At 41.3% G+C, this 64482-nt stretch overlaps 4 protein-coding genes across 4 annotated transcripts; 1 reads left to right on the top strand and 3 right to left on the bottom strand.

Moving 5' to 3' along the window:
* Positions 1–23559: 23559 nt before the first annotated feature.
* On the bottom strand, positions 23560–28368 carry pdrg1 (p53 and DNA-damage regulated 1). The gene is made up of 5 exons (XM_041034147.1): positions 28251–28368; positions 26825–26900; positions 26505–26579; positions 25581–25661; positions 23560–24469 (listed from the first exon to the last, which is right to left on the bottom strand). Exons 1-5 carry the CDS (start codon positions 28332–28334, stop codon positions 24387–24389), a joined length of 399 nt encoding a protein of 132 aa, XP_040890081.1. The 5' UTR covers positions 28335–28368; the 3' UTR covers positions 23560–24386.
* Positions 28369–29581: 1213 nt separating this feature from the next.
* fam217bb (family with sequence similarity 217 member Bb) lies at positions 29582–32134 on the bottom strand. Its single transcript, XM_041034730.1, has 4 exons — positions 32019–32134; positions 31607–31697; positions 31292–31359; positions 29582–31217 (listed from the first exon to the last, which is right to left on the bottom strand). Exons 1-4 carry the CDS (start codon positions 32132–32134, stop codon positions 29855–29857), a joined length of 1638 nt encoding a protein of 545 aa, XP_040890664.1. The 3' UTR covers positions 29582–29854.
* Positions 32135–36004: 3870 nt separating this feature from the next.
* On the bottom strand, positions 36005–63228 carry aldh1l1 (aldehyde dehydrogenase 1 family, member L1). The gene is made up of 23 exons (XM_041033886.1): positions 63092–63228; positions 61671–61809; positions 59828–60062; positions 59580–59745; positions 55866–55967; positions 55450–55539; positions 53781–53918; positions 45402–45527; positions 45212–45303; positions 44810–44957; positions 44575–44694; positions 43990–44117; positions 42167–42317; positions 41946–42016; positions 41362–41467; positions 41164–41251; positions 40969–41062; positions 40777–40876; positions 40247–40345; positions 38006–38171; positions 37774–37879; positions 37408–37607; positions 36005–36435 (listed from the first exon to the last, which is right to left on the bottom strand). Exons 2-23 carry the CDS (start codon positions 61795–61797, stop codon positions 36380–36382), a joined length of 2709 nt encoding a protein of 902 aa, XP_040889820.1. The 5' UTR covers positions 61798–61809; positions 63092–63228; the 3' UTR covers positions 36005–36379.
* On the top strand, positions 46151–52803 carry LOC121179200 (zinc finger and BTB domain-containing protein 49-like). The gene is made up of 2 exons (XM_041033887.1): positions 46151–46368; positions 51461–52803. Exons 1-2 carry the CDS (start codon positions 46170–46172, stop codon positions 52246–52248), a joined length of 987 nt encoding a protein of 328 aa, XP_040889821.1. The 5' UTR covers positions 46151–46169; the 3' UTR covers positions 52249–52803.
* Positions 63229–64482: the final 1254 nt, after the last annotated feature.

Here is a 64482-nt window from a genome sequence, read left to right as displayed (position 1 = left end):
CACAGGACATGTGTCACGGCCGAACAAGGACAGAACCCAAAAGCACAACTCCAATACGTAAAATCAAAAAAAGAAGTATTTTTGAACAAAGTAGCAAATGATAATCGCCCTATCGGGGAAAAAAACGCTAGGAAACAAAATGTCAAAAGGAACAAAAAATCACTCTCTCGAGGAAACACAAAATCACTCTAGTGAGGAGAACACAAAATCACTCTAGTGAGGAGAACACAAAATCACTCTAGTGAGGAGAACACAAAATCACTCTAATGAGGAGAACACAAAATCACTCTAATGAGGAGAACACAAAATCACTCTTACGAGGAAAACACAAAATCACTCTTACGAGGAAAACACAAAATCACTCTTACGAGGAAAACACAAAATCACTCTTGCGAGGAAAACACAAAATCTCTCTTACGAGGAAAACAAACTGAAACAAAAGGCAAGGCAACAAGGCAAACTTAGCGAGATCAAAGTACAAAAGAACAACACAAAACCTGATATGAGAATAGACGATAAAGAGACGCTGGTTCACTTGAAAAGGACAAGACGAACTGGCACGGAACAAGTGGAGACACAGACTATATATACACAACAGGTAAGGGGAAACAGGTGGAAACAATTAGGGCGGGGAAGACAATCACAACGGCGGGAAACCAGACAAAGGCAGGAAGTAAAATGAGACGAGACACACAAGGGCAATAATTTCAAAATAAAACAGGAAACCACAAGACAACATAGACACGAGACTAAACATAAGTCATATTTTACGGACCATGACAACATGTCAAGGGTCATCCTGTTTGATTATTGGTCAGTTTAATGTCCAAATAATTTCATGCCTGTAGCACGACTTAGTGCAGGTCCTATCATAATGACATGAGGACTAATCCACAGCTGACACCAGTTTTATGATTACAAAGACCTGCCAAATAAGAACTAGAAAAAAAACCCACTACATGCAGTATTTAGGGGTCTTCTTTTTCAAAGCAGACCTTTGACTTCTCTGCTCTCGCCACTGGTAACAGATTTTATCTTCATCTAGGACATGTTGTTTGGCCTGAAGGGTCTGACAGACACTTAGACTTTTTTTTAGGGATATCTTGTTGGTCTTTTGAGCAAATCCGTGCATGCTTGCTTGTCAAAACCATGTATACAGGTCACACACAGGTTTTGAAATTGCAGTGCTCCCTAGGCCCACAGTGTTACGCTAGATAAATTAGAAAAATAGCTATACAAAAACACATTGACATAACACTGTCAGACAGAGAAAGAGGTTCATGTTTTCTAGCTGATCTATTGGTTCCACTACTGATCTGTTCTCCCACTTATAACCCTTGTGAAAAAAGTTAAATTATTACCTGTCAAAAACAAACATTTTGGTTGAACATGCCTGGTAGTGCTGGGCGGTATGAGCAAAATTCTATATCACGGCATTTTTCAAAATTACATCGGTTTCACGGTATTGGACGCCGTGAATCCGTCTCTCTCAACTGTGCTGATAGGAACCATGTCTTTAGCTATATGAATTGTTATGAGTTGGTTATCTCCATCCACCGCTTGCTTTTTCTCTCTTACAGCATACCTTTAGCAAACGCTTCAACAAGTGACATCTGGAAGGTCTTCATCAGAGCAGAGAGAAATTCAAAAGATTAAAATGTACATATATGGGTTATAGAACAGGTATTCACAGTCTCAAACATAGAGCCAAAAGAAAAACTGCTGCTCACAGATGACATTTGGCAGACTGGGAGGGCCCCTCCTGCTGGAACAATATTCTGATATCAATACCTGTTCAAAACCTAAATCTAAACTTCAGGGAAAATGTGTGAGGTAAAACGTATACAGTCAGGATCATCTGTGGCCTTTATGGAGCCAACAAATACAAACGGACTTTTCAGCGATGACATTCAACACAACCCAGGACTGTGTATCAGAAAAAAAAAAAAAAACTTATCACAGGAAATTTGTATGTGAAACATGTGTGTGTTGATCCACATAACACATAGTGTAACTGTACCACATGGTGCTCTCTGTGTGACAAAGCTGACGCAGTTGGTTGAGACGAGTCATCCCTTTGCTGTACCCTACCCTACCCTCATGTTGCTTTAATTTCCTGTGTATGAAGCATTACGTTAACTATTGTATTTACTATCAGGTGTTGTTTTTCTTAGCTTAGCAGACATGGTGCCAATCAAACCTCATGCTTTGTGACCCTTTTTAACTGTTAGATATGTGTGTGACTTTTTTTCAAAATGTGGATTATCAGTTAAGACCAGTGAGAAGCTGCAGCAGAAAGCAGAAAATTTGTCAAAACTGAAGTTTTTGTTGAAACTGTGCAACAGCTGAAACAACATTTGAATATGGTTTGGGTCTAAAATGTGAGTATATCCTTAAAAATATGGACACTCATCAAACATACATATGGAAAAGATGGTCTGTAGTAAATTTATGTTATTTCACATGCAGCCGCACCACTCTACCGTCAGCAGTGACTGTCGCAATTATATACATTTCATTCCATATGGACACAGAAGTTAACTTTTCATGTTGGTTGAAATTTAATAGTCGTTATCTTACTAAGCCAACTGCAGCTGGGACAAAGAAGAGCCGGTGTTTGTATTTTACACTTCTCAGTAACTGCAGTTACATAATACACAATACCTCTCCTCAACCATCCATCAGTCTCACATGCCATACTGGTTACATTCATCTGCAAAACAAATCTGAATGAACTGTCATGTAACAGGCAGCCAGATGTCTGGTATGACGTGTATGGTGCTATTACACACGTTTTCAGTTTTCAGCGTTTTAAAGCTAATGAGCTTCTTCTTGCTGTGCTCTTCAACCACTGAGTATCTGTGGTGGAGCAGATGTACAGTTCAGATCAGTTCCTTTGTGGGAACTGCTACTGTGTCTTCATGCACCACCTCTGTCTGAGCAGAGAAAAAAACTGTTTTCTGTAGCACACATGCAACATGTTAGTGTAGGGTGCTTGTCGAAAAAGCAGTTTTTATGAATCCACATGGCAACTTGAGAAACATCACAGCTGGGATTTTCTTATTTTACGTCATTCTCTCGTAATTTTCACATTAGCGCAAATCCCATTTCCTTTCTAACATTCTGAGGGATCCCTTTTATAAGGCACTATGGAACAGTCTGAAATTAGTTTTAACCATCTTACTGATTCAGAAATAAGGATGGCTTAAGGAGGATGACTCAAACTGTTGTTTACACTGCATACTGATGCTTTAAGGAAGCAAAGTTTCACTTTCAATCCCTGGGGATCTAATTTGTCCTCACTGACCTGAACCTTATACTGACATAAGAGATGCTTGTTTGAGAAATTCCCAGAAGAGAGCAGAGGAGCATGTATATGTGCCTGGGTGTGGGCGTGTGTGCACTGAAGTGATGATGAAAACAGAGACAAGAAAAAGCTCTCCTTCCACAAATACAATGTGTATTTTTCCTGTGCTGCCTGGCTGATTGTGGCTTTGGGTTTAACAGTGTTAAAAATATGATGTTTATTTTGTGGGAGTCTGACCACATTGTTATGAGATCAAGTGTCCAGAGCAGATTCATCCAAGTAACACCACAACTGTGCGTGATAAAATCTCTCCACGACTTTTCTACTGCAGATGTCGTCAAGCCGACTCCTTTAAAAGTCGCAGGGTTGTGACCTTTTGCCCTGGGGCAGGAAGTGTATTTAATGCTGCCCTACTCCCCTCGGGCAGGTTGCACCAGCTGGACGTCGACCAGTTGTGACAATAGACTGGCCCTACCACAGTCTAGATGTAGTGTTACGTCATGAGACTAGATCTTGCTCCTGGCCAAAAGTAGGTGTAAAGTGAAAAGCCTTGACTAGTTTCCAGGGTGAGAATAAGAACATTGAAACAGTGGTATATCTAATATACAGGCTACAGGATCAGGGGCCTTTCAGGTGTGAAAGAGTAATGACAGACTGCACCAGTCCTCTGGATCTATATGGAGACAGAGAACCGATTGAGAGATTTTGTTTCAGCAGAGAGTTGTCCCCAGCACTGCATGTGCTAATTTCTCTAATTTTCTCGATTGCGATTTTGTTCCAGTCGATTTTTTTTTATAGAAGCAGATGATGATTCCTTTTTAGGCAAACTGTATGCATGGTGAAGAGGAACTGCATACAGAGAGCTACTGCATACAGTAACTTTTTTTTTTTTTTTTTTTTTTTTTTTAGATTTCACTGTTTGCACAGTGAAATCAGGATGGAGCCAGAGACGGCATGTACCGGTGGAGGATTTGGGACCAGTGGAGGCAGAGGTGGAACAAATCAGAGAGCAAGCTCTGCAGAACAATTCCTGGCACAGTGTTTTCATAATGTTTTATCCTCATTTTGACATCTAAGGAGTTGGATGTTTTGAGAACATCACATCTGATGTTTTTTGTTCAGACTGAAATGAGAATTTCAAACAGTTAATAAATTAAGATCAAGCATAACACTTGAAGATAACACTTTGTTGATCCTACAGCTGGGAAATTTACTTGTTAGGCAGCTCACAAGAAAAACAGGAAAAAAGAAGTGTGCATGCAAAAAAAGAAAAAAGAAAAACAAGAAGTGTGTAAAAAATAGCTGAAGGAGCTGCTCAGCACCTCCACAGTCTGGTGCAGGGGGTGAGAGGTGTTGTCCATAATGGATGCCAGCTTGGCTAACATCCTCGTCTCACCCACCTCCTCCTCAGTGTCCAGAGGGCAGCCTAAGACAGAGCTGGCCCTCCTGACCAGCTTCTTCAGTCTCTTCCTGTCTTGGTCCGTGCTGCCCGCTCCCCAGCAGACCACGGCATAATGGACAGCGGAGGCTACCACAGAGTCATAGAATGTCTTTAGAAGAGGCCTGGACACTCCAAAGGACCTCAGTCTCCTCAGAAGTTGGAGGTGACTTTGGCCCTTCTTGAACAGGGGCATCAGTGTTGTGTGTCCAGTCCAGTTTATTGTTGAGGTAAACACCCAGGTACTTCAAGCTGTCCACCACCTTAATGTCCGCACCCTGGATGTTCACCGGTGTGTGGGGTAGTGTTCTTTGATCACCATCTCCTTCGTCTTACTGCACAGGTGGTTGCGCTGACACCAGTCAACAAATGATGACCGACCTGTATTCCAGCTCATTCCCCTCAGACACACAACCAACAATGGCTGAGTCATCGGAGGACTTCTGGAGATGACAGCTGCTGGTGTTGTAAGTGAAGTCTGACATGTAGAGGGTGAAGAGGAATGGTGAGCGCATTGTTCCCTGAGGGGCCCCAGTGCTGCAAGCTACTACCTCAGACACACAGTTATGCAGCCTCACGTACTGCGGCCTGTTAGTGAGGTAGTCAATGGTCCATGTGGCCAGATGTTCATCCACTCCTGTCCCCTCCAGCTTCCCTCGCAGCAGCACCGGCTGGATGGTGTTGAAAGCACTGGAGAAATCAAAAAAAGTGACCCTCACGGCGGTCTCAAGGTCAGTCAGAGGTGGGGGGGCTTGTGGCGGAGGGGGGCGGTAGGGAGTGAAGTGAAGACGGGGGGGGGGTAGAGGGGGGTGAAGGTGGTGAAAGTGGTCGGGGGAGGATGAATGTGTGAAGAGGGGGGAGGAAGGGTGACAGAGGGAGTGGGGTTGGAGTCAAATTATTTAGTGATGTTTAAAAAAAACAAACATATATTGGTAGATGGGATTATTTGTTCACAGACACACTCATTCTTGATCGTGTAGTTGACCTTTCGCTCTGATGGTTGAATTTTGTCCACGCTGGGCGTAGCTGTGCCTAGTCATAACTTTGGAGTGCTTAGTGGATAGACAAAGCTGAGCCCTGCGTAGGACTGACACCCAACTTGCTAATCAGCACAACAAGTCCAGAAAAGTTGAACCTGCCCAAACGAAATCCATCTTAACGCTTGTCACTCATGTTAATGAGCTGTCTGACATGAAACTGCATCTAGCCTCAGGTAAGTAGCATCTGCTGACTCTTTGTTGTCTCCGCCAACTCCTGAGGGAAGATTTGACTTCTTAGTTGCTAAATGCTCCACCATGTTCACCAGCTAGTCTGTAACTGTGCCTGTCAGCTGTTTGCTGCTGAGCAGGTTGTGTACAGTGGGTTTTTAGAGCTTTTCCTCTGAAAATAGCTGCCTGTCGAAGCCAAGAACAAAGCGACATGAGTGATGAGAGTCAACCAAGTACTGCTACAACACAAAGTAATCAAGTTGACGATGACACTATGGGAAACACTGAGCCAAAGATCATCTTTTTCATTGGATGTCGGGGTTGGGTGTGGTGGCATAAGCTCACAGTAAAAGATGTTTAGCAGTGGTGATAACCACACACCAACACACTGTGCATAACATATTTATTTACATTTGTCAAGAGGAATTCACAGCAATTGTTTTACACTCCATGAAGTGAACACACACTTTCCTTTGTAAAAAAAAAAAACAAAAAACAAAAAACTGGACCCACAGGAATTTTATGACCCTGACTATGGATTCACTCGTCAAGAAAGGTGAAGAATCCTGGTAGCCCTGCCCCCATGTTTGAGCATGAACAAATAATGAAAATGTCCTTTTTCTTTTACGTCTTTTTTAGTACTGACAGTCTCCCAAATCTGCAGTCAGAAAAGGTGACAGTAATTTATTGATTTATTGTGAATGGTGTGGTGGATCACTGTCATTACGTCATTATCACCCCCTGAGCAGAATATCAGCCCCCAAGGGATAGCTAAACTTTTGTGGTCGTGGCTCCATGGTAAAGATGAAGAGTTTGTCTTAAAGAGCAAAGAGAGTTGAGGAAAAGGTCCTTTGCCAATCTCTGGGGTGGTAATAAATCTTCGCACTGTTATTTCAAAACATGCACGCATCAGTCATTTGGTACATTATAGTTGATGAACACATTAGTCAAAAAACCAGCAGCCTTTGCTTTGAATAGGTGGGCAGTTGGACTTCAACACTGTCTTATAATCACATTTGATGTGTACAAACACTGAGGTGAAGACGACATGTTTAGGACAGAAATAACGTCTTAGTTCCCTCCACGCAGCTTCACTGGTTTGTCATGTGATGAGGTTAGTCAGTGGCAGCATCAGTCAACTTCAACAACAAACGGTTCAATTTGCACAGACATTAAAAGGTGTCTTTGAAGTATATAGACCCATTCACCATCCTGTTCTCTGTGCCCTTCTGTTCCACCTTGGTATATCCGTATCAAACTATGGTATGACCTGTTCCTCTTTTCCCTCCTGGTTTATATAATCCTCTCACATCAGGCCAACATCTGCTTATGTGCCTATATGCACTCCAACATGCTTTTCTTGCTTCAATCATTCCTCCAGTTCATACTGCCCATTAAGAGGTTCCTTCATAATGTACTTACAAGCACTGCAAGCTGCCAGATCAATATTTTTATATTAATAATGGACCTAATGACCTAACTGTAACGTGATAGGGGTGACCTATAGAGATGAACCCACAGAGGATCATCACTGAACAGAACAGATTATAAACTCATTACTATTTAAGGTTCATTCTCACTGTTCTCCAGCAGCACAGCAGCAAACTGTAGACAGTTCAGAGGCAAACACAGAGGAGCCTTTTGCAGCACATATTTTTCTCAGTACTTGGTCGAGACCAAACCAGAGCTAAAAGGAGATGCATGCTGGACTCACATTCATCAGCTGAACAGAAATACAACTCTAAATGAAAGCTAATGTTGCTCTGTATCTGCTCAATGTACACATTTCTAATTGTATATGACCATGTTTGACAAACCAGCTTTGTAAGGTGATAAATATGTCAGTGTTGCACAGCCCTCAGGTGGCGACAGCTCACTTTTCAGTGCTACGTAAACAAGACGCACTCATAAAAGCCACTTTCAATCCAACTAAAACACAAACTGACATTATTTCCAGAAACCAGGTTACTATGGTGCAAGTGAACGCATTGTCCCATTCTCCTAGTATGCTGGATGGTTGAGAGGTCAACTCAGTTGAACTTCTGGAGCAGAGGGTCTACTACAGTCCCAGGTTCTCGGACAGAGCACAGAGAGTTCTAAGGTTACCCTAAGCTTTTAGCCACAGGCTTGATTGTTTTGAGGTGATAATTTGCTGGAAAGTTGGAGTTTATTTCCTCAGTTATTTGACATGGGTGTCAGCAAATTTCATTTAGTCTGTCTCCTTTGAAACTAAGGAAATCACTACTGGATCCATAAACTCTGAGCAACAACCAAAAAAAAAAAAACTTAATCACTTTGCCTTTAGGAAAAATAACCAGCCACACTCTCCAAACCAGCATGCTCCTGAGGGAGCGAATACGATGCAAGGAAGGTGAATTCAACAGGGCTCATGCTGTTCTGTGTATTTCTACCCAATTTGTTCAGGTTATTATCTGGTTGTTTTAATTTCATTTTTCAGAGCAAACTCGAACAGAGGAGGTCAGTGTCAGTAAAGTGTCTGTGTTATGTTAATATCACTGTTTTACAGATACTGATGGTTAGATTTCATGACTCTTTGCTTGTTTTACACTTTCACAGATTCACCATGCAATTCTCATTCTGCCAGGAGATACACAACCAATTTATTATTCATTCCATTCGTGGAATCAGCATTTCTGCGTTGAGTTAAAGTGGCACATATTACCGCAGCTGGCGTGAGCTGAAGCAATTTATAATACCAGAAAGATTGAAACCAACGTCTATGGCACATTCTTCCTTTGTTTTAATTTTAATTTTTTGCTTCAAACCCTGCACAATTGTTCAGCAGCCTGTGAGGTGAGGACCTCCAAGGAGACTGTGGCTCCCTTCACTCTGCACACAGCTTTCCAATTAAGTTTGACTTGGAAATCCGACCCAGCTGTAGTTTTTATATACAAGCCTCAGACTGGTGGAGAGGCGCAAACACTGGCGACATGAGAGAGGAAGTCAGACTCAGGGTTAGAAACTTGACGCAAGAAACTGTCGTTTGGCTTCATTAGGACTCTCTTAAAGAATGCCTGTCTTTACAATTGTTTAACTCTAAGAAGACATAGTCCATCCACCATCATTTAACACCAATCATCTCAACATTGAAACTGAATTGAAGGGCAAGGTAGGGTAAGTTACCTTCAGGTACCTTGGTCAGCAACAATACTCAATACTCTGGCATTCAAACCATGATTGGTATTAAGGCCCAAAGTGAACCAAGAAAATATTTCCCACATCATCACACTACCACCACCACCAGCCTGGACTGTTAACACAAGGCATGTCAGATTTCTGACATGGTCTCTGCTGTTGTAGTCCATCCACCTCACGCTTTTCTACTCGGCACAGTTGTACAGAGTGGTTATCTGAGTCAGGCCCAACCAGTCTGTCCATTCTCCTCTGACCTCTCTCATCAACAAGCTGTCTCCGTCCTCAGAGCTGCTGCTTCACTGGGTGTTTTTTGTTTTTATTCTGAGTAAAAACTCTAGAGATCGCAGGAGATCAGCAGTTTCAGAAACACTCATTCCAGCCCATCTGACACCAACAATCATGTCACAGTCAAAGTCACTGAGATCACAATTTTTCCTCATTCTGATGTTTGATGTGAACATTAATGAAGCTCCTGACCTGTATCTGAATGAGTTTATGGATTACACTGCTGCCTCATGATTGGCTGACTGGATAATTGCATGAATAAGCTGATGTGCAGGTGTTCCTATTTGAATGACTGGGGAGTGTATATCATATTCTCTGACACTTTAAATTCTTGAGCACAATTTCTCTTTAAAGCGCTCACTTTGGCAGAAAATTGTATTGCTGGCTTCTTTCACAGTTGCATTAAACATTTCTACAGGCAATTCCTATTATTCCTTCACATTTGTTTAGTTTTCTTCTTTGCTAAAAGTCATTTTCTTTACTAATCCGTGTAACACATTCTTCTGTTATGTTCTTACTCCACTTACTTCACTTTTGTATACAATGCTCAGTGGGATCTCAGATATAATTCTATAAGTCCATTAATCTATAGTCTCCTGTGACCTGTTGTGTTTGAGTAATGAAAAGATGTGAACCAGACACAATCACATGATGATTGTTTTTAAAGTTATGTTTGAAGTTTGACGAGTACATTGAGACCAGACCAGACTACTGTGAATCAAATATTTTGACAAATGATGTATGTGTTTTCAGAGCTGTAGATGTAATTGTATTTATTTTTCTTTACATTTGTGCCGTGCAGAGAGTTTTTACCACAAGGGAGGGTGAGCAACAGGTCAGCACACAAGTCAACGCAAAGTGTGCATGTGAAAAGTGCATTTATCCTGACACTGCGGTGCTTAATGTATGTAATGCTAAATGTTATCTCAAGATACTAGGGAAAACGTCATAACATATATCCCATATACTACTGAAACTAAGCACCTTCCCCATCGGTGTGGCAAAGGAATGCTTAAGAAGGTACATAAAGAATAAATAGGAGTGTGAGAAAAATACAAAATATAGATATTTGAATTTTTGAGTTGAATAAATAATAATAATAATAATAAATAATGCATCTATTGCTCTAATTGTAAATGTTTGAATGTAAATGTTTAAGCTTAAATGAACATCCTGCCCCATTATCAGCTACATTAACAGGTCACAGATGTAGGCAGGAACGTGAGCACGCAAAAATGAACTGTGCAATCTTACCATGAATTCCTGATCTCATGGGAAACCTGTGAAGGTCAGAAAGGACTGGTGTGATGTGGATCTCTGGAAACCCGTTAACAGGCTGGTTAGATGTTTCGCCTGCTGAACCCAGAACAAAGGATGTCGCATTAGTTGAGTCTGGAATAGATAAGAGCATGGATGAGTTTAGATAGTGTAGATCTGAAAATGAAGGGGACAACTGGATCTAGGTTAAATGTCTAAGGTGGACAAAGCAAGACTGTACCGCTTTATTCACCTGAGCATCAAAAGCTGTTCAAAACTTGTAGGAACTGTTTAACATTTCAAGGAAAAAAAAAACGTGGACTGCTCAGCCCTCCCACAAAGCTCCCATGAAGACTTAAAATGACAAGACTCAGACTGAATCCAATTAAGTACTGTTGTTGAGTCTGTTTAAAAGATGAATTGTAAGATGGTCAGAGTGAGATCTTTGAGTAGCAGACAGACAATCTGTGCTCCTGTGAGAACTGGTGGAATGTTACTTCCATCAGTCCTCGAAGGATGGCTGACCTTGTAACAATTCCCCTTCCCAGATTTTCCAGGCCTCCATGGTGTCACTTGGCAGTAGTGGGTCATCCTATCCCACCCAAGGGTGTCTGAATGGTTCACTGATCTGAACCCAAGGGGAAATTCTTGAAGTCCTTTCAAATTTAATGTTGCTTATCACTTATCACTGGGGTCATTACTCACCCACTGTCTCAATTCAAAGTCACCTTCTTTGAACAGCTCCTTTAGAAGGACAAACTGTTGTGTAGATTTGCTCCTTGTTGGGCGTGGTCAAAGATTCAGTGGTCAAACCATAGGACCCATACAATGGAGCTGTCCTTTGGCAACAGCCTTATCTGATGGAACATGTCTTTCACAGCACTGCTAATGGCAGTAGTATGCTCCCTAAAGTGCAGAAGCACACCAGTCACCACTGCTCCAAGGGAGGGTCCAGGAAGCACAAATACATTCAAGGTTTGACCTTTCTGGGAGAGGGAGCAATGTCATACATCTCTATCCTTGTCATTCTGAGTTACCATGTGGTGAGGTGGATATACTCTGTCATGTATTAGGCATGTCATATATGCAGGCCTGAGAGAATGTTCACCTTAAACTCCAACAAGGCGCACACATTGTTCCTCCGATACAGATACAGGGGCAGACATGATGTTCTTCTCACTCAAGGAATCAGGCTATGTCTGCTTGTTTAGACTTTATGACTATCAGCTCGAGGGGGGGGTGGGGCTCCTGTGTGTATAAAGAAGGCACAGAGACTTCTCTCCTTTTGAGTATTACAAAGAAAACTTTTTGACCCACGGTTGATGTATGCTCCTTCTTGCAAGAATAAAACACTGCAGACTTTGATCGTCTCCGGGTCTTTAATTTAAATTTAATTTAATTTAATTTTAATTACTTTATTGATCCCTCCTGGGGAAATTACTGTCTGCATTTTAGCCACAGTAAGTGAACGAAACACACACACAAGCATGCACGTGCACTAGAGACGCTGGGGAAGGGGGCTGCCTAAAAAGGTGCCCTGGGAGCTGGGGTGCCTTGCTCAGGGGCACCACAGCCATGGTCGAATAGGCAGGGGAGGCACGTCTCCTTCACCACCACCTTATCTGTTTTTTTGTGCTTGGTCGAGGGATTGAACCCACAACCCTCCAAAGCTGCACTCTTAACTTGCTACGCCATGGCACTCTGGCCACGTGTACCCTTAATGTTTGTGCACCTATGAGGTCAGTATTCAATTCAATTTTCAATTCAATTCAATTCAATTCAATTCAATTTTATTTATATAGCGCCTTCCACAATCAAAATTGTCTCAAAGCGCTTTACAGAGACCCAGAGCCTGACCCCAGAGCAAGCACTTAAGGCGACAGTGGCAAGGAAAACTCCCTTTTAACAGGAAGAAACCTTGAGCAGAACCTGGCTCAGATGGGGGACCCTCCTGCCGATGGCCGGGCTGGGTGAAAGGAGGAAAAGGAGGAAGATAGGACAGCTAGGAATGGAGGAGAGGGGGAGAAAGACATGCAGCATAATACAGACAATGTGGGTCAGTATTTACATTACAGTTAGTGAACAGTTATTGGATAATGTGTGCTCAGCAGATTAGAATTATGAAACAGAGCACGGAGGCAAAAAGCTGTCATGACTGGTAATTATTTACATTACAGTTTGCAAAGAATATTAATCAAATATTTATCTGTAGCAGAACGGAACATTAAACATGTTAGAAATAGATCATTGTAAACAATAAACAGCAGCAGGTGGGTGGAGCCAGGACCATAGGACAAGCAGCTCCGGAGCCAGAGGTACCTGCAGAAAGGTACAGAGAAAGAGAGACCAGAGAGAAACAAGCACAGGACTACGGGACAGAGAGGACACAGAGTTAATGACATGTAATAAAGGCTAATAAATTTGAGAGTGGGTCTGAGGAGAGAAAGAGAAAGAAGAAGAAGTGCGCAGTAAATCATGGGATGTCCCCCAGCAGCCTAGGCCTATAGCAGCATAACTAGGGGATGATTCAGTTGCCTGAGCCAGCCCTACTAAGGGCTATATCCTTAACTGTAACAGTGTCTATAGAGATAATTGTGACTAACTATAAGTTTAATAAATAACTAGGACTGTAACTACAACTAATTATAAGCTTTATCAAACAAGAAGGTTTTAAGCTTCGTTTTAAAATTAGAGAGGGTGTCTGCTTCCCGAACCCAAACTGGCAGTTGGTTCCATAGGAGAGGGGCCTGATAGCTAAAGGCTCGGCCTCCCATTCTACTTTTAGAGATTTTGGGAACCATAAGCAAACCTGCATTCTGGGAACGAAGCAATCTGTTAGGATTATATGGTACTATCAGCTCTTTGAGATATGAAGGAGCCTGGCCATTGAGGGCCTTATATGTAAGGAGAAGGATTTTAAAATCAATTCTGGATTTTACAGGAAGCCAATGAAGAGAAGTTAGTACAGGAGTAATGTGATCTCTCTTGCTAATTGCTACCCTCCTGATCCTTTCTCGGTCTCATGATCTTCATCTGCTGGCTCCGGTTGACTGGTGAGACAATTTGCTGAGGTTCCTTGTAGCACACTTAAGTCTGGGCGGATTGTTCTCGTTGTCATCTTCTAGAATAGAATAGAATAGAATAGAATAGAATAGAATGCTTTTATTGTCACTATACGTTTTTACATGTACAATGAGATGAAAAGTATCTCCTTCTCCAGTGCAAACATGTATGTAGAACATATACAACATAGAATGGAATAAAATAGAATAGAATAGATTAGAATAAGTATAGTGCAAAGATAATATAGAAAATATTAAAAATATTAAAAATATCAAAGGGGAGGGGTAAGGTGCACAGTTCTGAGGCACTGTGTATATGTGCAAGAAGAATAAATAGGATTTAATATTCAGTTTGATATGTAGTGTGGGCTATTGCACATTATACAGATATAGCACAGTGTTATCAGTGTACATTAAACATTATTCTCTGGCTGACCCAACAACCTCAGTTTCTTGGCAGCTTCAGGGTGAAGAATGGTTCTCCCCTAACTGTGAGCTAAGGTAGCACAGGCTTCTAGTGCATATTCTCCACTTCATGGACTGTACTTTTATGGATGGACTCCATTGCTCTGACCCTTTTTAGCTTGCTGGACTCCATTGTCCTTCCACAATGTTGGGTAGGGTTAGGGTGTCATTTTGGCTGTACCCTCACTACCCCAAATGAGATTGCAGTCACTATGGGACACCAGTAAGACTGAACATGGACCTGAATTTAACTCACAGAAATAATACAAAAAAAAAAAAAAGCAAATCAGCTTCACTGAAGAATAAATATGCAAACTGCTGTTATTACCATAAAAAGATGTCAAGCAGTGAATGAAGCAGACAAACACAAACCACTAAACCAAATTAATACTGTTAGTAAACCAAATGAAGATACTTCATAATGTAGCCACAAGTCTGCATCGCTCATACACATACTGTCAATTAGCATCAATCTGTATATGTATATAAAATGTAATAAAATCCTTAAATAAAACTTTAAAAGCAAAGTTTACTATTAATATAATTCTGATTTGAACTGAATAACAAGATATTTTTCATGTTAGAATAATTTTCTTAACCTTATACTATATATACCAAATCTGTTTTCAGAAGAAATTTGACTTGTTACATTAAACAAGAAAATGTAATAAGAATGGTATGTTGGTATCCACTGGACACTTATTTTATGAATACAATACAATAAGCCTTTTATTCCTAAATCAGGAATGTGTCAGACAAACAGTTACAAAAGGCAGACTGCCCACACACATTTATTTATGTAGCAGGGAACATTTCCATACGAACATCTCAGGGAGGAGCTGTATCAGGACAACCATTCAAAATGTTGTTTTCACAAGTGGAAAGTGATATCAGATGTCATGCCTTGTTTACCATGTCTAATGATGAAGGCCAGAGGTGAGTGGCACAGCCAGGGCTGGCTTCTCTTTCTGACCTGACTGGAAGCTGAGGGAGCAGCTCTCTCAGCGAAAAACATTTTCCACCTAAAATACAGGCGAGCAGGCCAAGAAGAGACAGTTATAGTCTGAAGTAAAAAAGAAATATGCATTTATTCTGGAGGAATTCTGGAGTCATTTGTCACTGTGTGCAGACACTATCAATCTACAGTTAATTAGTTTTATTTCTCTGGCATTTTGACAGTTTAAACAATATGAATGTGTTGCCATCTTACCTTGTCTTGATGTTGTAGGTGGTCTATTTCATCACACCATCCCCTGGAACACCTACATGGTGAAAGACAGTTGCTTGTCTAATGTAAGGCTTTTAAATCCAGTTTGTTAATACAGAGAAAATCTAACTTTGATGTGAGCATGAACTAAACCACTGCAGCTGGACCTGGATTTGACAGCTTTATGGAGATTTTGGAAGTATTTGGCCAGGGCTGATTTTCAGGTTGCTTTGTATAACATGCCTTTGGGGGAAGGTAAAACCAGACACATATCATAACTTACCACACAGGACGTAATATCTGATTTTCTTTAAGTGCCTTGATTTTTTTTTCTATGTTATTTAAATATTGGATACCCTAAATTTAAAGACGAAACACTAGAGGACATTTTAAATCACAGTGCAAGTTAATCTGAGTAAATGTTGGTACTTTGACAGCCCTTTATTTCATTTTAAAAGTTTTAAAGGTATTAAAATTTAAAGTTAAAAATAAAATGTCCCACTAACTAAACCCTAGTGGTTTCTACTGTGGCTGTGCAGATATACTATACTATACTAAAAGTATGTGGATACCCTAATTACACACATACAGTATGTGACTGTTGAACATTCCAAAACTATGTGCATCAAAGATTACTCTAGTAACACTGTCAGGTTCATGATGGATGTAAGAGAGATAAGAGTACACCCTTCTTGACTGATGACCCCCCCTGACCTGGCGTTGAAGAGTTTCGGGTCAATAGGTCGGCTATGGTATGCGAGAAAACTACTGGCTATCTCACCTTGGGTGAGATAGCTTATTGACAACAGTGTTTGTTGTTTCAGGCACATCACACCTCCGCCAGGTCCTGCTTGTCTGCAACATCCTCCTAGACCACGCCTCAAATCCCTATAAAACAGAGAGTTAAAAAGAGAAGACAAAAAAAAACATGTTTGGTAACAAGATGGAACACCTACTGATCATTCCAGTACTCGGTGACTGCTCGTAGTTGTCCGATTTTCACTAAAAGCCATCTTCGAGTAGTTTGAAGAGTCAGGTTGAGCAGATGGTACAAGCGAGATTTTACAGCCTCGATGAATGTTGATGTGACCCAGTCGTCGATTTCATCCCCTTCTCCACTTACTGCATTTTCTGATAAAGGAGGTGATGAGGGAGACTGGGAGGCAGGGATTGGGGGAGTCCTCGGCATCCTCCGTGTCTGAGGCACTGGAGGCGGGAGATGAAGGTGGTGGTGAGGGTGGCTGTGGAACAATACCCTGAGTGGTGGAGGATGGGGATGGAGGTGTCTGAAGTAGAGCATGGAGGCGGTGAGGACCCGTTGGAACTGAAGCAGATCCCTCTGAGATAGATTGTGGTTGGGTGAGCGCTTGAAGCCCCCTATTGAACAGAAGGCCTCATTGTGTTCCATCTTGTTACCAAACGTGTCTTTTTGTCTTTTCTTCTCTTTTTAAGTCTCTGTTTTATAGGGTTTTGAGGCGTGGTCTAGGAGCATGTTGCAGAGAGGCAGGGCCTGGCGGAGGTGTGATGTGGTCTAGTTTTTTTTTGGAGGGGGTCAATGTTGGGGGAGTCTACAAGGCCAAGGTTTTATTCACCGCTAAAGCCTCCCTCTGGTTGCCACAGTTACAGAAAAAAAAAAGTGATATTTCCTTCTGCTTCGTTCATCATTTCATGCCAGACATGAAATGGCAGGGCTAATAATGTACGGAACATGCCGCAATCTGAATTGAAATACTCCAAGACAAAGAACTCCTCACTAGCCGGATCCTCGGAGGAGCCATCGGCCACAGACTGTAGTTTTGGACAGCCATACAGCACTGAAAATGACCTTTTCTGTCATTCCAGCGCTGTATCGGTGGGGAGAGGCTGCAAGCTCCTACAGTTGGCCGGTGTAGGGCAATCACACTCGATTACCTCTAACGGCTCGGCAGTCTTCTTGAGGAGTCGCTAGAAAGAGTTTCAGCACACCCCAATCGACGGAAGTCAGTGTAGATATGGTGGACAGAGCTCCCAAGGCTTCATCTTGATCCCGCTGATACAACCACAACTCCCCTGTTTAGTTCTTAGACGCTTAATCCCACCGTCCACCAGAGGTGTGGACTCGAGTCACATGACTTGGACTCGAGTCAGACTCGAGTCATGAATTTGATGACTTTAGACTCGACTTGACAAAATGTAAAGAGACTTGCAACTCGACTTGGACTTTAACATCAATGACTTGTGACTTCACTTGGACTTGAGCCTTTTGACTCGACAAGACTTGCTACTTTCCTCAAAAACCCAAAGATTAAAAAGGATGTTATTTAAGGAACGCTGTGTATCTTTCTTTGTATGTGTGCGTCTGTGTATGTGCTGTCGGCACAACATCCAATCAAATTAGATCAACGTTGTTTTGATCCGACAGCATCCATCCAATCAAATTGCAGGACAACCAATGAAGACGGACTGTCAAACAGCGCGCTAGCTGGAAAAAATGATACCAAAGATAGTTTCGTTCGGGTATAAAAACTACGAGGTGGTCAATAAAAAACGAATTGCAGTATGCAAAACATGTGGCTCGAAGATTACAGATGGAGACGCAACAACTTCGAACTTCGTTCGACATCTAAAGTTGCACAAAGAAAGGTAAGTTCTGAATGAAAGCTTACATTTATTGGCTAAGTAGCTTTTTCTTTGCTGTGTAGCTAAATCATTGCAAACACGGTAATTTGTTGCGTCTACTGCGAGTTCACTCCCTTATTCATACCTTTGTTAAGTATTTTTTTAACAGGGCTATGGTTGAGGTACTTATACATAACATTAGTCAAGGTATCACACAGTAGACGGCGGTTAGCAGCAACGCATATTTTAGCCACCTACAAAGAGGCAAACCTAATAAAATCAAGGTCACTTTAAATGTGCGCTATATTAAGAATATGTGTACCGTTTTAGCTTGCTGTCAGACGGATTTTTCCGACAGGAAAACAAAGTTATACTGCTCGTTGTTCTTACTCTCCAGCAGTCCATTGACGAAAAAACAAGTTAGCTTGCACACGTGAGTTGCTGGTCTACGTGCTGCAACGTAACACACTAAGATACAAAATATATTATCACACAATGTTAAGATTGATATTAATAATATGAGTAATTAAGAGTAGTTTCAATACAGTTCATGTGTGGCTATAAGGGATGTTCTGACATCTGTTTAATATGCTTACCTCTTACATAATATATTATTGCTGTGTGGTTAAAAGGACTCGAAAGGACTTGAAACTCAAAGTGTAGGACTTTGGACTTGACTTGAGACTTGTCAATCTTGACTTTGGACTTGACTCGGGACTTGCCTGTCTTGACTTGGGACTTGACTCGGGACTTGAGGGCCAAGACTTGAGACTTACTTGGGACTTGCAAAACAATGACTTGGTCCCACCTCTGCCGTCCACTATATCGCCCTGCAGAAAACTGGTGAAGGGGAGTGATGATGCAGGGTGGGGTTTTCCCAGGGGGGTAGAAGTGGGTTGTGGCAAATGGAGGAGGGGGACGTTATTTTCTCACTTAAACATCTGTGATGTGCCTGAAACAACAAACACCATTGTCAATAAGCATTTGAGAGCCACCTTAACTTTTCTAACTTCGTTCTTTAATTTCAAACTTTTACTCTTCATCCCCAACTGATGCTGACTCAAGTGACATCGCCTGAGGCAATTTGTCAGTCTTTAAGAATCAAAAGCCACAAAAGGCTTTGATCACATGTAGTGCTGTTCCTCAAGACCTGTGAACAGACTTTCAACCCATAACAGCCTCTATTCTTTTGAAGGCTTTCCACAATATTTTGGAACCTTTTTCTGTCAGACTCCCAGATCTAGAAAAACAAGAAAGACAATATGTTTTAACTTCTCCACAGTCCAGCAGTGGTGTGCTATATAACACCCCAGCACTGGCGATGTCCGTCTTGGGTTTCTGTGCCATTGCTTGGCACTAGAAACAAGGAATTTTCTGTCTAAGGCAGACTGAAACTTGGCTGTGAGGGTAGCAGCTGAACATGTGTAACATGTCTGACTTCAGTGCAGGAGACCTGAGTTTGCATCTTTAAAGACCGACACTAAAGGAGCTGCCTTTTTATTAACCGCAACCACAAAATTTCCCTAACCATAATCAAGGTTTTTAGTTCCCTATTCCTAAACATACCTCAGTAGAGGAAGAAGTACTCAGATCCTTAAAAGTACCAATACCACAATATAAACACACTCCATTACAAGTAAAAGTTGGCCCCTGTGACCCCTATGTTAACATAAAGTACACATTAATGCCTATCCATCTTTGTGTAATCTGCATTTGAATGTGTAGCTGCTCAGGCTGGGGCACATTTTAACAACCTTATGTGCTGTTATCTAGTTTAGTCCAGATGTTTCCAGGTCAGGGGTCAGACCTTTCCAAAGGGTCACCAGATATATTTGAGGGGTTGTGAGATGGTTTGTTAGTGGAGACAGGATGGATGTATACTTAGGTGGAGCAGTGACAGCGGAAGCAACTAATTGCAAGAGGTGTCCACATATGATGCTTTTGTGTAGTTTTAGTGTTTTGTGTAACCGGATTTTCATTTGTGCTGCTGTAAAACAATAACACAAAAAAAAAAACCCTCAACAGCAAAATGTCCCTCCAGATATCATTCTTCTTCTTATTAGACTATTAATCACAGCACCTGTTCCTCCCCTCTGGGCCCAAATATGGTTTAATCTCACAGGACATTTGAAAGCCCATTCCGAACGAGAGGAAACGAAAAACAGGGAAAGGCAACCTTAGCTGAGTCTCTCTCAGCATAAGATCTGTCTTACTGCCTCTCAGGAGGAAGGATACTCTTTCTTTACATGGACCACAAACACTACCAGAGAGCATTAACTGTCCCTATGTGAGACATTCCAGAGGAGCTATAGGATGAAGCTTCATACCAAACTCAGGCGATTGGAGGAAAAGAATAACAGCATACAATTACAGTTAATGTGAACATTTAGTGTTAATGTTTTATATTATTAGAAGATAAAATGAATGAATAACTGCTGTGGGGCAGTTTGAAAATACTTAAATTATGATGACAAAATGTTGTACACTTTGTGTGGGATGAACATGTCCTCCATGTCTGAGGCGCTATATAAAACTATACAGGGAATATACTGTGTGTGATACGTAACTACGAGACAAATACATGACTATAAAGACAACAAATGCATGAAATTACAGAAAATATATCTGTACCTTACACAATACTTACATTCGCTATACAGGTCATGAACACCAGCAATGTGACTACACATTGGGAGTGAGGTTACATGTTGAAAAATACTGTGTCACGACAGCTCTGTACATAGCTTTAGAACCAGCGACAGGCAGCGCAGGTATCAGCATCCTCTTTACTGGCCAGGAAGTGTTGCATTCCACAGCCTTTCATCATCCAGGTTTAGCTTGGAGTCGGGCGCGTTGTTGTTGAAACTGCTGAAAAGGTCAGGAGGTTAGCTGGAGACAGGCTGAACTCAAAGGCTGCTCACAAAGAGGACAACAGTAAAAGAGAGAAAAAGTAATAAACAGTGGGAGTGAGGGTCTGTTTTTGATTCACATGTAGCATCAGCAGTGCGGTTTGCACAGCTGTCAAAAGGCTGATGGGTTGTTGAGAATGTGAAGCATCTACTACACACACACACACACAGACAGACACAGACACAGATACTACGTTGGCCTGTAGACAAAAAGCACATCATACATAAGAACCTTTAACTGTAGGATTAAATTCAGCTTCATTAGTTCCTACCGTACATGGAAGTCCACAGCATCAGGTAACACTGGTTAACAAGTCCTGTTCCTCCACCAGTTCCCACTGATTACAATGCATCAACAACAACTTCCTCTTCATGTTCTTTTGACCTTCTTTCAGACCACAGTAGATCATCATGTACATATAATGAGCCAGGGATCGAACTGCCAACTCAGAGATTAGCAGACAGCCTGCTGGTCCACCTGAGCTATGGGCTCTCGTTGCACAGGCTCTGCAATGACAGGGAATATGAGGACAGAAAACAGCTCTAAATGAAAATGTACTCCAGTCAAGTGCTGATTATTGTTATTTAACAGTGACACTGCTGTAGATCGATAGTGTGGTTTTAATTTCTGTAAGAACCACAGGCACCGTTGTACTGAGATGGTGGCAGAAGCAGGGCTGTGTCATTAGAAACATTTTCAGTACCTGTGCTGTGTGGCAAACAATTCCCTGTTTAGTCATCCAGTTGATATGTGAGTCCAATATTCACTCTCCTTTCAGCTCAGTTCTGATCCAACTCCTGAAAAAAAAAACAAAAAAAAAACTATCTGGCTTTTAAGTTGCTAGATGACTAAGTTTGTCTGCAGTGGGTTTATCAGAGCCTTACACATTCCACACAGGTAAGCAACGTATTGTTCATACACAAATATAGTGTAATGCAGCTTTAAATATAAAAATGTCTGATAACAGAAGGGTAGACACTTTTATGTGTGAGTATTTGTTTATTTGGGTGTACTAACATTACTGGGAAAACTCTGTAGTATAAATATGGAGCTAAACGTCTCACTTTCCACCCTTTCACTGATTAATGCGTACTGAGGTCTCTCCTGCTCAAGTTACCTGACACAACTCTCTGCCAAGTGTCTTAAATTAAGACTCTCGACTTATTTCCTTACGATCTGACTTCACGTTTACCTCTGCAGCTCTGCAACAGAACATACTCTGAGGTTTTCACGCTCATAAACAGCCAAACGCTCACGGTAAATTACGACTCCAGCTCTACAGATTGGGATGACACGGGAATGACAGCTAAATGAGATATTTTCGCTAGAAAGCCACAAAACAATTCACTCTCACAGCAGGAAGGAACCATCGCCACACACACACACGCACACACATACACACACACACCAAGGAAAAGTCAAAACCTCTCCATGCGTGTAGTTTACAGTTTAAATTTTGTAATCCACAGTAGAGGAATTCAGGTTCTTTCCAAAGCAGTGACAGCTGTTGGATGTGTTCATCATGCTTCTAGTTAGTCCAGCTCTTGCAGCAGTGTTGCTGCTTTCTGGCACACACACAGGTGTCCAACCGTCAAACTGTGATTAATATGTCAATACAGCGAAGGCCCCCAATACTTGGCCTTTGATGCATCTCCACTCTACACTGTCACAGCCACTATAATTACACATAGTTTATGGATTTACTGTCGTTCCTCTGGCGTGCGATTCATTTTGCTCTTGTAGTGTAGTGGAGGCAAACATCATCACTGTATAATCAATCATCATTTTATAATGTCTTGATTTACAGTGTCCCAGGTGGAAGACAAATGCACAGCATCAATGCGTAAACCTTCTTAACATAGCACCATAGCGTGTCTTGTTTGTTATAATTATCTAACACTGGAGACGATCATCAGGTTCCCATCCTTTGACTCATAAATTCATCACCCGGTTGTTTCTAGGTCTGAGAGCGGTGGCACGCAACCAAGGTCTGAGAGTGAAACACAGCTACCACCTCCGCACACACACACAAACAACCTACAAACATACCTACTCTGTGACTGTCGTCCCTCCCTTTCTCTCGCTGCCTCAGGCTATTCGTGTCTTCTCATGTCAGACTGAGGAATTACTGCACGATACACCTATTCGCAGCTTATTGCCCCTCGGGAGAGCACGCTGGTTGTTTATCACCCCGGATTGTGACTAAAGATGTGCGGTATGTCTCATCTGAAAAACAAAACTACACAGAGAAAACAAAACAAAACAAAAGCTGAAGCACAATGGCTGTGCAGAAAAATGCTAGTCAGCCAAAACGTTTAGGATATAAACACATTTATTCAAATAAAAAAGAGAACAAATAATATTCCTCATATCTATTCCTAAATAAGTCTTAATTTTTGAACATCTCACACAATACACAGATTGTCAGCAAATCTTTAATGTGATTGCTACATTGGAGATTTGCTGAATTTTAGGATTTAACTGAATTCTAATTCTCCGTGTATTACATAGATTATTATAAAGCGGTGCAGCAAGACTCCCAGAGGACCTGAGGACTATCTGTGAGGCTGTGGAGGCAGATGGTGAATCAGGGCTCTGTGTCTCTGTGGTGCACCTTCACTGCACTGCCATCTTGTGACCATGAACCAACTACAGGCCTAATTATAACCAGACCTAACTCTACAGAATGTCAGTTCACACCATTCAATCCTTCTGTTCAATCCCACAGAGCAACGGGCATTTCAACAGTAATAAAAAAAAGAAAGGAAGGAAAAAGGAAAACAGCTTTATAAAAACTTATCTTCAAAGCTCCAGTCCTTGTAAACTAAAGACCCGTGTTAGTCAAAGTAGAAGAGAAAATGAAGGTCGAAAGGTGAAATAACCCAAACGCAAGACAGTCAGCAACAAAGGAACTATAGAATCAAAGGCAGCAGGCAAGACTCCAAAAAACCATCAGCACTGCTTCATGTACAAAGCAGCTGTGTTCATGCTCAGCTTTTACAGATGCAGGTTAACACCTGCCTCCGGCTGGATGTGGTTTTAAAGAAGGCGGCTCATCGAGACGGCTAAAAAGTGAGAGAGGACATTAATTCGTCTGGCATCAGAGATTTTAACATACCATTCATATCTTTTACACAGCCTCTGTGGTTATGTAACACCATCGTGACAACGCTGTAAATCAGTGATCAGGACTTTTTAATATATATATGTATTCACATACGTGGTGATACAGAACATCATTCATATTGCCCACCCCGTGTTTTGAGAGAAAACGCATTTGCAGTCTGTACTCAGAATACAATGTTTGCATGGAGCTATAAAAACTGTCCAGATGTCAGGTTTGTGGATACTGTGGCTCGCTGTAGATGCTAATTTACTGTGTCATCAGATGATCCAGAGGACAGCTCATCACAGTGCTGTGGTTGCAGGTGAAGTTCTTAGGTGACTGGTTAACATGTGCTCTTTGTCCAATGAAGTGGTTTCAGATGCGATGTCACCTGTTTAAAAGGCTGTTCATAGCTTTGATTTCATCAGAGGACAGAGGAGAAAGGTGGTAGCCTCTCAGCTCAGGTTTACCTGCAGAACAGAAAGACACACAATCACGACCACCCTTCAGAGACCTGCTGGGATGTTATTCAATGTGATGACAGATCAGTTTCGACTTCAGCTATCATGAAGTCCTAAGGAAAATGGTAGCAATTAAAATGTCTGCACTTGCAGCGGACTGGACCAGATCGCTGAGGCCTTTTTCCAAAAATAACACGAAGGACCTTCCTTTTTTTACCAGAGGAATAATTATTCTCCTCCCTGTTTATTTCCCCCAAATCTAAAGCTAACTCACTTGAACACAGACTGGACTCAGTTCCCACTCCCTCTTCCAACAAATGAACCACTGGGAGGCATTCAGAGTTTAACAACACATGTGCATCTATCGGAGATTTGTCAGAAAACAGTTTATTTTCTTTCCGAGCATAAATTACTGGAGACCAGACATTCCTCCTACGAGGGCTGCCGAAATATTTCACAAGCGATGACAGCGTTTAGTGTTTTTCAGCTCAAGGGAAAAACTTTCAAGGGTGCAAAGATTAAGGGTCAAAGGTCACATGACGAACAGCCCTGGAAACAGAAATGTTCTAAGTCTAAGAGAATCCAAAGCAAAAAGCCTGTAAGTCACCGTCATCAAGACTCAACAAATAAATGGGGATGATTGATTCCTTACTTGCTGGGATATGATTGTGATGGACTGCAGCACAGCACAGAATAACAACCCCCACCCATCTGCACACCTCCCCCCATCACTCCTAATAAAAGCCATGGCCAGAGTGGAAGCTGACTCGTGAGGCAGAATATAATGTGTGTGATCTTTGCACAGGGACTTTTCCTCTTTGTAGGCCACGTAGAGTAGCTAATGTTAGCACAACAAGTCAGAAGCTGGAGACAAGGAGTTGGTCCTGCTGTGCCTCAGCCTGACTGGGAGAAAAAGGTGCTTCCTTCTGATAAACTGGTAAAAGAGACAGGAGAACTGTGCTGAGTTCATGGTGTCCTCTGAAAAACAGACACCAGTCACAGTGACAAGAATTCCTGAGCTTTAAATGTGATTCCCATCTTGATACTAAGCTAACTGCCTCCTGTCCTGAGCAGCTGTTAGCACACAGCCAGTCTGCTCAGTGAAAACAACATGTCGTACCTTGCATCTCGTTAAGACGATTGACTTTTTCTTTCAGGCCTTTGCGAAGCTCGTTTATCTCTTTGTCCAGCTGCTCCTGGTCTATGAAGGAACAACAACCAAAACAGTTTAGGATGATCGCATTTAGCCACAATACAACTGCATGCTAACGTTTAGGCAAATTCCACGTTTTGCTGATTTTTATGAAGTAAATCCAACCCCTGCAGTCAGTGGACAGTAAAAGTATTCGTCAAATATTAATGTACTTGTTACTTTTTATTTTATTCACTTATTTTATTATTTTATTCATTCATAAAAAAAATACACAGAAATTGTGGCATGTAGGAGGCAAGACAGGACCTGGAAGAAACCACACATCTGCTGGACAGAAAGACAAAGCAAAGTCAAGAAACTCAAAGCAAAAAGAGGCTGACTTCTACAGCAGGACACTGATCCAAAGAGGACCTCACAATCCACCATGAAAAACTTCAAGAAACATAAGCTGAAGTTTTTTTGGAACGACTGACCTGAGCATCACTGAACATTTGAGGGTAGATCTTAAACATGCTGTGTTTGACAGGACGGACTGAACGTACAGTGTCCCAGAACTTGAAGTGATTTGCAGAAAGAGGCTGAAAATTCCAAATTCAAGAGTGGAAAGACTCTTAGCTGCTACATAAAGTGTTTTCAAGCCCTGAAGTCTGCCAGAGGAAGCTACAAAGTACTGTCTTTGTAGGGACACCAAACTTCTGCACATGCCACAATAAAGCTCTAATTTTTTCTAAGTTTGAGAAATACAAAGTAAAACGTGTTTAATGTGTGTTTGCTGCAGATAAATATCAATAACACACTGAATCTGCTCAGGGCTGCACAAACTTTAGCATAAAACTGTATGAGTAAAACAAATCTACCCACTGTGTGTAGATATTAACTGTGTGTTTTTACCTTTCTCAATCATCTCTCTTGTCTTTGATTTGGGGAACTTGATGAACATGTTTCCAAAGCAAACCTTCACTTTCTCTGCAAATGACAGTAAATAGTGATACATATCATTTCCTGTACAGCACATATACAACCAATATTACAGCCATACACCTGACTCATAGCAAGACGCTAGAGTTTGGTCCCCACTGTTACATTACAGTAATCAGTGTTTCCACAGACTAAGCTGATGGATGTCGATGAGCGTCCGCTAACGACTGTGACTCAAACAGGAAGCACTGAAACCTCAACTTTACCAGCACCTCGAGATGAAGGTCACTCACCTGAATCTGACAATTCAGTTTTCAGTGCGTTGAGTGCTTCCCTGTTCCTGTTTCTCTTTGTGTCCAGGTCCACGATCTGAAACATCAACAGAGAACATGACCCCTGAACACTACACAGGAGGTGATGCTGCAACATCAATGTGCTTTATATATATATATATATATCTCAAGGAACATACACGTTATGATATGAAATTAGTACTCAGGTCACAGTTTAAGCCATCAAGAGCAAGATGTAAGAGCAAAAAATATAAATATAAACATGAGGGCAATATAAACATAAACATGAGGGGCATATATTATATATATATCATTTTTTTGGACTGAATAAAATCATGTCAGATAGTTGACAGCAGTTTTACAATATAATTATACCATACAGTGTTTCAGGGGTAATAATAATATAATACTGTCAGGAGGCATAATTTTAAATGTCTTAGTCATAGTTGTATACTGAGTGACCATTAAAATACCAACCTACATTAAATATGACGTGTATGAAATACTGTGTCAGCTCTGTGACTGTGATATACCTGTGGACTAAGCGTGTTTTAATGTGTGGTGTTTCTGGTGTTTGTGCTCCTTCATACTGATGTGGATACATTATTAGAAACGGTTTCAGTATAATGCAGGCTAACAAAGTTTAATACAGCCCAGGTTAACTTCTGTTTCTCATATAAAGTCGTTTCTCTTTGATGAGCTCCTCACCTCAGACTTTCTGTTAAACTGAAACTCAGTACTGTGACTGAGTATAAGACATCAACGCTTCTTTTATTGTAAGGAAAGACATTTTAACAGCTGTCTACAAATCACTCAGACTCGCTCCTAACTAACGTTATGACTCGATCTTCAACTCAGATAATCAACCACACCAGTAAAACAGATACCACCCAGTCCCAACTGTCAGATCTCTACACCCAGCAGATTATCTCTTCCCATTAACACAGAGCTATCAAACCATTTCCGGCGTCCGTTTATTGTCTTCACGCGAGACAGTAAAACTGTAACTGTGGTCGTAGCTGTGACAAACTGGCTGTGAACAGCGCTTGTTAGCTTACATGCTAACACCCTCAGTAACAGAGGTGTAACTGAGTGTTAGCTTAGATGCTAACACTCTCAGTAACAGAGGTGTAACTGAGGGTTAGCTTTGATGCTGACACTCTCAGTAACAGAGGTGTAACTGAGGGTTAGCTTAGATGCTAACACTCTCAGTAACAGAGGTGTAACTGAGGGTTAGCTTTGATGCTAACACTCTCAGTAACAGAGGTGTAACTGAGGGTTAGCTTAGATGCGAACACTCTCAGTAACAAAGGTGTAACTGTTAGCTTACACGCTAACACTCTCAGTAACACCTCTGTTTCATCACAGGTGGCTCTGCTCTGCATGTTACACACAGCTTGTCGTTACCAGGTGGATTTATAGCTACCTGTTGTTTAGTGGTGAGGACATCCTCCGCTGCCTCCTCCACTTCTGTCAAATACTCCAAAATACGCTGGGATTCAGCGTCCATGCTGGCTGTGTCACTATAAAAATACGTCCGGTTAGAAACAACGACTGTGCTGCATAAGGAAAGGACCGACAGGAAGCCGCACGATAATAATTCCCCACACAACGATTATGAAATACATTTTCTGGGTCGTCCATCTCCATTTATGTTTGTAAATTTAACCATTTTATTTATTTATATATTTTTTAATTCCAATTCTGCTGCATGGGAATTTTTTCTGTCCCTTCTTTTTTTAATTAATAATTTAAGCAATCTGTACTTTACAAATTTGTACTGGGTACTTTCAAACTATATGAAAGCGACAACCTCCTTGGGCTGTGCAGTGTGGCCCATAGCACAGATATCTTTTAAAGACACAGAACTATACAGTATATATCTGCTAATGTTCACCTTCACACCAAGTGAATCCATCACATCTGCAGCATCTTTCAAATGTGTGGAAAATTCTCATACAGCCTGCAGTACATGCAAAAGAGTTTGTGGGTTTTGGAAATATAGTTTTTTAAATTTTACAACATCACATCGGACATAATTGGGATTTTTTTGATACCAATTACCAGAAAAATAGACCCTGCTTGAGTTAGTATGTACAGTGTGGTCCAAAAGTCTTTGATCTCAGACTTTTGAACCTCACTGTATATTTCTGTCACCTTTGCAACTAACCACAGTGACCGCAGTTCTTAGAGCCACAGCACAAATACTAAGGGGTCTCAATACTTTCTGAGGCCTCTGCAGCCTGAGAGGACAAAGCCAGGACAAACAAGTTCAAAAAGCATTCTTCACACCGCTCACTCCTGCTTATCAGGCTATTTACTGCGAGTGGTTGGTTATAACTGAAGAGGACTGAGATGTAAATATCAATGTTTTCATCAACTTCTCTCTTCTCTGCACTACAGTGACTGGACAGTGAGAGGACAATTTTCAGATTGACCTGAAACACTAAAAGTAAGGGTGACAGGCACAGAATTTTGAAAAAAGAGGGGGACAACTCCTCCCTATCTCTCCACAATAAGAGAGAAATCAGTCGTGAAAAACGTGTGAAGAAGGGAAGGACAAGGCCCACAGCTTACCTTCTCCCCACCTTTTCCAGTAACCTTTAATAACTTTCATGATGCTTTTCTTTTTTGTTGACAGACCAAAACATCTGTGATGTCTTCTTCATTCCCTTCATCACTAGTAAAACTGTAAAACTGTTTTGAAAAATCTGTGCTGACTAAGGCTTACTGGGTTAAATCAAAAAGAAACAGACTATATATATAAATATTCACATGCACATTAGATTTATGTATAATCAGCAGTGCATGTAAAAATACACTACAGTTATTAAACATGTTATTAAAATAATAGTGTAACTAATGGCTGAAAAACATCCCATTCTCTAATGAAAAAAGATAATAAACTTCATCCAGTTTTTCTCTGTTCAAATAAGAAAAGTGATTGAAAATGCAGATTCCTAACCAAACCTTAAAAGTGATGATATTTGCTGTGGACTATAGATTACACTTACAATCCTTAAGCTGCTGTTATGTAACAAATTCGACCTGTTTTGTCCTGTTGTGTCTGTTAACAGGAGAAAGTTTGGACGTGGGTAAATTGTCCATTATTGCAGTGACAGCATCTGGTTTTACTTCTCGCTCCTTAAACTCAGCTGTTCTCCTTCGCTCTGCTCCTCCTCTTCTACACTCAGAACCACTCCGTTTTTTCACTGATCCGTTTTGATGTCTCTCTACTCCTCCACCTCTCCTTTGCTCTGAGCCACTCCTTCTCCTAAACCCTCCTGTCCTGTGGTCCAACACATTCCCCCGTGCTGCCAAACAGTCTCTCCCAGCCCCAACGCTTGAGTCTGTGGCAGTGAATTGAGGCTTGGTGTTAGCACCTTGAACTGGGTTGCGGATGTTGCCTGAGGCTTGCATTCTCCTCAGGTGGCTGTTGGTCCTCACGGGGCTGCTGAACCTCTGAGCTCGGGATATGGAGCTCCTGTCTGAGGAGTGAACCCGGCTCTCGCTGTAGCTCCTTTTGGGGAGAGACACAGGCCTCCTGTGCTCCAGCATGGGACTCAGTCTAGACTGACGGGTGTGACTGTGCGAGGAGCGGCAGCAGGACGCGTTACAGATGGAGGGGCGGATGTGGTACATAGTGCAGGCACAGCTGGAGAGCAGGGTTGAGTGACTCGCCAGCGAAGAGAGGAAGGTGAGAGGGAAGGCACGCTGACACTGGAGGATACACTTCGGGGAGCTGAGGCGTGATGTGACAGCAGCAGGTGACCTGTGGCAGCTGGATATAACATCTGACACAGCTGACTTGCCACTCTCTTCCTGGACAGTCTGGATCTGACGCCACTCCAGCTGCAGCAGTCTTTCCAAGTACCTTTCCAAAGATCCCACTGGCCTGAGCCGAGGGGCCCCCAGGCCCTCCGTGTTGTAGAAGACGGCCAGCTGACTGAGGCTCCAGGAGTTAAAAGGTGGAGGAAGGAAGTCTGGGAAGTCAAATCCACCACGTCCCTGTCCTCTTGTCCTGTGGCTGCGAGTGGAGTGAGTGGAGTCTTCAGCCTCAATGACATCTGGCCTCAACTCGAGCTGTGGAGGGACCCGATCAGAGGACGAAACAGGAAGTCTCTCCGACTCAGACAAGTCTGTGTCACTGTCACCTTCTCCATGGCCGCTCAGACTTCCTTCCTCCAGTTTTGGTGAGTGTCTCTCCAGCAGATTGGGGCTGGAGTCAGACAGACGGTGGCAGGGAAAGGCTGGAGTGTGTCTGCTCCCTCTGAATCCTGTGTGCTTCTGTTCTCTATGGCCAGAGCGCTGAGCAGCTGGCTGCACCTTTGGCTCCATCCTGTCCTCTGCAGGGGACAGTGGATGGGACTTTGACTCTAAGGTTCCCTGAGCGCTAGAAAGAAAAGATTATCTTAACACTCGCGTAAACAAAGAATAACATCCCATTTGCACAAACAGCAACCTCACCTGTGTTGACACGTATTGCGTTTAGTCTGGGGGATGTGAGGCTTGTGCTTTCTTCTCTGCTGCAGCCTCTGTGATGACAGAGAGACACTGTTACACCTGCACACATTCTCAGCTTATACATGTTCATCCTGTAAACACGCGCTCCAAACTGAGGCTGGCAAATATCATCACTGTTGACTAATCTAATGATTATTTTCTCAATTATTCTTTTGGTCTATGAATTGTCTGAATTTTAATTTTCTAATTTCTTAATGACCGTTTTATCAGCGGATGAATGAATGGACTCATACTTGTGTACTCAGTTGTACATTTTACACTTACTTTTTCATTATTATTTTCTTGACTTGGGATCGTGGACTGTGGCTGCAGTGGTTTCCTTTGTGCCTGCCGCCTTCCCATTTTGTTGCTTGAAGGAAAAAAAAAAAGTACTAATCATTAAACACACCCACTGACCTAAATAACAATAATAGGAAAATACGAATGAAACATAGAAACAATAAGATCTCCCGTGGTCTGCAGAGCCGCCTACATGACCGCTGTCTTTCGTAATTACACGCGTGTGTATGTGAAGAACAAACACACAACGTCTCCTGATCAAAGTGCAGGGATACACCAATAACAAGCATCTCGGCGTCACCATAGTGACACAGGCACGAGCGATTAAAAGAGCATCCCTGTCTCCACCATTTACTCCCAAGCCATAAATAATAAGAACATCGGACGGTACCTGCCCACATTAGGCCTGTTGTTGCTGCACGACGCCTTCTTCTTCCAGTCCCTCTCCCTGAGGAAAACCCGCTCCACACATTGTTGTGCCACTCGCTCCTGTAGAATTGTGCCCATCCCCGTCTATAGCAGGCTCCAATGAAACGAGTCAGTGGGCTGTTCACGAGAAACACGGCGGTGTGATGGTGATGTGCGGGGGGGCTGAGAAGAACCGACTGCACCGCTTTCTCATTAACATCTGTTGGCGTGATGGAGGAGTCGGCTGCCGCCCAGCAGAGGGCAGCACTGATCCACACAGAGTGATAGGATGAGCTTTGTATAATCAGTTGTACAAAGGAGTGGGTGTATAGATGGGTTATGTGTTTGTGTGTATTTATGCATGTGCTTGTACAAGTGCTGTGCCCATAGAGCGGATTTAAACTGGAATAAAGGTTCAGAAAAAATAAGATCAAAACATTTATTCTTTGCTTCCAGGCCCGTTTCTTATTCAGACAGACAGACTCTGATCTTAGTAAAAGAGTTGAAGTACAGGAAGTATTAAATATTAAATATACTCAAAGTGCCCATTAGTAAAGTACTATATATTCAGAATGACCCATTTCAGAATAATATATAATGTTTACTTGTATTATAAGTAGGGCTACACTCATATTTAATCATGTAAGCTTAATATGTCAGCATGTAACTTTAGAGGTGGGGCTGTATTCTGAAATATACTGAAGTACAGTGCTTGAGTGGATGCACTTCATGACAGTCCATCACTACTTTCTATGATGCACTGTTGTATGGGAAACTGTGTTTAAACCTGCAGCCAAATTAAATCTGCAACCAATCAGCTCATTTATTTCAGAACCCTCTGCTCATAATTTTCTAAACCTTTATTTCACTCTTATTCAAACAGATGGTTGTTTAATCTTCATCTTCACAGACATTTCACTAACAGAGGGTAATTATGAACAACATAAAAAGATAGAGTTTCTCAACTATAAAGCTTTATATGCTATTTAGTTAAAATGACATCCTCCTGTAAGTCCTACTGAGCATAGACAAAAAATAACTTAACCACTCTTTTATATGAATACTGTATATATTGCACTTGTTTTTATTTTGGCCATATTCTGCACTTGCTGCTTTTGCACTTCTGGTTAGATGCTAAACTGCATTTCGTTACCCTGTCCCTGTACATGTGTAATGACAAAGTTGAATCTAATCTAATCTAATCTATATGTGGTTGCTTTTTCATGCATTTATCTTTGTCATTATTCTATGTTATTTAAGCAGGAGCAACCAAAAAGCTCTTGTGCTTTTTCCTCAAAACTGACAAACAGGTGCTACATAGATAGATAACTGGGCCTGAAAACTTTTGCTGTTCCTGTTATCACTACTAATAATTATTCAGAATTTATCTTTGGGCTCCTGTTGACCCTAATTAACTACCATGTGTATTGTGTAGTACATGTACTAACCAGTACACCTGTGTTTGAGTGATAACACAGGTTGAGACCTCACACTTTTTAACAGTAGCCTGTGTTATAAACTTGGAGGTGGACACTGAAAGATGTGGACCTGTGTCTCTTGTGAGTCCCCCAGCTTTATGTAAGGTTAAATCACTGCAGTACCCCTGTAAACCTGGGGGACTACAAATAATGTTTGTTTGAACCTGGACCTTCTGGGGCCCCTGGGGCAGTTGCCCACTTTGAAAGAAAGAGTTAGGCTAACAAGAGCAACAGGTTGGTTGGATGATAGTGAGGTCGACAGGGGTAACAATACCAAAGAATCAAGAACCAGTGGGTACGATAGGAAGACACTTACAGAATAAACTTACCAGTACCATCGAGGAAGAGATCAGTAGAGTCATATACACTTTTATGAACAATAAACAAGTCCTAATACATGCATCCAGCAAACAACAACAGGGAAAGGTACTCAGTGTTGTCACTAAAAGAGGAAAGGATGAAGGACCATATCCCTGGAGCAATGACAAACTGAGAGGAGAAATCTCAGGAGTCCCACTGAGTGTGTCTGTGGAAGATGCCACAAGGTTTAAGAGTAAAAGCGATGGATCAATGAAGGAAACCCTACTAGTCACGGTTCAGTTTGAGAAAACCCTCCCTAAATCAGTGCAAATGAAAACATGAACCACAGTGTGAAGGAACACATTCCCAGACCACTCAGGTGTAATGCATGCCAAAGAACGGGGCACACAGCACAGCAGTGTAACAGAAAGCAAAAGTGTGTGAAGTGTGGAGGCCAACATGGGTATGGAAAAAGCAAAAAGCACACCAAGGCACAATGTCTTACCTGCTGAGGAGGACACAGTGCTGCAGCTGGAAGCTGTGCAGTACAGAGAGAAGCCAGAGAGTCAAGATCATGAACAGTTTCATACACACAAAGTCAGGGGGGCGGGGGAACAAACAGCAGGGATTCTAGTGGAACACTTGTGTGCACAAATGTAAACAATGACACACAAGAAGTGAACAAAGTTAACTTCATTGGTCTTCAGCTGTCACACTATTAATGTTGTATCAGAGCTGGAAACGAGTGAAAGTGACAGAATCAAGACTGTTGTGGAGGCAGCAGGAAGATTCTTTGATGTGAGAGCTGTAAAAGCAAACCAGATACATGCACTGGAGAAGAGTTAAGACTGAAGCCTCATAGACAATGGCATAGAATCCAAAATATATAGTCCCAGGTGTAATATGTGTGCAAGAAACTTGGTTACAACCTCATTTAGATTTTGTGATCCCAGGATTCAGTCCCAGGGTTCATGATATGAGATGTATCATAGCTGAAATCTGCCGCCCAAGCAGAGAGGGAAATATTAAGCTAATTTGTATAAAAGGAAATGGAAACATGGTGTGAAGATTTAAATCACAGGGTGGAAAGAAAGTGGTGCCTTGGTGGAATGAGGAATGAGGCAGAGCTAAACAAGAAGGAAACAAGGAATTCAGAGCTCAGAGGAGAAATGTCAGAGCAGAGGCCTGGTTCTGGTAGTCCAGTTCTGTCTGAGGTTTCTTTGTGTTAAGAGGGAGTTTTTCCTCTCCACTCTCACCAAGCACTTGCTCAGGTCTGTTTCCTAACAGACAGTGACACTGTCACAGGAGAAATTAACTTATAGCTAATAATGGCACAGTTCCATCAGGTGTCCCACTAAGCCAACTGAAAACTAGCTCTGTCAAATCTGGCTTTGCCAAGGCGGCCATGAATGCACCGACATGACAAAGGTGGACTAACAGCTTAAGAATATGAGCCCCTGGGGAAATTATGTAAAGGCATAAAGTCAGGGCATAAAGTGGGGACCAAAAAGTCTGAGGCCAAAAACAGGAAAGTAGTCTCAGACTTTTGGAGCCCACTGTATAAACAAGATAAAAGAGTGAGTCTGGGAAATAAATGGATAACTGACAGATAGAGAGGCTAAGTGCACATGGTGTGTAAACATAAACTGAACCTTGATAAAGATGAAGGCTCTCTGATGTGCTGTATTTTCTCAGTCCACTTCACTTCCTGTGCTGAATAGAAGAACTTTAGAGAAGTTAATATGTGATAATTGTTATTCACCAGGCTATGGTATACTATAATCTCTCTCTGTCAGAATCCCTCACTGTCATAGAAACAAAGTCATTCTGATACTTCTCCTAATGCTCTTTATTGGTTATCGTTTTATTGTAAATTCTTTTTTTTTTGTCCGTGTCAGCATCACTACTACACAATTAGTCTACAAAATGAGGATGATCATACAAACTTTACAGACTTGACGTTTACCTCCTGCTGCAGTTCCATATTTAGCGTACAGACATGAACGTCGAATCAATCTTCTCTGTTAACTCAGGAAGAGTATTAGTGCAAACTATTCCTTTAAAATGCATCATGACAAACATCCAACAGTGAAGAAGAGATCCACAGCAGAGGAGAGCTCAGCAGTTTTCACTGATAACCAAAGACCATTAGAAATGTCCTATTTCTTCAGACTGTTCTGATCTAATGTGAGACATATTAGCAGTGAATGGAATCTGTTTGAAATTTTTTTTTTTTTTTTTTTCTTTTAACTCAAACACACTGATGACAGTTATTTGCCTATAAACATACTTCATTTGCATAGTTCAGGACTGTTTATTACAACATGGCTCAGGTGTGTGTTCGTGAGAGGAATGAATTTTAATGTGTTAGAAACCTTTAAAGTGTTAATGTGATCATTAGCTTGTTAAGGCTCTAACTGTTACAACTCTTGGGACATCACTGTAGGTCTGAACTGATTTTGCTGAAAGGATGTCACTCCATCCTTTCTGCTGTCAGTGTCCACACACACATCACTGCGTGTAGGACACTGATGTCCTCATGGCTTTCTGTCCTCTGGAATGTGGCTTAATACTCAATGGTCACTGCCTTTATCTTCAGGTACTCGTTGAGAGCCTCTTGTCCTGTTGGAGTAACAGAGAGACAAGCGACAGGCAGTTATACAGTGTCCTAAGGCTGCGAGCTTTTGCACGCCTGGCTTTTTTTAACCATCAACAGAAACACAGTAATGCAGATTGTTTTTAACTTTCTTATTAAATGATTAATTGTTTGGTCTGATTCTGACTGTTTATATCAGGCTCTGACATTTATTGCCAGAAAATATCCACCTTCCAGGGCAAAACCTTTCTGAGAGGCCGAATGCAGTGAATTCTTGTTTAGGTTTTAAGTTAATGATAATAACCAAAATAATAATTATTAAAATTGCTGTGGCCATTCATGTAAACTGCACACAGTGATTCATCAAATGGAGGAGGCTAAGAGAAGCTGGACCACTAGATTTAGAAGCAATATGCATGAGAGATGTAAAAAATACCAGTAACAATAATAATGATAATGATAATTAGGATCTTTTCCTGGACTATGTTTCCTTGTTAAGCTGTAGCTGTGGAGAGGAGTTAGACAAAGAGGGGATGCATATGAACAGAAGGAACATTTACAATCAACAAAAATGCTTCGATCACAGGACCAGGAACTTTAAATCATATCAATAGAAACCACTGAGGTCTGAAGTCTGGTCTCGGAGCATTTCGCTTTATGGCCCAGCATCCTCACACGTTTCCTATGAAGGCGGTGAACACATCCTGATCTGTATAACCAAAGTCTGTGGGGGCTTAGTCCACAAGGAGGGCAGATATTTGGATTCAGCCAAACCCAGCACAGAGGTAACATTATCAGGTTAATTCAAACCTGATTTAAACAGATAATGTAAGATTAAAAATGAGAGTTAATTGGAATAATTATAAATTAACAGTGTGACTAAAACCATTAACATAAATGTATTTATATTTCCTTTACCTGGTGTAAAATACAAATTCTATCACAATACTTAACTGAAACAAGGACAGCTGCAGAGTAACAGCAGCAGTTTTACTCACCCAGGTCTTTACCAAACCCAGACTGTTTAAAGCCTCCGAAAGGCGAGGCCACATCAGTCTTGTTGTAGGTGTTGACAAAAACTGTGCCTGCATTGAGCTTTTCACTGACGTACAGAGCTTTGTTGATGTCCCGTGTGAAAACACCTGACGCCAGGCCGTACTCTGTAGCGTTGGCCCTTCTCAGGACATCGTCCACGTCACTGAGACAGGGGGACAAGACAGGAGACAGGGCAGTGGGAGAATCAGACCACTGTGGAACAGACTTGAGGCCAGTCTGATGATGATGTACACATTCTGTGAGCTGTGTAAATGACGCAAAACGGGGATATGACGGATTTCAAAGTGTGAAGTAATCCTGAGTCTTACCTGCCCTTGAACTTAGAGATGATCATGACAGGGCCGAAGGACTCCTCTTTAGCAATGAACATGTGGTCTTGCACATCAGTGAACACTGTGGGTTCAAAGAAGAAACCTGGAAAGAAACAAATAATACATTAGACAGACCTATGTGAAAAATGCATCATCCATCAGATCAGAGGACCACGCTGACTCCCTGAAATCTGACACTCACTACACCGTCAGTCTTCTGCTGTCTCACCTGGTCTTGCTACCTGTTTGCCACCACAGACCAGGGTGGCTCCCTCCTTGATGCCGGTCTGACAATACTCCACCAGTTTGTCCAAGTGGGCTTTGTGGTTCTGAGGGCCATGGTCAGTGGAGCGGTCCAGTGGATCACCAATCTTCATCTTCTTGACCTCCTCAACCTGAGAGAGAAGACATCCCAACTTTACTCTTTAAAGTCCCACTGAAATTAGCTGATGTTTATGAGCCATGGCCAGACTGTGTGTTGTTATCAGTGCTGTAGAAGAGTAAAGACCAGAGGTCCTCACAGGTCCACTTGGATCTAAGGAACCAACACCTGATTCAGGACCAAGTCCAAATTCTACTCTGTATAATCAGATCAGTTAGGGTCTCGTTTCATTTCCATAAGGGACTCGGGTCTGTGTGCCAATATGTCCAACACCTGAGTGGATCTGAATGGACTGGAGAAACCACTGTTTATTGTTTTATGAAGAAGAAGTGGTCATCAGGATTTCCATGGTCCTATCAGACAGCGTTTTGTGGAGGCAAGTGCACAGTAGCTATTTAGAGCAGAGTTTGGAATCTGAGCCAAACAGTAACAAGAGAAAATTAAAGGTCAGACAAAACAAAATGAGCTGATCTGACACAAACCTTAAACATCAGTTCTGTCGCAGGAGTTGCAATCTGTGTGTGTTCTATTGCAAAAAGTCTGAAAGTGAAGCTTTGAACAGTGCAGCATGTTTCTAGACATGTTCATTTTCCATGTCAGGGAGAGAGAGAGAGAGAACATAAAATCAAGAGAAAGAGACCAAACATTACATCCTCCTTCAACCAGTGTAAGAAGAAGCAGGTTGAAAGAAGGGATACTGAGGCAGAGAACAGAGCTGTAAACAGACTGAGTGAGAGAGAGGAGCCATCAGAGAGCACTCCAGGTGAACCAGTGCATCAGTCTCTGACCTTCTGTTTGTCATTATTTTCAAGTTGTATACACTAAAACAAATATTGTAACATTAATGAAACCAAAATTCTGTAGGGAAGTATATGGAGAACCAACTGTTTTATGACACATTAATGCAAAGACGGGGTCATCATGAAAATAACACGGAACAGATGAGTACACTGCAGCCGGAAAAACATCCAATTTCAGTTCAGTTGGATTTCAGTCATTCATCACATGTAACTGTTCTAATTATCTCAAATCACTATCATTACATTTTCATTCATATCCAAATGGATTTTACAGTTCCTCACATTAAAAGTGTAAAAGAATATAAAGAAAGGGAAATAAAATTATGTTTCCTCTGTAAATTAAATGAATAATAAAAATTGACCAATCAAAAGTAAACAAGCGTGATCACTGTGCGAACAATAGGGCTGGACCAAAAATCACATCTTGGTAGGTTGTAAGTATTAAGTCACATGTCACATGTGAGATGTCACAAACACTTTTATTCAAACAGACTGTGATCAAAATAAAAAGCAAAGACAGGGTTTAATTCCCTGTTTGAAAATATACAACAGCAAAAATGAAAAATTATCCAGTCCATCCAATGCTTCCCACGGGTTGAAAATGTATTTGTGGTGGTGGATGATGGAGCACGCGACCCATTTGCAAGCAGAGACTCATGAGGTTAGAGGTGAAGAGTGTAGCCTGCTATTTTCTGTAGCTACAATTTACAGATGTCCCCTAAACGCCTCATGCGGGCTATCTGTAGACCCTAGCTTGGAGGCTGTATGCCCCGCTCAGTTACTGTAGCACATGCAACTCAGACTGGCATCTGACTAAAAATGAGTTAGTTTGAAAAGAGTTAGGCTGAGTGAGTGAGCAGAGTATGATTAGAGTAATCTTCAGCAGTGTGGACCAGCGCTGTGTCTCCCTCCATGTTACAGGAGACCTTGTGAGGGAGTGAGGGCAAAATTGTGCATATACTGTGACAGAGGAGAGTTGACGAGCCTGGCACAGTTTGACGCCTTATCACATAACCCTGATCTAAGGTATGTGTGAGGTGCATATGTGTTGGTGTGAAGCTGCTGTGGCTCTAATTCATGAAAACCACCACAGAGGATTTACTCACTGTGTTGGCACAAGTGACAAATTGGAGTTTTTGCAGTCTTCATATGCAAAGAGATTCAGATCAGAAATAAATTAAATGCCTCTGGGCAGCTTTTTATTCTTGAGAAATGGGGGGGGGGGGGGGGGGGGGGGGGGGGATGTGAATTGAGAAGCATCAGCAGTAGAAGATAAAAAGACACGTACCACTCTTTTCACAAACTGGTCATGAATGGTGTCCTCCACAAACAGTCTGCCAGCTGCAATGCAGTTCTCTCCCTTATTGAAGAACACTGAGCTCATGCCCTGGAAAACACACACACACACACACACACACACACACACACACACACACACACACACACACACACACACACACACACACACACACACAAAAACCTTGTTAACAATTTAAAGCTACAATATGCAAGGTCTGGATTCTGGAAATACTGGCTTGAAGCTTTGGTGTGAAGGGACTGGTAGACCAGAAGTGTGTTCATGTTTTGACTGACAGCCATTAGCCATTAGCTCCCACCCCTTACTTTGAACAAGGCTCACTCAAAAACCTGAGAAGGGAACATCCCTGCACTGCTGCCGGGCTGTTCAATGAGTTTGTGTCACTGAAACCTTTGAAAACACCTCTCCATATTTCAACATGTTAGAACAAAAAGTTAAATACTGTCGTTTTAAATGTGTGCAAAAATGACCAAAATAAAAAACTCCATGAATGAACTGACCATGCGCACAGCCTTGTCCATGTCACAGTCACTGAAGATGATGAGAGGGGATTTTCCTCCGAGCTCCAGAGAGACTTTCTTCACATTACTGACTGCACAGCTTTAAATGGATAATAACACAGATATACAAAGATGAGCTGCCATGTTAAATTTAGTTTAGATCAGGTTTTGTAAATGTGCTTTACCTCTCACCTCTTCATGATTTGTTTCCCGATTTCAGTGGAACCTGTGAAGCCCAGTTTACGGACGTCAGGATGGTCAGACAGACACTGACCTGCCAGAGCACCTACAAAAAAAGAAAGAATGTTTAATCTGGAGTTGACCTTAAAACAGAACTACCATCAAACTCATCTACTGTCCAACCAGGCTGAATGTGTGTGTTCCTACCTGACCCAGGCAGAATATTAATGACACCCTTGGGCAGTCCTGCCCTTGCTGCCAGCTCAGCAAACTTCAGAGCCGTCAGTGGAGTCACCTGGAAACAAACATAACACAGCAGTGTTACTGCCGACTGCCCGGCCATTTGTATTCAGTCTGGTATGAGCATAGCCTGACAGCCAGTGTGGAGCTAGCGAGGAAGCTGACCTGAGCAGGTTTGAGGACTACTGTGTTTCCAGCTGCCAGGCAGGCGGCAGTTTTCCAGGCCAGCATCATCAGAGGGTAGTTCCAGGGAATCACAATGGCACACACTCTGAGAAGAGAGAGAGGGAGGACTCAGGTGTGTGTGTGTCTCTCTCTGTCTTTATTTATTTATGTATGTATGTATGTATGTAATATGGGAAAAAAGCCATTGGAATGACTGTGATTCAATAACTTTAAGTGCTCATAAGTTTAACGTGTTCTATGGCATATCATGCTTGTGATCAATATTTATTTACTCAGAGCAAAAATTTAGGCAAGTGATACAAATTATATTAATCTTTATTGGTCCATACGGAGAAATGCATGCTGTGCCTTTGACCTGCACAACTTTTTAGGAACAGAGGGCAGCCACAGAGCAGCACCCATTCCCAGCATATGGTTAGAAAAGTTGTGCCAAGTATTGTTTATTTATGAAATTTTAAGCTATAATCTCAAATAACACTTTGTTTTCTATCTGCTAAACAAGTGACTAAACAACATGTTTGTGTTTCATCACACAGACATGCATAAAAAAAAAAAACACTCACCCCACTGGTTCCCTCTTGGTGAAGGTGAGGTTACGATTAGGTCTGGCCTGGTTGATGGGGATGGTGCTGCCCTGTGAAAAGAGGAGAGAATTTACTTCCATGTATTAATCCTTACTCTGTTGCTTATTAGCCATATAGGATATTATCATTTGGTGGTTGCATTCATCAAATCATCTCCTTTTATGAGTGACACTGGCAGGTTTTAAAACCTAATTTCTTACTTGGATCTTGTCACACCAGCCAGCAAAGTAGCGGAAGGTCTGGATGGACATGCCCACGTGAGTCTTGAGGGCCAGGGTGTAAACAGCTCCCGAGTCGATGGCTTCGATGGTGGCCAGCTCCTCCTGGTGCTGCTCCATAAGGTCAGCAAGCCTGTGGGCGGGGGGGGGCAGAGGGTAAATTAGACCATGAAACTTGCTTGATAATAATATAAGACAAAAGACCCCTTTATGATTACCTTTAATTCATCCAACATGGCCACAGAAAGAAATGGTTCTGACTGGCAAACGTGTCCATTCAGATTATATACTCACAAACCTTAAAGTTACCCGATGGGTTTTTTGTTTCCAAAAAAACAACCAATTAAAAACGGCTTCAGTCAACAGTTAAGTCACTGTCACGGCTTGTGAGGGGCCATCAATCAAAGACTGTTGGCAGGGCCCCTAGTTTTACATAAGTTTTACACATGATAGAAATACAAAACAGGTAATGTCTGTCCCATTTCAATTCATATTGTACTTACTGATGCTAATTCCTAAATAAATTATGCACAACCAATCGACACACACTGAACTGGCATGCAGGTCCCCTGGAGAAGTTGGCTGCTTGGCCTGGTGGGTAGTCCAGCCATGCCCATGGTCCTAAATCACTACACAGTTAGCCACAGTACCAGTAGTTATGTATCACGCTGTGCTACCAGTTTATTCAATAGTAACACTAAACTCATTCTATAATCTTTTTTAAATGGGTGACAATTAAATAACAGAGCACCTTTTCTTTGGTAAGAGTTCATGGTATCAATAATATTTTCAAAGGTTACCCAATAAACCAAATGAAGAGCTCACTTAATATCACACAGTGGAAAGTACAAAACACACTGGCTGCATTAGAGTCTTGCATCCATTGATGCCCACAGCACACACAGTAGCTTAGATGCTATGTCACCAGGCAGTCTTAGCATTATGCAATCTAATGAATGGTACTATACACAGATGTGGTGAAAACAGACAATAAGAAAACGGGCCCAGTGATCAGGGGGTGGAGCCCAACCAGTCAATCAATGTCAATTGCGCCATGTCGACGGCACACCACCTTTTATAGAATCAAATAACTAATTAAAACCAAACTTATCAGACAAATGAACACTTGACAAATGAACACACATCACTGTGATACAAGAACTACCTACGAACTATTTAAAATGACTGGTGCTAAATTAAGCTTGTTCACCACTGATCTTTGGCCACATCTTTGGCTCTTCTGTTGCTGCAACTGAAGAAAGGTTCAGTGCAGTGGTCTGCTCGGAGCAGGCCTCAGGGAGGTCAGAGAGCAGCAGTTCATACTGCACATAGTGTGGGCAGAGAGGAGATGGAGAGCCAAGCAGTAGCTGCTGACCTGCAGCGGTGGTGAACAATACAGCGATACAAAGGAACCCTGGGATTTTGTTAACCTGGTCATGTCATGGGTCAAAGGCCATACACTGACCAGTGGTAGCTGGTTATTGGGTCCATGGGCAGAGATCAGGTGTAGGTGTAAGACCTCAGGAATTTTGTGAAGTACCTACATCTTAAGAATTTCTCTAGAACATTACTCATTAGAATTGATTGTCAGTTACCAAACAACTGTTCAACTGACACCAAATTCATATTGTAATATTGCTAAATCTGATTTGTGTGAGCCCTATTCACTGCAAACCACTAAAATAAAGAATTCCAGAAATTTTTTGAGACAAAAAACTGTGTGCCATGTAGGAATCTCATCATTCCAGGTCAGAAGCTGAGTGAGAAAATACGTTTTCAGGGCCTTTAAAGCTGCAGTTACTGACTTGTAGATGAGTCTGCCTCTGTCTCTTGGGTTCATTTTGCCCCACTCTCCCTCTTCAAAGGCCTCCTTAGCAGCAGCCACTGCCTTGTTCACATCACTTATCTGGGCCAGGGACACGTCACAGATGACCTGCAGGACAGACATGATATTGAAGACACAGAAGGCAAGAAAATTTCCTTCCCCGTGGGGTGAGGTAAGTACGAGTACAACAATATACATTACATATAGTGACTGGCTGACAGGCAATCCAATGAGCAATGATATAAAACTGTATACAGTAGCACCTTTAAATGTCTGTAACCTAGCAACCTATGAATAGTCATAGTCAATATTCACCATCTTTAGTTTTTATATATATATATATATATATATATATATATATATATATATATATATATATATATATATATATATACATTTATTTATTTATTTATTTATTTATTTATTTATTTATTTATTGGTTTGTTAATCCTGAAAATATAAAGATGGTGTTTAGTGAGAGAGTGTTTTAAAGAGAACTTGTGCTGTGAATGTGTGTATGTTCATTATGTCCTCAGTCTCTGTCTATATTTGCTTTGTCCCTTACTGTGCCATCAGCAGGGTTGATGGTCTTGTAGGTCTTTCCTCCCTCTGCAGGAACAAACTCTCCATTGATGAACAGCTCATGTGGCATTTTTATGGTCATGTTGTTGATGTTCTTCTCCACCTGAGGAGTTAAACAGTGTGCATGACAATAAAAAAACATGTTGTCTTCCCTTAGCCAATCAGTAATAAATATGAGACCGTAACTGCAGTTCTCAATAAATTTAAAATGTACTAACATAGTCGACAACCAGCTCCTCTTCATCGTCCTCCCCTCTGAGCTTCCTGACGCACATCTGGATGAAGTCCTGGAAAGTGGTATTCATGTAGATGTCCTCGTTCTGCAGCTGGCAGCTACTGGCCCGAAGCTTCACCTCCTCTACCAGCCTGAAGATTAATGATAAGTATTAGAATAAAGGAAAAGGATGCATTTATTAACTTCAAAATATGAGTAATTTTAGCTATGATATCTCAGCATAATGACCCTAAACAAATGAAACTAGTCATTTTTTAATTTGTAAGGATTAAATTAGTTAGTTTCAGATGTTTGTAATTATGGTAATCTGGAAATTAATGTGTATATAATTGCAGAGAGCACCAGGAACAACACTCCTGTTTCACACAGTTTTATCATTCATTACCTGACCACATCCATTGAAGCAGCACCAGACTTGAAGAAGTCAGTGGAGTCTTCAATTTGACTCACATTAGTCAGAATGCTCTGCCACACAGCCTGTGAGGAAACACTGTCAAAAGTCAGCCCGAGAGGACAAATACACATTCCTCTGGCAACTCCCCTGTCCCATTTTTTAGTAAGGGAGGATGACCTACCCTCATCTGTTCAGCGAAGGTTTTCTCCTCCTCGGTGAGCTCCACAGCAGCACTGCTGCCTGAGCTAAAGTACTGGGATGCAGCGATCATCTTCCCATCCTCAAACTGCAGGTTCTTCACCAGCAGCTGCAGAGAAAGAGATTGAGACAAGGAGCAAGAAATTATCGGGACTGAATCAAATCTGATACCAGTTTCACAAAAAAACAAAACAGCAGGGTGTTATTCTCAGTCTAAGTATGAAATGTGTCTGTAGAAGGAGAACTTTAATGGAGTCAACACAGGAAAACATCTCAAATCATGTGACACTGTTTTTCAGAGTTAATGGGAACATTCTTATTTAACACCTTTCAGTGTGATTACATGTTTAGGGTAATTTTAATGGAGTGCAGGAGATGTGTACACTCAGACACACACTCATCTGTCCTGAGCTGATAATGGTAAACTCATTTACATGCAAAATATAAGTCAGTCTGAAACCCTAAGTATTCTTTATCTGGTTTCCTGTACAGGACCAAAAGGTTACTATAACGTATTTGTAATACAAAGGGTCAGGGTTTCTTACAACAGAAACTGATTAGATCTGAAATATGCAAACATGGTGATGAAGTCTTTATACTTGTGTCCGAGCATGTCGAACAGACAGTGCCATACACAGTCCAGTACAGAGGGAGGCGGTATGGGCCTCATTAGACACTGGAGCCTTGTCGGGGGCTGAAACGCTGCACGGTGCACCGCTCAGTCAGGGACAGCTAACGGTAAGGTCGCACGATGGCCACCGCCACGCTTCAATCGTTCAACGTCTTCCTGACGGAGAGATTAACCGCTGCTGCGTTAGACATCTATGGATTCGTGGAAAAGACAATAATAGACTACCAGGAGGAAGTGTACCGGACCAAACTAGAGAACCAGAGGCTGCAGCGGCTGCTGGATTTGGTCTACAAGCCAGAGATAAGACTGCACAGGGCAGGTATGTTTCATACTTCAGCCCCGCTCGGTAAACCACAGCAGCTAACACCGTGTCAGGTGGAGTTAGTCAGGGGGCTGTACCCACTGTATTCAGCCCACGGTAACAGGCTGTGTTAGCTCCTGTTTCCTAGCTAGTAACAGGAGGTTATCGATCAAGCTAGTAAATTAGAATTACATTTCCGGTCAATTTTCATAATAAACCCTATGCAGCTTGTTAGTTGAGTGATGGAGTATAGCAGGTATCTCCAGAACACACCCAGGAGTTACCACATCACCTGGATCCCCTGGTGTCCCCACTACCGACACTAAAATTCTTTATTAAAGTAGTAAAACCAAATTGATCCAGTGATTTAAACATCCAGCTGAGAAACAGAAGGCTAAATGTTCTTATAAAGACAACAGGTTTTTGTCCATTTTCAGATTCATTGTAAGTCTCATTGTTTTATTCCCGAGTGAATAAAACACTGACTACAAGATTACAAGACTACAAGAAAACATTCTCACCAATAGGACACTGTTAATGTTAGCATTAGCTTTAATAATAGGCTTTAAAAGGGTGTTCACATGTTAATAAATGATGAGCTTGTGTTCATGAATTTGTTCAAACCCTGTTCATGGGATGCCACAATGTCTAACTGCATTTTGGATCTCTCTCGCTCTAATTTCCTCTCTGTAATTCAAACCTGTGGCTACGTATCTTTCTGCTGTCACTATGGCACAGCCAGACTGGATGTGGTAAAGTAGATAAGTCCATCAACTTCCAGTCATTTTGTATGTGCTTCACAGAGAACATGATTGTGAAAATCATTGACCTGGAAGGGATGAAACAAAGCTGCACAATACATACACTTCAATTGTCAACCCAAACTACAAAATGTATGGAAGCAGCAGGAGGTTCAAGATGATATGGATACAGAGTTATATTGCTAATCCACAGTATTTTATTCCTCACACAACCAACCAACTAACCAACTCTGTAATCAACTGTCTGGATGACCTGAATACTCCTGTGTCGTTAACATGGAAATCTAACATTCATCTCATATGACGTGAATATGGCATCAGCGTGAGCAGCGCTGGTGGTGCCTGGCACCTGGTTGGCCTCGCCTCGTCTGGCCTGGCTGTACAGTACTGTGAAAGAGTGGGTTTGGAAATGTTGCTTTAGGTTAACCTGACAGAAAATGGAGGAGTTATATAATTTTTTTTCAAAACACATAACTTTATTATGGCATGGTATAAATAAAGTTATTAAAAATGTGTCCTACAACAAGTGCCTAAATGAAATATGTTACAAAATAAACAGCTTAACATGCATGTATGTAGATTTCAGACTTTCTGGAACAGCTGCCATCTCTGAACTATGTTTCTGTGTTTATATGTTGGCAGTTCCAACATACAGATGCTCTTTGCAGCACGAACTGACCAATGAGCATCTTGTGATTTGAGAAAACTTTGAGAGGTTGTTATGACCATCTGTCACAAAGTCAGTGTGTACAGTGTGAGAAGTGTTGGCAGTGCTACAGCATTAAGTGTGCTGACCAGCAAAAAAGAGGAAGCAAAATTCAGCCTTAAAACCAAGAGGATTGTGTTTTACTATGTGATCGCTACCCTCCTGTGTAGTGATCACTTTGATTCTTTTCATAAAATATAATCACAGTGACCACTTGAGACAAGGTCTTCCTACCATTTTATGCTCACAATCTGTGTTATTTGAAAAATGTCTTGGATAGAAAAATGTCAGGAATGCACATCCTGAGCACAACAATAGATCGACATAGGAACTTTCCACCAGCAACACAAGAGCTGTCACTGTTTCACTGGTTTTATCTTAAATACATCACTGCCATCCTGTAAATCAACAGAGTGTGACATTTAGCTTTTTTTTAATTTTTTTTTTTTTTATAAACAATTCACGTCATTCACCAGCTTTTAATGATACAAGTTCATAGATAACATTTTATTCTCTGCACAAATTTCTGCTTCTTACATCAGTGTTTAGGCACGATCATGATACTATGAATAATGTATATGTGCAGTAGTCCTGTGAGCTTGTGAACTGCATCACATGCACTGCCTGTTGTGTCTTCTATTATATGGTGTGCTGTAAGAGTAGTTTTATTAAAATGTCAAGTCGTCAAACCATAACTTAAATTGAATTTCTCTGCTGCTGCAAGAGTCACCGCTGGGGATCATTCAAGTTTCTCAACATGTATCATCAGAGAAGTGATTTTTTTTTTTTTAAACTTCTGGCTGCTACCAAAAAACATTCTCCTATCCACTGTTACAGATTCAAGGCAGATCGATTTGCCCTCACCGACACAGGAGGTTTGTGGTCAGGAGCAGCAGATAGAGGAGAAATGTATTCCCAGTGAGGCCAAGGAGGAGCCAGTCACCCTGTCCTTTAAAATGGAAAAGACTGAACCCTGGACCAGGTCTGAGGAGACACCTGCACATCCTGCATACAGCAGTGTTACAGACACACTAACTCACGAAGTCACAGTTGGAGACTATGAGGAAAATGGAACGCTAGACAACCTCACTCAAGTTGTGACAGTTGGAGAATTCGCAGCACCACACAGCTTAACTCAAGTCGCGACAGTCGGAGAGCACACGGAGTACGACATACCTTCACAACATGACCCAGCATTACCTTCCTTTGGAGTATCTCCAGCATATTCAAAGAAAAAAACTATGTTTTTTTGTAATATTTGCTGTCAGCCCTTTCTGAAAAAGGTGGAGTTAAAATCGCACCTCTCAACTCATGCAGCAAAAACTTTACCAAAGGCCATCAACAGAGAGTTCACCTGCTTTGTCTGTGGTAGAATAACAGACACCAGAAGTCAGATGATCTGTCACATGAGAACACACACCGGCGAGAAACCATTTGCCTGTCCCATCTGTGGTAACAGATACAAACTTAAAGGCCACATGAAGGAACATATAAGGACTCACACGGGGGAAAGGCCCTACAGCTGCTACATCTGCGGGAAACGCTTCAACAGGTCTTCCACCATGAGTAAACACGCCAAGATCAAGCACAGGGAGAACATGCCGTTCAAGTGCATGCAGTGCAGCCAGCGCTTTCCTCTGCTCGTTGTCTTCAAACAGCACATGAAGGCCGTCCACGACGTCACCTTCTCTGTGTGAAGGGTCATTGCTACATTCATCCTTTATGATTGTGTTATTATTGTACTTGACAGGCTTCACCATATTAGCTCTTATAATCCATTAAACTAACACAGCTTCTCATACTGTTCAGATGCTCCTGAGGAGTCACTGTATTTGCAGCCCGGTTCAAATCTAACATGCAACACGCTTAGTAGAAATAAAAGGAAACACTTAATGTACAAAGCAAGTAGTTAAAACAGCTGCTGTGTGACGCTACACATGCAAATAAAATGCATCTCAAGGGCTTTCATTACTGTACACAGATATTGTTTGCATTGTTTTCCAACATTGCTTTGGACAGTTGTGCTTCCTTAGGTTCTGTATTTAATCCATGTGTAACTTTGTTCTTATTGGCTTGCAGTTCATGGCCTGTAATGTACTGTTTTGAAAAGTGCAAAGCCAATAAAGTTATAGTACACATAATGACTGCTGCAGTTGTTTTTTTTGTGTGTGCGTTTGTGTGTTTGTGAGCAGTATGTGTGTGACGTGATTTCAAAGGGAAAAAAAAGGGGCCACGCTGGCACTGGATTTTTGAGTTGGATACCAATATTGGTGCTATTGGCAATATTGATAAAAAAAAATCCCTTAAATTGGGGGAGCTGTGACAGCAGCTGGAGATCTTGTTGCTGCCCTCCAGTAGTTCAATTTCTCACGTTGCTGCTGTGATGTACAAATATGCTCCAGGGTGCGTTAGGACACTGTGACATTACAGTTGATATGTAGTCAGAAGTGCAACAGATTCAAAACTTTCAACCAGAGGCCAGTGAAACAGTATAAAGTGAGTCTAAAGGTGAACTCCCTTCAGACTCACTGTTTCCATATGCTGGGGAATATTACTGCACGCTGTGTGAAGTCTGATAACTGTCCTCAAGTTGTGTCACTAGAGTCAGGAGTCCAGTCCTAAATTGATGGAGTAATCTTCCAAACAATAGTGACCGAGATATCATTTAAGCAGGACATTTTACACCTGAAAACTGAATATGTCAGCTCTCTCTGGAGGACAAAGAAGGCCAAGCGACATCTTTGGCATTTCTCTACTGCAACTTCTTCTTATCAGTCAATAATGTGAATAATAATATCTGCGATAAGCTAAAACCTACCATTAATATGTTAAAGTACCAGCTGTGCTCTAAAACAAGAGACCTACAGTGCACCACATCTCAGATGATTGCACTAAACTGTATGAAAGGTGGTGGATTAACTGAACATGTGCATTTTAATATAGAGGACTCTGACTAGCATTGGATAACATATGGTTGGGTTACTTAACAATACATTGCTTATATGTCAGCTGGGTGTGTTCAGACTGAACAGGAAGCAGATTTTATAAGCAGTGCGACTGTATACGAAATATATATAAAGTGTACAAAGTGTTAAGATGTGAGGAGTTGAAACAGAGGCAGATTTGCTCTGGGCAGCTCCAACGTGAAGATGCACTCACATAATTTGAAAATGTGGTTGCGTGCAATGCTAGCTAGAAAGAGGCAATATCTGTATATCTGTTGTTAGGTGAAATAAAAACTAACTACAAAAGCTCTCCAACGACGTCTGCATTCAGTCTTAATGCCTCTGGGACTTTGGAAAGATTTCTGTACTGTGTGCTTTAGAAGGTCGTTACAAGGCAACATACCTTTATGTACGCAGATACAGTACACATCCTTACTTTTTCTCTTTAAAATGAAACACTTGTTGTCACCATTATGTTTTAGTGTAACATACAGACACAAAAATATGTCCATATGCCTGTTTTCCACTCCTGAGAGTTTGTCCCTTCATGAAGTTGATGTGGCTCTGAGACAGCTGATCAATTCTATCTCAAAGGTAAAATTCCTGATGGGTGTGGATTGATGGGAACACTATTCCGGCACTGATGTCTTTGCTGTCTTTGCTGCAAGTGTAATGCTTTTCTGTTTCCGTCCTTGCAGATGCCAAACAGCAAACTGCACCTACATCTGCAGAGGAGGATCACCCCAAGCAGCAGGAGTGGAGCCCCAGTGTGTGCCACGACGAGCCAGGACCCTCCCACATTAAAGAGGAGCTGGAGGAGCAGAAGGAGGAACTGTGGATCAATGGGTGCAAGGAACAGTTTTCAGCTGAGGAGGACAGCGATGACGGGGACGCCTTAACAAAAGCACTCATCAAAACAGTGCAGCAGTTAGAGGACTGTACAGCTGCAGAGGAGAGCAGGGAGCCAAAGCAAACGACCGAGGAGGATCCAGAGCCATCTGAAGAGAAGACTAGCACCACCTTATACCGCTGCCACATATGCAACTACATATTCACCAAAAAAACTGTGCTGACATGGCACCTCAAGACGCACGAGGGCAAGTCACATGACAGTAAGGGAAACTTTGACTGCCACATATGTGGCAAGCACATCCCCTGTCAGAGCAATCTGCAGAACCACATGAGAGTACACACAGGAGAGAGACCCTACAGCTGCCATTTCTGTGGCAAGTGTTTCAAACTGAAAGGACATATGACGGAACATATAAGGACTCACACAGGAGAGAAACCTTTCACCTGCCACATCTGTGGCAAATCCTTTAACAGGGGTTCCACGCTGAGGAAACACGTTTTAGCGAAACATAAAGAGGAGAGACCGTACAAGTGTGGGGACTGTGATGAGTTATTTACTGAAAGGCTGCTGATGAAGAGACACATGAGAAAAGTTCATGGTATCAAATTATCCACGAGCCAAAGTACGGCCTAAGAAATTCAAACATAATTAATGATGCATCCCGCATATAGTCTAACATCTGAGGAGAGAATGAGTTTATGTACCAATACCAGAACAATTCATTTTTTAAAAACCTTGCTTTAAAAGGTGCTACACGTAAACATTTAAAAATGAACTAAACTTATCAGCAGAAGGTGGAGAAATAAAAGTTTTGACTTTATGTCAAAGACAGCTATGTATTGTTTCAAATTTCTTTTGAGGTTCAATAACCAGCCCTCAAACAGACAGAAAATTGTGTATTATCTGTCATGTTATCTGCATAGGTCATGTGACTCTCCATGATACAGTAAACTGTAGGAGCAGCTGCATGCAGTAGGATTTTAATACTGCCTCTCTGAAATTGTGGACCACTTTTTAAACTCCAAACACGCTTCATATTTAAGTTCTACTTCTGCCATTTCCTCTGTGTTTGAAACTTCTGGTTAACATTAATGTGAACTACCACAATTTTATGGCGTGTTATAAAAATCACTAGCTTAAAAGAAAAAAAAACAAAAAAACAAAAAAAACAAAAACCAACTGTATGAATTCAGTTATAATCCTCAGTCCTTGAAGTTCAGTCTGCTTTAAGAAACACATTCTGCAAAACTTAATATGCACCATCATTATATTTACATATGCAGATATGCAGTACAGTACTGTCAACCAGCTAGCAACGTATGTTGTACTGTATGTTGCACAGTAAAATTGTTTATATATATATATATATTTGTTTTTCTTGGCAAAGTTCAGTCATTTTATGAACCTGTTGTAAACATTAATGTACATAGTAATACACATTGTCTCACTGTGTGCATTTTGATGTTAAAGTTTGCTGAAATATGTTACTAAGCCTCATTCATTCATTCAACTTCACACCAGGATAGAAACATAACTTTTTTTTTTTTTTTTTTTTTACCAAAACTGTGTAACATCATCTGACGTAAACACAGAACAGACGAGAGACTCATCAGCTGCACAGACAAGTTTTCATATTGTAGTCAAACACCAACACGTGTTTTCACCCTTAAATCCTACACAGTTAGGATGGATAGTTTCTCTTAGTGGTAGTAAGTAATCGCTAAAAAGGGACCTCACTGACCTCTAGAACAGGGAAGCTGCTACTGTGATTGGTGAATTTCAGACAGACATAAAATAATAAAAGAAGCTCTTAGGGAAATTCTCGCAATCAAGGCAGCTCACTAATATGAACAGATGCAGTATGTATTAGAAAAGTTCATCTGAATTGTAAATAACTGTATTGTAACAACATAATTCAAGTCAAATGCATAATATGAGATGTGATTACACACAAGCACAATGGCTCAGTTAGAGACACTTAGATCAAGGAACTGACCATTTATATCAATAATTATATCAAGTGGTTAAACAGTTAGCTTTGGAATATGCTCTGCTGTTTGACAGAGCTCTCAACACATACATCAACATTAAATCTTAAACTCAATACTCATAAACTCAAATCAAAAGCATGTCCGGAGTATCTAAAGTTTAATAAGATGACTTACTGCCTCGCCATCATTGCCAAACAGCACCAGGCCTGCCTTGGTGACAATGCCGGGTCGGCTGGCTCCAGGGATTTCCAGGGACTGACCGTTAGCTGCGGTGCTCGCATCCACCAGACTGGAGCCGTAGAAAGTCACTTTCTACAGGAACAGACACAAAAGACAACACAACTTTGGTGGAGAATATCTAACAGAACTCAGCTGCTGTTTTTCTGGAAAATACTTGTATTTATAATCAAAAGTAAGATGCCAATAAATGGTGCAGTTAAATGGTTTATTAATTGATGCACAGATGTTTCAGGCAGATGTGAGTGCAGCTGTATTTTATGATACTAATAAAGTGAAACTATACAGCCATCAGAGGTATCACATTCTAAATATCAACACAGAAAATGTAGATGCTGAAAGTGAACACAAGGCGAGATCAAAACATTGTTATTATAATGCCTGCTACTCTTCAACAGGTACTAGTTTGTTCAATTTCAATTCAATCTCAGATTAAGTAAAGCACAGGTACAGCCTCTTACATCCTCACTTGCTCCACTTCTATTGACTGCCTCAAACCTGCAAATGCTGCAAGACTGTGAAACCCAGAATCTATGAAGATAAATATTCGACTTGTAATGACGATGAGAAATCTTCAGTAGCAAATCCTTCCACTGACTGTAATCACACTGAGCTTCATCTTATATTCTGTGCTCTAAGGAAGGATGCCTGACTTAATAAGTCCTTTATTCTAAGTCCAATCAAGCATTTGTGTATATCAGATTTCACACCCTGATAAATATACTGGAGTTTTGGACACATTGGTTCACTGTATTGATGCTTACGCAGGAATATGAGAATTTGTCTCACCCAGACAATGGGTGTTTGTTCTGAAAAGATATTAAACTTTATTAAACACAAAGCTGACTTTATATACACAATATAATTATGTATAATACTGGAGAAACACAAAAAATGTAACTGACGACATCACAAGATAATATAATCAAATAAAAAGATAAAATGTTCTTCTAGACCAGGGGTCTTCAACGTTTTTCAGGCCAGAGAGATGGAGCAGGGACCCCCTATCCCCCTATATTTTATAAAAATGTGTTTTATATTAAACTGAGCCCAGTGCCATGTATAAACATACCCTTTTATTGTGCATTCAGTACTAAGCTATTCAAACAACACACAGGTTCATATATTAATGTTTTTATTTTAAACATGTGCAAGGTACAGTGAGTAGGGTGGCCGTGTCACTGCCACTTAGAAACATAGGTGTCTCTTTTTCAAATAATACTGCAGTGTGCGTCCATGTGTCGCACACTGCAGGGACAGGTCTAGTCCAGCTTAAGAGAGCTCTTGTGTGTCGCTAAATGTGTGCATTTCTGACTGAAAGATAACATCTTCTGCCTCCATTTACCCATTCGCTAATATGTTCAATTCATCTTAACGTGTTTTTAAAGACATTTAAATTTGTGGGAAAAAAATAAAAAATATATTAAAAATTGTCTAATCGACCAAAAATTTCACGAACCCCCCTGCAGTACCTCCGCGGACGCCCTGTTGAAGACCTCTGTTCTAGACTATTTCAAATTACAGAGCATTCACTTATTAAATATATCCATCCACTGTATCCAAACATCCAGAGGTAAAAGAAAGACAAAAATCAGTGTCCTGTTACCTGTCCATCAACCTCTGCCCAGGCACCAGGAACTTTGTCGTTTCCTCTGATCCAGTTGTGAAGAGCCTCAGCACTCTGATTCCAGTCAATCTGTCAACAAATGGTCAAATGTATGATTATATATATATACACACATACATCTCATATATCTTCATTGTCATTAGTAGGCTATAATAAATTAATTAGTTTATTAAGATGTTACATATCACAAAATCTTTTATGTCAGCATAAATGTATAATTACTCCCAATGTTTTTAGTGCATAGTTCTGCACTGCTACTGTGTCTAAGCCTTCAACTATAACTCTGAAGGCTTAACCCTTAAAACGAGAATCACCAGGTGAGCATGCATGACTTTCACTTTAAAAGTCAGTACTCATCAGAAGTGATCTGTCCTTTTGATGTCCTTTTATATTACCTTAGCATTGTCTTTCTTCTGGATGCACTCATAGGTGGCGCCCTCCTCTGTCTGTGGGATCCTTGGGGCCTTCCCCTGTGCAATCAACCTCACCGCTTCCACCTGGAACCAGAATAATGCAGCTCAATTCAGTGAAGCAAAACATGAATGCTATCTCTATGGACTTTGCCATCATAGTGTTTGTTCATCATAGTTTGTTTTGCGTTGGGAAATGGATCGCAGGAATCTGAAGACAGAGAAGCAGGAGGATCCACAGTTATTCACTCGTTAGCTTTACCTAAATGCTGTCACTGTGACAGGTAAAGATTTTATGAGGAAAATTGTTGGGGCTCTTTCCTGAATTCACCAAGTGTTGTTGCTATAAAATAAAAGGCTTCCTCATATTCTGGTCTGTATATGACTGTAAAGCTTTTGTTTACTCTGTTACTTAAAAGGACCACACCAGTGGCTTTGAATGCTTTGGCAAATTTACTTCACATTTAATTTGCATCACAACTACTAACAATCTATTTTGCAAACTATGTTGTTATGGTTACAGTTTATAAATGCATCGGTTTGCATTTGTTTCTGTATGGTATGAAAATCTATCAACAGACTCATGAAACTTGTGTTGTGTTATCCATTATGATTTAATTATCCACTACTTTATGTGCTGATTGATTTAAAGGAGTCTGCACTGCAACTTCACCCAATAAAGTAAGCAAAAAAATGCATTACACAATTCTGAACTTATAAACTGTCCTGCTTTAAAAAGGTAACCCATAGGTTGTCTGTGCAAGTCGCAGTCGTAGTAATTATGATGGAAGCAAAAAAGGAGGTTAGATGACACAGTATATAGAGTTACAAGGTCCACAGTAGGGGGAGGTGGATGGATTGGTTGACTTTCACACCGGAGACCACTTTTCGTTTCCCATTAGATACCAATGGTAATGATTGATTCTTTTATCCATGACCATTCCACCACGTTAACCAGAAGTACTTATTTTAACCTAAACCAAAATCATTCCCTAAACTTAACACGTAGACTCAAGATAACTTACTTTATTGCCAAACGACTAAGTCGTTTTTGTTTAGTGAGGTCAGTGCAATCACAAAACATTCTTGTAGTCATAAATAATAAAAACTCACACACCCACTGACATTAGTAGCAGCATAAGTAACGATGACAAAAGAACATATCTACAAAACCTAATAAAAGAAGTGCAAATTCAAAGTATTATAAGATAACTAGGATACTAAAATAATAATACTAGTCCACAACAAAATAATAAAACAAACTGGTCTAAAGTGCAAGTTCTAAGGTGTTAAGAAGGCGGACAGCGCTGGGATATGTGCTAGTCTGGAATCTGGTTGTTCTAGTTCTAATGCTCCTCAGTCTTTTGTGAGATGGCAGAGAGTTAAAAAGGCAGTTTGCTGGATGGGATGGGTCTGTTCAAATCTTCAGTCCTTTTCTCTTTAATCTGGTCTCATAGACCAGATTCCTTGCGGAAATCCACCACAAGTTCCTTAGTTTTGCTTACATTCAATTCCAGGTTATTTGCATTGCACCAGTCCACTAATGTTACAATCTCTTGTCTGTACATACAGTACCAGTCAAAAGTCTGGACACACCTTCTCCTTCAATGGTTTTTCTTTGTTTTCTAAACCAAAATGAGATGGTTTGGGATGAGTTGGACCGCAGAGTGAAGGCAAAACAGTCAAGTGCTCAGCACCTCCGGGAACTCCTTCAAGACTGTTGGAAAACCATTCCAGGTGACTACCTCAGTGTGAAAAGCTGTCATCAAAGGTGTCTACTTCAAAGAATCTAAAATATAAAACATATTCTGCTTGATTTTTTGTTAACTACATAAATCCATATGTGTTCCTTCATAGTTTTGATGTCTTCAGTATGAATCTACAATGTAGAAAGAAAATAAAAATAAAGAAAAACCACTGAATAAGAAGGTGTGTCCAAACGTTTGACTGGTGCTGTATATATATTTGCACATATTTACTACAGAGGCACATGGCCATAGTTACAAAGAGTTTTGTAACTTCGTCATTTTCAGGGAAGCCCATCTATGAGGTCAAATTTCCACAGGCAAAAAAGAATGACAGCAATATCAACGAAAACAAGACCAACATACAGTAAGTTAACCATCTGTATTTATTATGTTACATAAAAATAGCATTTACACAGTTTAGTCATACTGCTACTACTATACTGCTGTTTTTCAGGTCACATCCAGGAACTGATGGAAGTCCTTTTTGAAATGGTTTTTGCTAAGCCTACGCCATACATCGAGGAGGTGCAGAACATTACCATCCCAGAACCACTGTCCTCCCAGTACGACCCACCTCCCACGGATGAGTCCCACTTCAGTCGAGGGCCGGTCTAAATCCAGCAGAGCTGCCTGCAGCAGCAGCAGCAAACTCTTAGACACAGGACAACACATGAGGGAATGACAACTCTCACTTTCCTGCCCAGATAGTCCCAGTATCAGCTGATAACGCTCCTGTACGCTAGATCCATGTAACACCTGGGGGTGAAAAAAGGGAACATTAGGTGTGTTTTAGATAGAGCCATGGTTCTTTAATTGTGTATAACACCGAAACACATTTACTGTATAATTTCTTTAAAGTTTTTTTAAAAAGTCTCCCACACACCTGAATGTTTGACAGGTGCGTCAGAACAAGGTGCAACATGAAAACAATGAAAAGAACTCCCACACACTGTCTCACCTACTGCTGAAATATACTTTGGATTACAACCTTTCAGTCTGTCTGACACTCATCATGTATGATGATGATACCAGGAAAGAACTAGTTACGTAACTACAAGGTTATAGCCTTACTGCAATTAGTGTTACAGTTGCTACCAATTATTATAACAATTATAAAGAAAGTGTAATTGTATCAAATAACTATGCAGTAACTAAGGCTACTGTTACATGAATTGAGTTTTTAAAATTTAAAGTTACTCTGTTATGTACCTCTCTTACAATAACATGCAAAGAAAAAAAAAAAAAAAATCAGAAACAAAAACAGAAATTACCATTCTGAAACATCCTGTTGTGAGCGTGGTTTAGGAGGTCGTCCGTTTTCTTCTTCTGTCTCCATTTCAGGGTCTCGCTCCAGCTCAAACATTAGGTCGGATAACGTTTTCTTCTTTAACGGCGACCATCAGCGTTTGCATTTTACCGTGAGTTTAGCAAGCTTCAAAAGGTCAGCACCATCTTATTCTGCGGCGCTGCAGTAGGATACAATCTGTTACCTGTGACTGGCCTGGCCATGAGTCACTGAGGAAACAGTCGGCGAATCAGGAGAAAGGCTCAATAATATTAATGAGACAGACACAAAACACCCCGCTCTTGCTCCAGCCTCACAGAGAGGAGCGCAAGAGAGGAGCTGTAAAACTATACCTTATAACTATAGCTTTTGGTACTTAAAACCAAAGATATATCTTCTTATGGATGTCAAAATGTTAAACGACAACGCTGGAAAAGTGTGAAATATGGGACCTTTCACTGTGGCAGGACAGAGGAAAGACAAAGGTTTGTGAGAAAAGACTGTCTCTCGTCTTTCTAACGAGAGGTGGCCTTTGGTGAGGGTTCATATCTGAGATGTGATTTAGTTTGAAGTGCTTGTCCATTCTTGTGAACCACCTCAAAACTACCTTTGATTAGCTCACGGTTTTCCCCCACCCACAATGCCTTGCCCATTCACCACACTTACTGTGCCTTTGATTCCCTCTGGAAAGAGGAATCTCTTGTAGATTGTGTTGACGGTGTCATTGGGTTCAACGTCACACTCCCTCTGCAGCAGGATTGGTCCGGTGTCCAGTCCATCATCAGCCCAGAACACTGTGAACCCGCCCTTCTTGTCACCGTGGATCAGGGTCCTGTGTGGACATAGACAGCAGGTAAAAGACTGGACACATTGCCACGTTCCTGCACGACCTGATGAACATGGACATCACTCACCAGTTGATGGCAGACGCACCCCTGTGGCGAGGCAGCAGGGAGGGGTGGTAGATGATTGAGCCGTGTTTGGGGTGGTCGATGACCTCCATGGGGATGAACTGGGAGCAGAAGGGCAGGACGTTGACCTCGGCACCTGTGGCCTTGTACTGAGCCACCACCTCCGGGATAGCCTGGCCCTTCACACGCCAGCGGGGAAACTTGAAGACGGGTACGCCATCCTTCTCTGCCTCAGCGGCTATGGGAAAAAAAGAGTGATCAAACTCTTAAGCTGTGCTACGTAAAAATGGCTTCAGTCACAAAGACTTTTATTATCAATTGCTCTACTATTTATTTGCAGTTTATTGGTCCCCCTTTTGCAGACCAGGAACACCCCACAAGAGCTGCAGTGTCAGAGATGCTCTGACCCAGTCGTCTAGCCATCACAATGTGGCCCTTGTCAAACTTGCTCAAATCCTTATGCTTGTCCATTTTTCCTGCATCTAACATCAACTCTGAGGACAAAATGTTTGCCTGCTGCCTGATATATCCCACCCACTAACAGGTGCCATGATGAAGAGATAATCAGTGTTATTCACTTCACCTGTCAGTAGTCATAATGTTATGCCTGATCGGTGTATTTGGTCCTCAGGAGAACTGTAATGTTGCAGTTTTGTAAAGATGGTGAAAACTACCATCTGCTGCTGCTCCGAAGCTTCAAAATAAAACTTATATTAAAAAAGAGAAACAAATAAATAATATCAAAGATTACATCTGTGGCTAAAATGACCTTCACACAATGCTGGAAAGTTTAGAGCTTGTGGTGATGTGTGTGACCAGCAGTTGGGTGAGACCTTTGTGGCTATCAGTGTGAGACTAATCATACAGGAGGAATTCACAGAACCAAGAAACAAGAATGAACAAAAATACAAAATAATGCTGCACCGAAACCTAACTTAAAAGTTTTAATTACGTTTACACTTCTGACCGCACAGTAGTGTAATTTAGCAAAATTCTGCAATACTTTTCAGTGCTCACATTTGGGACGTACAATTTCAAAAGCTGGATTTTCGGTTTCAAATCGATAAGACTTTCACCCTATTGATCTTCAGAGCCTGCAGCTCTGATTCAGAAATGTTCTCAGCCTCCAAGCGAGAGAGCGTGAAAGAAAACATTCAGAAACACATGGCATGAGACCAAATAAAAGCTCATCAAGATGAGTGAAAAATGTTGTGGTAGGACTTTAACAACTGAGGGCTCATCAAACTCTGACCCCAAACAGAAGCCATCTCTGCAGCTGCCACTGCTTTAATGTACCGTTAGATTTTTGAGGCATACGACAAAAACAGTGCACATTATCTAGGAAGTTTATGTAACTACCAGAGGTATGTTACAACCTCTCAAGGCAGAAGTTTAAGTTTAGGAGAACAGTGTGAAGTTGGAATTAAACTACAGTACATTCATCTCTTGTACTTCCTTATTCTTTTACAGTGCTGTAAATCCAAACACTCAGTTTCATTGCTGTTGATTGTCCTGACATAAAGACAATGATCTGATATTATCACATGCCAAAATATTGCGCTGGTAATGACACGCTGCACTTGGACACCAATAATTATGACCATGCAACTTTGATAGGAGGGCTACTCTGATTTTTTTTCCTGTGAGTTCAATGTATCAGAGTGGAGTCCAAATTTCATCTGGCACCTTCATGAGTCTATTCATGATGAGTGTGCTGAAAAGAAATGTTGCTTATTTTGTTGGGAAACGTGTATTCAGTAAGGCTGTAGTGATATATATTCCCAATAATATGTTACTTTAACCAGTGCCATGCATTTATGGAGGTCACAGTCAGTGAGGTTCTCACCCAGCGGGTCAGCCTTGCCATCTTTATCAGGGATGGTGAAGACTCCTACGATGGTATGACCATCCTTCCTCAGCTCCTTGTACACCTCCTGGCCGAACAGACTCTGACCAATCACCGCAATCTTCATCCTCACACCTCACTGTGGAGCGTTAACAAAAAATATGTTTGTAATTAGTAAAAGCAATCAAAGTCTAGGGCTTCTGACACATATGAAAGAAAAAAAAATGATAGAAAAACTGAGGGTTTCTAGAGGTTTAGGTTTTATCTTGCATATGTTTTGTTTTTTTTATACCTGCATGTACTTGCAACTGTGAGGGAATTTCAAAGTACCTGAAACTGTTGCAGTCTTTCTTTGGCTAAAGTACACTTAAAGCTCCCATAGATCAGGAACTTCATTCAAACAACAGACTTCAGAGCACACAAAGCTCAGACATGACTGAACACGTCAGTTAGAAAAGACTAACAAGTTGTGTGACACCGACTCACACTCCACTGTGGGCAGACATGTCACAGTCTTTACTGTGTGACTGGGTCCAAAGAGCAAACTGAGCAGCTCTGTCCGGTTTTTACCATGAAACGACTTCAACATGAAACAGTGTGAAGAAAGACTGTGCACACATTGTGCAGATGTGTCACACAGGCAGAATATGAGTTTGCAGTTTATTAGGTACAGCAGACGTGCAGTGAATCCTGCACATACAACCTGTTTTCTTTAATATTCATCATTTATACAACAAAAATATACATTAAAAAATGCATGTTTATGTCCAATATTTGGAATACATTTAAACTAAACGTTCTTAAACATTTTCACAGGTATATGTTTCCTGCAAACATATGTTGTTTGTTAGTGTGGCTTTTTTTTCCTGTAACATAAACTCAGTTATATTCGGCCCAATAACATTGACACGGTCACTGCCTAACAGCCATTATACAGCACATTCCTCTTTAATCAAACCGTAAAAGTGCTCAGTAAGCGTGACTGCCCGTCTGACAGTTTATTGACCCTGAACAGAGAGGGGCGGGGCCTGCTTTCCTGCCAACCTCCTCTAACCAATCACGTCTTTCACTTTGGCTCATGTCTTCAGTGTTGGCCAATCAAACACACAAAGAAGTTGAAGCACTTGACAGTCTATTGAAGGGACAACGTTCAGACGAGCAACTGAATATTAAGTTTTACCACAAACTAACGTTCGCGTTAATACTCTCATATAAACCCAAAACACTTGACAAAGTTATGTGCAGCCATGATGCGCTTACAGTGAGATTAATATCCGCAACTGTTGCTGCAAACAACCAATTATTGCAAATACAAACAATCTTTGTGTGTGTGAGCAGACTGCAGTCACATTAATCAGCGTTATGCATCATGCAAAGAAAAATGGACCAGAGACAGCAACTCAAGCATGAGGAGTCCTTACCCCTGCCTGCAGACCCAGCGCGCTCCTGGTTGCCTGAAAAGAGCAGGAGGACGGAGACCGTTGCTTTTAATTTCCTCCCCTCAGACACACATGCAGGTCAATTACATAACATGCAAACAAAGCAGAGTGATTGGACATGGCGGGTCGCGAGGCTGCAAGGAGGAGACCTATCAGCTGCTGATGTCTCCGAGTGAACCCGACCACCACGGAGACCCGGAGGGACAGCTGTGATAAATCACCACAATGTCTCTACGTGTTTTTCTGCTATGTGATGAATTCATTTGACTTTTTTTTTTTAAATTTAAAAATTTGAAGTTTGAATATGAGTGTAGTATGAGTTTTTAACCAGCTGGTCAATACCAGTCAATTAAGAAATGAAGCTTAAAGTAATTTGAAAAAAATAAAGTAGAGAAAAGAGCTAGATAATAATGTAACAACATAACTGAACATGTCTAATACTGTCTTCTTCTGCCTTAGGCCAAAAACATCACCCTCATACTACACAGCACAGACTGACCTGATAGAACTGCCTAAGTTAAAGTGGGAAAATGTAACCTGTGCAAGAAAAATTCTTCCTCATACAAATTAATTTATAAGCAATAAAATGCGCCTTTCCTGGATTCAACAGCTACAGTTGTTCTCAATCTGAAACTTAAGGTTGATGTAACTGTTCACTGACTTTAATAGGAGTCTAGGACTCTTTTCTACTTGCGTTGCTGTTAAACTGCCCAAACTAAAAAAAAGTTAAAGAGGTTGCTAGTTTTAGATATTAATTCAAAGTAGCCCCAACATGCGTACCAATTTTACAAAAAAAAAAAAAAAGAGCTGAGGGCAGTTTCACCTCTCATCCAAGAGGCTTGATCAGTTCTGACCTGACTGGTGGGGAGTCCCAGGTATTTAATGAAAGGTCATTATCAGGGCCAATTGGTTCATTAGTGCAGCATAATGTTCTCCACGGCTTCTCCAGACCCTCTCATTGTCTGTCACATGTGCTCAGGGTGAACCTGCTCTGATCTGTGAAAAGCACAGGGCAGCAGTGGCAGACCTGCCAATTCTGGTGTTCTATGACAAATGCCAATCGAGCTCCACGGTGCTGGGCAGTGAGCACAGGGCCCACTAGAGGACGCCGGGCCCTCAGGTCACCTTCATGAAGTCTGTTTCTGATCGTTTGGTCAGAGACATTCACACCAGTGGCCTGCTGGAGGTCATTTTGTAGGGCTCGTCCTGTTCCTCCTGGGACAAAGGAGCAGTTACACATATTGATGTGCCATTCCGGAGGAGTTGGACTACCTGAGCAGCCTCTGTAGGGTCCAGGTGTCGCCTCATGCTACCAGTAGTGACACTGACCCTAGTCAAATGCAAAACCAGTGAAAAACAGTCAGAAAAGATGA

Source organism: Toxotes jaculatrix, chromosome 3 (genome assembly GCF_017976425.1).
Source record: "Toxotes jaculatrix isolate fToxJac2 chromosome 3, fToxJac2.pri, whole genome shotgun sequence".
Taxonomy (NCBI): domain Eukaryota; kingdom Metazoa; phylum Chordata; class Actinopteri; family Toxotidae; genus Toxotes; species Toxotes jaculatrix.
The sequence above is the reverse complement of the archived record's forward strand: the minus strand, read 5'-3'. Positions and strand labels throughout refer to the sequence as shown.

What these genes read in the sequence shown, in the direction of transcription:
- pdrg1 (XM_041034147.1), bottom strand. Translation starts at nt 28,334, where the DNA reads ATGGACGCTGAATCCCAGCGTATTTTGGAGTATTTGACAGAAGTGGAG. An exon ending in TCCTCACCACTAAACAACAG is followed by an intron (nt 26,901 to 28,250) that starts GTAGCTATAAAT and finishes TTGATGTTTCAG; the next exon opens with ATCGTGGACCTGGACACAAA. An exon ending in AACTGAATTGTCAGATTCAG is followed by an intron (nt 26,580 to 26,824) that starts GTGAGTGACCTT and finishes TGTCATTTGCAG; the next exon opens with AGAAAGTGAAGGTTTGCTTT.
- fam217bb (XM_041034730.1), bottom strand. Translation starts at nt 32,134, where the DNA reads ATGGGCACAATTCTACAGGAGCGAGTGGCACAACAATGTGTGGAGCGG. An exon ending in AACAGGCCTAATGTGGGCAG is followed by an intron (nt 31,698 to 32,018) that starts GTACCGTCCGAT and finishes TTTTCCTTCAAG; the next exon opens with CAACAAAATGGGAAGGCGGC. An exon ending in CGCAATACGTGTCAACACAG is followed by an intron (nt 31,218 to 31,291) that starts GTGAGGTTGCTG and finishes TTTTCTTTCTAG; the next exon opens with CGCTCAGGGAACCTTAGAGT.
- LOC121179200 (XM_041033887.1), top strand. Translation starts at nt 46,170, where the DNA reads ATGGCCACCGCCACGCTTCAATCGTTCAACGTCTTCCTGACGGAGAGA. An exon ending in GATAAGACTGCACAGGGCAG is followed by an intron (nt 46,369 to 51,460) that starts GTATGTTTCATA and finishes CCGTCCTTGCAG; the next exon opens with ATGCCAAACAGCAAACTGCA.
- aldh1l1 (XM_041033886.1), bottom strand. Translation starts at nt 61,797, where the DNA reads ATGAAGATTGCGGTGATTGGTCAGAGTCTGTTCGGCCAGGAGGTGTAC. An exon ending in TAGTCCTCAAACCTGCTCAG is followed by an intron (nt 41,252 to 41,361) that starts GTCAGCTTCCTC and finishes GTTTGTTTCCAG; the next exon opens with GTGACTCCACTGACGGCTCT. An exon ending in TAATATTCTGCCTGGGTCAG is followed by an intron (nt 41,063 to 41,163) that starts GTAGGAACACAC and finishes CTTTTTTTGTAG; the next exon opens with GTGCTCTGGCAGGTCAGTGT.